General features: G+C 39.8%; 1 protein-coding gene across 1 annotated transcript; it reads left to right on the top strand.

The window, feature by feature from the left end:
- Window positions 1-26,686: 26,686 nt before the first annotated feature.
- Window positions 26,687-60,128, top strand: CEN2 (centrin2). Its single transcript, XM_006837987.4, has 7 exons — window positions 26,687-26,770; window positions 36,642-36,768; window positions 36,853-36,889; window positions 36,985-37,012; window positions 59,361-59,513; window positions 59,591-59,693; window positions 59,775-60,128. The coding sequence occupies exons 1-7, from the start codon at window positions 26,768-26,770 to the stop codon at window positions 59,837-59,839; spliced, it is 516 nt and encodes a 171-aa protein (XP_006838050.2). The 5' UTR covers window positions 26,687-26,767; the 3' UTR covers window positions 59,840-60,128.
- The last annotated feature ends 11,961 nt before the right edge of the window (window positions 60,129-72,089 follow it).

The following is a 72,089-nucleotide window of genomic DNA, read 5'->3' as shown; positions in this document are numbered from 1 at the left end:
TGTAGGTCCCATTTAGCAGGGTCCAATCGGGGGCTTCTGACCCATCCTGAAAGTCTGGTCCCATGTAGGCTAGGGGGTTTTGACGAGGCATACCTTGAAGCCTGTGGCAGGTTAGACCTTGGCTTCGTCAATTTATTGCCTTCATGATGGTCCTTAGCATTTCCAGATGGATCTTTTAGTCATCGTCCTCACCCTCAATGACTCCTGTTGTTGTTGAACTGGGGATATCGTATGCGACTCTCAGTCCCTGATGAGTCATGTCGTTGGGAGATCTTTTATGGCTCTCACTCCTTGATGAGCCATGTTGTTGTGATTGTTGGTAGATCTTATGCGGCTCTCACTCCCTGATGAGCCATGTTGACGTGTGGGAGATCTTATGCGGCTCTCACTCCCTGGCGAGCCATCTGGTGTTGCGATTGGATGCTGGCTTTTGAGGATTTTAGGCAAACCTCATTAGCCAAGGTTGTGACTGTTTAGAAACTGAAAGTCGGTTGAGGTGGTGGTCGTTAGCCTGTCTTATCGGTCCAAGCGCCCTTCTGTGGGTTTTTACTTGAACTGAGAAGTGGCACCGTGAAGACGGCTTTCACCAACTTCCATTATTTCTGGGTTCTTTTACCATGACCTCGTGGTCATGTCCACCCTTTTCATCTGTTTTTGCTCACATGCCCTTTTTGAGGTTTTCACCGTGTCAGGATTTTGTTTTCTACAGAACTCTTTTACTCATGGTTTCTTGACCATGCCCGTCCGTCATTTTACTCATGACGTAATCTTGTCCAGGTGTATACCATGCTCGTTTTTTCATGTGAAGGTCTATTTAGAGTCGTGCCTTCGAGACCTATTCAAAGCCTGTTAACATCATGCGACCTGGATGTGCACTATAGTTTAGGGTCATATAGCTGGACCGTAGTAGTGATGGATGGCAGTTTGTGGAGGCCATAGAGTGAGTATGGTGATGACTTTGACCCACTTGGGAAGATGGCATAAAGTTGCCTTATGAAGAGTTGATGATGAATGGATGGTGGGTGAAGAATGGTGACTCACTAGCTGATGGCGAGTCAGGCTTTCGAAAGGGTTCGCCGTTTGGTGAGCATGGGTAAGACTCACTGGGGGAAAAGATGGTAATGATGGTGAAGGTGGCATGCGCACACAAATGGGCCAGCTAGGGAAGGCAGTGTGAAGATGCACATAAAGGGCATGTGCGCGTATCTAGATCCACTGGGGAGGAAATGGAGGTGGTGTGCACACACGAACGGGTCGGTTACGAAGGACATACGTGAAGATGCACGTAAAGGGTGTGTGCGCATATGTGAGGGCATCTTTAAGGTCATGCCTCCTGGACCGGTGAAATAGTTTAACGTCATGCCCCCAAGACGTGCGATATGGTTTAAAGTCATATAGCTTGGACCGTGGTTACGCAGTTTAAAGTCATGCAACTAGGTCCATGCAGTTTAAGGTCTTGCAATGAGACCTCCGCTATAGTTTAAGGTCATATAGTTTGGACCATAGTTGTGCAGTTTAAGGTCACACAGCATGCACCATGGCTATGTAGTTTAAGGTCATGCAATGTAGACCAGGTTTGTGCAGTTTAAGGGCATGCAGCATGGACCATGACGTGGGCTGTCATGTAGGTAAAACTACATGGGGGATGGGTTGTGGATAACAATCTGACTCCCTGAGGATAAAGATAGTTAAGGCTATACACAAGAGAGAGGTTTAGATAAAGATGGCGGCACTCGAGGAGTGGCAGACGAATGAGAATTTGGGATTAGGAGAGTAGTGCGACCTCTCGGGGATAATGAGCAATGGCATCCATGTGACTTTCCTGACGCTGATAGGCCAGAGCATAGATGAACCTCACGAGGGTTGAGAAGATAAGAATGGCCCTAAACTCCATGGGGATAGTGGGTCATAGTAATACGCGACTCTCACTGGGATGTTGGTGAGAAACAAACCCATTAGGGGTTAAAGGGGTAGGTATGACTCTTACATACATCTAATTCTACTGGGAATGTTGACGAAATACCCTTGGAGTTGTGCGTATGGACCATTTGTCGTGATGTGCGTTACAGTTTTAGGGTCTTATAGCTCGGACCATGGCTATGCAGTTTAAAGTCGTGTGACTAGAATAGTGCAGTTTAAGGTCATGCAATTAGACCTTCGCTACAATTTAAGGTCATATAGTTGGGGCCACAGTTGTGCAGTTTAAGGTCATGCAACATAGACCATGGTCGTACCGTTTTAGGTTGTGAGACAAGGACTATGCAGTTTAAGGTCGTGCAACTAGACCACCGCTACATTTTAAGGTCATACAGTTTAAACCATGCAGTTTAGGGTCGTGCGTCTGAACCGTGGTCATACAGTTTGAGTCATGAGACAAGGACTATGCAGTTTAAATTCATGCAACTAGACCACCACTACAGTTTAAGGTCATATAGTTTGGACCACCGCTACAGTTTAAGGTCATATAGTTTGGACCACCACTTCAGTTTAAGGTCATAGTTTGAACCATGCAATTAAGAGTTGTGCATCTGGACTGTGGTCATACTAAGGTCGTTTAACTAGACCACCACTACAGTTTAAGGTCATATAGTTTGGACCACCGTAACAGTTTAAGGTCATATAGTTTGGACCATGCAGTTTAGGGTCGTGCATCTGGACCGCAGTGTGGTGAGGGAATGTGAATCCATAGGGAACAGAGCCATCACTAGAGGCTGGACTCCTAGAGGAGTGCGGCTGTACTGCAAGGAATGAACTTCTTGAGAGTATCAGGTGATGGTCCAGATGGGAGTGCCATGGCATGCGCGTGGCACTAAGTGTTGGATGGTGCACGCAGCATTATGCTCCTTAGTGAAGCATACGACAGTAGCCCTTAGCAAAACCTGCGACAATAACCCTTTTGACATGGCATGCAGTGACAGCCTCCGGACGAAGTGCTCATTGAAAGTCTTGATAACCCTTTCGGGTCTCGGGCTTGACCCGCCCCGGCCTAGTCCTATTACCATCAGGAACTGGGGATCAGAGTGTCATTTTGTGCTTGCAGGGGTAGTTCGTGGCATTGCTGGGTATAAAAGGGGGAAAACCCCTCTTTACTGTTTTACTGAAGAGTAAAACAGTAGAAGGGTTTTTAGAGAGAGAGGAGGTCACAAAGCTTTGTGTCGTGGTTGCGAACCTTTTCAAGGAGTGCCGAGGCTTCCAGAGCAAGGAACAGGGTTTCTTAGAGCCTTAACAGGATTTGCAGAGGTTTCCTTCAGGAGTTCTAGTGCTCCTCCGATCGTTCTGCTGCTGAAGGGGAGGTTGCATAGAGTTCAGAGGACTCTGTAGGTCCTCTGGTTATTGAAGGAAAAGAAGGAGGGGCTGCATTGAGCTCACCAGAAACTTAGTGGAATTTCGATGAGTTTGGTGAACAGCTGAAGTGGGAAATCAGGGAGAAGTGAAGACCGCGAGGTCACAAGGAAGCTTTCGGTGATTTTTGGTGGTCTTCCGACCCTTCTGATAATGAGTCGAAGACAGAGCAGGGTTTTTCTAGTGGACGGCGAAGTACTTTTGGCGGGGAAAGGCAACATTGGTAGGGGAAAGAACAGAGTCAGACGAGGTTGTTTTGACTGTCGGAGGAGTGTTCCCGGCTAAACTCGAAGGGCTGTGGAGGAGATGAAAGGTCGTGAGAAGGTGGACGATTACCTCGGGCAAGCAGGTGGGGGAAACCAAGGAAGCACAAGGGTTAATGCCCTCTGGGAATTAGGGACAGTGGGAATCGAGGTACAATAAGGGCATGCGCAACATTAAGTCATATGCAGCGCTGCCTTCACATGTCCCTAGGCCACGTACAATGATAGCCACGTGCAGAAGCATGCTGGTCACGGCGATGGTCTCGCACGGCGTTGGCCTTCCAATGGTGATGGTAGAATGCGGCATTGTGTTGCGCATGGCGATGACTGAGCATGGGTTGAGTCACACGTGGCGATGATCATGGATGGCAATGTCTCGTGGGGTTCAAGAGTGATGGTAAACGAGAAGGCTGTGCCGCCGCAGTCTGTTGGAAGCCAAATCCTCCAACACAGCCGTGAAGTCCATGTTGTGGCCTGTAACCATCCCCTTATCTTCAAATGCAAGAGCTTTGTAACTTCCCTAGTAATGTGCTTTTGATTGTAACTTGTAACTCGTTTTAATGCAATGAAAGAAATGAATTACTTTTGAACTTGCATAGTGTTATTATTTTCCATTTCCTTCTTTACCCTATTACATACACCACGTTTTGGAGATACATCAGAGATAGTACTTCTTTAGGTATCGTTTATTGATAGGGGGCATTGCCTCTCCTCCATCCGAGTTTACCAGTACATAGGCCCCATTTGGTGTGACCTTCTTTACTATGAACGGACCTTCCCACTTGGGCTCCAATTTTCCTTTGCGACGCCAATGCATGACGATCCGTCTCTTGACTACTAAGACTAGATCCCCCCGAGCGAATGAACTAACCTTGACAGACTTGTCAAAGGCTCTATCATTCTTCCTTGATTGAGCTCGAGGTTCTGCTAGGCTTCTAGCCTCTTTTCGTCAAGGGCATCCAATTCTTGGAAACAGAGCTTGACCCTGTCATCTTCAGCCAGTCCCTGATGTATAGCGACACGGAGTGAGGGTATTTGAACCTCGAGTGGTAGGACTGCCTCACCTCCATAGACCAGGGAATAAGGATTGGAGTTTGTAGCATTACGAGTGGTAGTGCGATAAGCCCACGGAGCTTCAGACAGCTTCTCGTGCCAATTCTTCTTTGACTTCGAAACTAACTTCTGGAGCACCCGCACAAAGTTTTATTGAATGCCTCAGCTAAACCGTTGGCTCGAGGATAGTACATAGTTGAATACTTCCACTTGAAGCCAAACTGGTTGGCTAGGCGATCAACATAATGGCTTCGGAACTAGGGGCTATTATCAGAGATTATCCGATCCGGAACTCCAAATCGGTAGATGATGTGATGTTGTGCTACCACGGTCCCTAGCACCTGCATGGGAGGGATCGCTTCAGCCCACTTAGAAAAGTAGCTTATCATTGCTAGAATTAAGGCAAGACCCAAGGCAGAAGGAGGATCTATGGGTCTTACAATGTCCATACCCCACTGGGAAAAGGGCCACGTTACTGTAGGGTGGAGAGGCTTCGGGGGTTGATGAATGAGGCTTGAGTCTGGCACACCTGACATCTTTTGGCATAGTTTTGGGCGTCAGCAACCATGGAAGGTCAGTAATAGCCGAGTCTCTGTATACGCTCATAGAGCTAAGGGCCAGACTGATGTAGCCCGCAGACGCCGGAGTGCACTTCCTCGAGCACTTTACTTGCTTCTTGTGCGTTGACACATCTTAGGAGAATTTCGTCAAATGACCGACGAAAGAGAACATCCCCATCGAGAAGGGTGTAATTGGTGGACATCCGTCGCATGCCATTGTGCTCCGCCCAATCCTTAGGCAGCCTTTCATGCTTTATGAAGTCCATGATAGGCTCCCTCCAGTCTTCTACTTGCTCAACCTCTACACACATAAGGTCGAAGACTTCGAGTTCATGCTCCTTGACCTTTGATCCTTTATCCTGGGATTTTTCGTGCTCTGCCTTAATAACATCCTTGGCTGTGAGGAGTGCCCCGAATGGGTAAGGCAGACATTTATGGAAGACATTCCTTTCATCATCTGCATCAATTTCGGTTCTCAAGTTGACGTGTCTCCATTCGGTCACCCAGACTAGGGTGGGCCCCAAGGAAACAATTGAATGGTGACGCCGAGCTTTGACAGCGCATTAGCCTGCGAGTTTAACCTTTGAGGGATATGACTCAGAGAGAAGTCATCGAACTGGGCCATGTAAGTTTTTGTCGTGTCATGGTAAGGCTTGAGAGTATCCTTCCTTACATCATAAATCCCTTTAAGCTACTGGATGACCAGTTCAGAGTCGCCAAAGATGTTCAAGTGTTCGAGGTCTAGCTCTTGTGTGATTTCCAATCCGATTATGAGGGCTTGATACTCAGCTTTGTTATGAGAAAATGCCTCTGGAAGTGAGAAGGATAGAGGGATCATTTCGCCATCGGAAGTTAAGAACACAACCCCGGCACCCCCTCTATCAAACTAGAATGCTCCACCAAAGTACATTTCCCACGACTGAGTTAGCGCCACATAACGCTTCTTCATCTGGGACATCCCTCAATAGGGGAGATTCTAAAGGGACCGGGTGAGCTACGAGGAAATCTGCTAGGGCTTGACCTCTAACTGCCTTCTGCTGCACATACGTGATGTCGAACTCCATCAGTAATAATGCCCACCTGGCCAAACGTCGTGAAAAGCATGGCCGGGTCATAAGGAAATTGATCAGGTCTGCCTTGGAGATGAACTTGACCTCGTGATTAAGCAGGTAATGACGGAGCTTCTATCGCAAAGATCAAGGCTAGGCACATCTTTTCGATGGGAGGGTAATTCCTCTCGGCTCCTTGCATTCTGCGGCTGTGATAATAGAGCGATGTCTCTTTCCCTCCATCATTGTTCTGTGCTAAGAGTGCCCCGAGTGACTCATCAAGGGCGGTCACGTATAGGATGAAAGGCCTTCTTAACACTAGCGTAGAGAGTACAGGTGGATTCCACAAGTACTGCTTGATGTCATCGAGCGCAGCTTAGCACGCCTCATTCCATATGAAAGGAGTGTCCTTCTTCAGGAGGCGTGAAAAGGGTCTACATCACCTTGACAGGTTTAAGATGAACCTCCGAATGTAGGCGAGCTGTCCTTTGAGAGACCGCAATTCATGGAGGGTTGTAGGAGGCGACATGTCTTGAATGGCTTTGATTTGGACTGGCTCGATCTCCAACCCACGGTACCTCACGATGAACCCTAAGAATTTTCCTGAGCGTACATCAAAGTTGCATTTCAAGGGGTTCATCTAAAGCTGGTGACGCCGTAACCGCTTAAACACCTTTTTAAGGTCTTGTATGTGAGTGGTTTTTGTTTCAGACTTTACCACCAAGTCATCTACATAGCACTCGACCTCCTTGGGAATCATGTCCTTGAAGAAATTCATCATGGCTCGCTGGTATGTGGCACATGCATTTTTCAACCCGAAAGGCATCACACTGTAACAAAAGACGCCGCTTGGGGCCAAGAACGCAATGGCCTCCTCATCTTTTAGCGTAATCCTAATTTGATTGTAACCGGAATATCCGTTGATAAAGGAGAAGATCTGGTAATGAGCCATGGAGTCAACCAACATCTCGGTGAATGGCAGGGGGAAGTCGTCCTTGGGGCAAGCAGTGTTCAAGTCGCGAAAGTCGATACAGACCAGGATTTGGCCATTCTCCTTTTTGACTGGGACTACATTCGCCAACCATCTTGGGTATTTGACCTCACGTATGAATCCGACCTATGCTTGTTCACCTCGGCATCGATATGCATCTCGAGGTGGGGTCTAAACCTTCTCGATTTCTGCTTCATGGGTTTCATCGTTGGATCAATATCGAGGTCATGCACAGCAATCTGAAGGTCTAGACCATGCATCTCATGATAATGTCACGTAAAGACATTCTGATTTGCTCGAAGGAGGGAAATGTAACTTTCTTTCTCTTCTGGGGACATTTTTGCTAAGATGAAAGTTGGCCTCAGGTCGGCCTCATCCCCAAAGTTGATCTCTTCAAGCTCATCAGTCGTGGCCTGACCGCCTTCTTCCCACTCTTCTGGAGCTCCTCGTCAAGGGACTCACAAGGATTCTCATTGAACTCGCATGTGGAAACCCATGATCTCGACATCTCGGCTTCTAAGAGGGGCACAGTGTGGGAGAGGGCCGGTCTCTGGCTGGTCCAGGCAATAGAAGGGTCAATTTTGAACGGGGAGTCCATGATCTCATGATTGGGATTACTTGGTTCTTGCCCCGAGCTGGGTGCTTCATGACTTGGATCATACGGCATGCCTCTTTGTAACAGGAGCCTGAAGATGACTAGGTCTGTGCTCGGGTTGACAGGGAGTCGGCGGCTATCGTGAATCCAACCGTCTAGGCCAGCATCTCTCTGAGGAGCTCTGACTGTGGCTGGGTGAGGCTAGTGCCTTCGAACTCTCTGTTTAGAGTGTCGAAGTCTAGGCACCATCGAGATGCACCTATGGAGAAAATAGAAGCGGAGGGAGGAGGAGAAGAATTCGAACTTTTCAAGCAGCTTTTTACATCATCGTCGGACTTGGACTTTTGCAAAGGATATTTTAGGTCTTTCCCCAGCTTTGACAGTCGTGTGGTGCTTTTAACGTTGTCACCCATATTGGAGGAATCTCGAGCTGTTGGTGACTTGGGGATGTGTGCCTGATTGGACGAAAGGACGAGACGAGCTGCGCTTAGGATGAAGTCCTGCAAGGTTGGAAGTGGGGGAAGGGGCCTGAGAAATTCTTCCTCGACTGGCTGAGGAGGATGATTCCTTCGGCGGGCCGACCCAGGTACCCGTCGTCTCCTTTTGGATATCTAAGGGAGTGTTTGAACCACCCTTTCTAGCTGATGAGTAGTCTTAGCTTGGTAGACTACCTCATGTTTCAGGTATTTAAGTATGTTCTGCCCATGGTAGACTTCCCAGGGTTGAGAGATCGAGGGCTCTGAAGGGTCCGATGTATGCTCATGAGGAGCTTGTAGTGTGACTTCCTCTTGAATGGGCGCAATGGCCTCGACATGTTCTGGGAGAACCGCATAAACGATGTGGCCCTGTTGGACTTTCTCTGTGAATATAGCTTCGAAGCCAGAGCACTCGTTGAGTTCGTGGCCCCATACTTGGTGATATGGGCACCAGAGCTCTTCTGTGCCCTGGGCAAGATGCCTCGGTTGCCTGGCAGGCTAGGGAATGACAAGGCCTTGTTGGAGCATTGTCTCGAAGAGGGCCTGCAAATGGTCTTGCTCAGTATTTTGCTAGGCTTGAGTCGGGAGGCTTTCTTACACAGGCAGCAGAGTTCATCTTATGCTGGTGCCGCCGTAACCGCCTAAACACCTTTTTAAGGTCTTGTATGTGAGTGGCTTTTGTTTCAAACTTTACCACCAAGTCATCTACATAGCACTCGACCTTCTTGTGAATCATGTCCTTGAAGAAATTCATCATGGCTCTCTGGTACGTGTCACCAGCATTCTTCAACCCGAAAGGCATCACAGTGTAGCAAAAGACACCTCTTGGGGTCAAGAACGCAGTGGCCTCCTCATCTTCTAACGCAATTCTAATTTGATTGTAACCGGAATATCCGTCCATAAAAGAAGAGATCTGGCAATGAGCCATGGAGTCGACCAGCATCTCAGTGAATGGCAGGGGGAAGTCGTCCGTAGGGCAAGCGGTGTTCAAGTTGCGAAAGTCGATACAGACCAAGATTTAGCCATTCTTCTTTTTGACTGAGGCGACATTCGCCAACCCTCCTGGGTATTTGACCTCACGTATGAATCCGGCTTGCTTGAGCTGTTCACCTCAGCATCGATCTGCATCTCGAGGTCAGGTCTAAACCTTCTCGATTTCTACTTCATGGGTTTGATGGTTGGATCAATACTGTGGTCATGGACAGCAATTTGAGGGTCTAGACTTGGCATCTCATGATAATGCCAGGTAAAGACGTTCTGATTTGCTGGGAAATGCAACTTTCTTTCTCTTCTGTGGACATTTTTGCTGAGATGAAAGTTGGCCTCAGGTCGGCCTCATCCCCCAAGTTGATCACTTCAAGCTCATCAGTCGTGGCCTGACCGCCTTCTTCCCAGTCTCTTGGAGCTTCCTGAAGCTCCTCGTCAAGGGACTCACAACGATTCTCATTAACCTCGCATGTGGAAACCCATGATCTCGACATCTCGGCTTCTAGGAGGGGCACAGTGTGGGAGAGGACCGATCTCTGGCTGGTCCAGGCGATAGAAGGGTCAGTTTCGAATGGGGAGTCCATAATCTCATGATTGGGATTACTTGGTTCTTACCCCGAGCTGGGTGCTTCATGCACTTGGATCATGTGGCAGGCCTCTTTGGAACAGGAGCTGGAAGATGACTCGGTCTGTGCTTGGGTTGACAGGGAGTCGATGACTATCGAGAATCCAGCCGTCTAGGCCAGCATCTCTCTGAGGCGCTCTTACTGTGGCTGGGTGAGGTTGGTGCCTCCGAACTCTCTTTTTAGAGCGTCGAAGTCTGAGCATCGTCGAGCTGCACCTGTGGAGAAAATAGAAGTAGAGGGAGGAGAAGAAGAATTAGAACGTTTCGGGCAGCTTTTTACATCATCATCAGACTTGGACGTTTGTAGGGGATATTTTAGGTCTTGCCCTTGCTTTGACCATCTTGGGGTGCTTTTAACATCGTCACCCGTATTGGAGGAATCCCAAGTTGTTTGTGACTTGGGGATGTGTGCCTTATTGGACGAAAGGACGAGGCGAGCTGTGCTTGGGATGAAGTCCTACAAGGTTGGAAGTGGGGGAAGGGGCCTGAGAAATTCTTCCTCGACTGGTGGTTGAGGAGGACGATTCCTTCGGCGGGCCGACCTAGGTGCCCGTCGTCTCCTTCTGGATCCCTGAGGGGGTGTTTGGACCACCCTTTCTGGCTGATGAGTAGTCTTAGCTTGGTAGACTACCTCATGTTTCAGGGATTTGAGTATGTTCCGCCGATGGTGGACTTCCCAGGGTTGACAGATCGAGGGCTCTAAAGGGTCCGGTGTATGCTTATGAGGAGCTTGTAGTGTGACTTCCAGTTGAACGGGCGCAACAGCCTGGACATGTTCTGGGAGAACTGCGTAAACGATGTGGCCCTGTTGGACTTTATCCACGATTATAGCTTCGAAGCCAGAGCACTCGTTGAGTTCGTGGCCCCATACTTGGTGATTTGGGCACCAGAGCTCTTCGGTGCCCTGGGCAAGCGCCTCTGCTGCCTGGCAGGCTAGGGAATGACAAGGCCTTGTTGGAGCATTGCCTCGAAGAGGGCCTGCAAATGGTCTTGCTCAGTATTTTGCTAGGCTTGAGTCGGGAGGCTTTCTTGCACTGACGGCAGAGGGACTTGAGGGTGTCCTCCCGGGCTGCCTTGAACTTCCTGACACTGGTGCGTCTTCTCTGTTAAGAGCTTATGGAGGCCCATGTACTCGCTGATATCATGACCTCGTATCTGATGGTATGCGCACCAGAGGTTCTCGGTCCGTAGGGGTAGGAACTTAGGCTGCCTTGTCGGCTTAGGAAGGATGAGTCCTTCTTCGAGCATTATGGAGAAAAATGCACGAAGGATAGCAGGTGCCTTGCCATCCACTTGGATCGTTACTATGTGAGAAGCCTATGTTGCCCTGAATGCCTTCTTCAACTCTTCGAGTTTTATCTAACCCTTCTTTATAAGGGCTTCCATAGTGTCATTGAGCTTATTGCAGTCATAAGTGGGGTGGCATACCTTCCTGTGATAGGCACAGTACCTCTTTTTTGCCTTCTGCCCAGCCGACTCTGCAGTGTTGGCCTTCGGCAGCTGGATCATGTTATGTTCCAGCAGCAATCAAAGCAATGCAGGAGTCCACTCCTTGTCGAAGGGGTAAACTTTATTCTGGTGTTGGATCCAATAGTCATTTCGCTTAGTATTTTTAGGAGGTGGGACACTGTTATAAGACTACTGTTTACCCTCAGCCTGAGGCGTCTGTGCCTTGGAAAGGTCCAGGATTTGAGGAGTCGCGCCCTTGATGTCACATGATTTGAGGAGTCGCGCCCTTGGTGTCAGCCACGATGATAGCCGCGCTGATTACTACCTTTTGGTTTCCCCGATCGTTGGAACGATAGTTTGAGCTGGCAGGCTGCTGACGAGGGCTGCCATGATGCTTAAACAATCCCTCAATACGAACTACCTTAGATATGAGCTCTGACATGGAGGGTGAATTGGATACCTCAATATGCAAAGCAATCTCGGGAAGCATGTTCCGTATGCAGGTCTTGACCGCTTCCTTCTCAGTCATGGGAGTGGCATGAAAGGTTGCCAATTCTCACTATCGAGTAATGAACTTGTCGACCGGCTCACCAGGGTGTTGCATCAAAGTGAGGAGCTTGATGGTTTCCACGTTTCTTTGGACCTCATAGAAGCGTTGGTAGAACAACTGCTCCATTTCCTGCCACGTCTGTATCGAGTTTGGAGGCAACTGAGCATACCACTAGAAGGTTGACCCTTCGAGAGTCTCGACAAACTAGTGGAGGAGTAGTCGTCCATCAGTTGCCATCTCTCGATAAGCCGCTTGGAAGTGAGCAGTATGTTGATGCGGAGACGTAGTATTGTTGAACAGGGGGAGCTTCCCCTTTTGATAGTTCGGAGGCAACGACACCTGGTCGATGCACGAAGGGTATGACTTTTGATAGAGCGGTGTCTCCTGCATACCTGCGACCTTGTTCTTGAGGCTATGGGCCACCATAGCATCTATGTCAGTTTGGGAGACCCCACAGGAGGTAGAACTGTCTTGGGAGGCCGGTGGAGAAGTTTGCTTGGGAACTGTGTCCTCACCAGTAAGGGAATCAGTCGAAGAAGGGGACCTGGAGGCCTCTAGGCATTCCATTTTTCCAATGATGGCTTGCATCATTTCCTCGAACTTGTTCATTCGCTCCTCTTGAGCGTCGTCCGGGTCATTGATCACCATGATACTGACTGTCTCTTCTGGAGGGTCAGAGCCTGGTGATGCAGTGGACTGCCGAGGTTGAAGAGTCATACATGGAAAGTTAGTATGGAGGGGTTCAGCCTACCCTAACTGGACTCGAGCCTTGTATGCCGATCTTGTGAGGACCGGTTCTCGACGGTCTTGGGACCGTGGCTTCTGGGCGGTAATGACCGAGCAATATTCTTGGACCTGCTTAGGTTTTAGAGCTCGGAGAGGAAAAAATGGATTACGAGGCAGGAGATTGCCAAGAGTGACCTCAACTACCTTAGAGGCTTCCCTGGTCAGGATCTGTAGGCCTCTTTTCTTCTTAATCCTGAGGTGACTGTGGACCTCATTCCAAAATCGAGTCTGAGACTGCCCCGCCTTATTTGAACATACAAGGGCTACGTCTATCAATTGGAGTAGAGAATGGGGTCCCAGGATAGCAGGCAAGCTGGGTTTCTGCTTTGGAGGCTTGAGGCCTCTGTTTGACCTCAGGTCATTACCCCGAATTCCTTTGTGGGCCGGGTATATGATTGACCTGAGGTTGGCTCAAGATGGTACTCTTAGGGAAGACCTTTGAGTACCAGGGCTCGAGATGCTTGCCTGTCATTGGAAGAGTGACAGTGGAAGGAGCTGGTTCATGACTCCGTCTGCGTCTTGATCCTCATGTGCTCGAGGTAGCATAGAGCTAGCGCTGCCTAAAGCTGTGGTAAGCAAATGCATGGCACATGTAAGGTTCGGACTGAGAAGGCCTAGCCCTGGATGCGAGCTCAAGGCAACGTGAGGGTTGCCCCGAGGTGTGGCTCGAGTGGATGGACCATGAGCCTTTGGGTGTGTGCAAGGGGTGGAGGCCACAGGGTCTCCACCTTGGTATGCCGAGTCTCTAGGTCTAGAGGTTTGGAGAGGTGAAAGGATAAGGTGGGTTGCCTCGAGGTGAACCTTAAGAGCAACGACAACTTGCTTGCCTTTCTTGGGAATGGACAGGGTAGCCTTTTGGCATACCTCAGTAGTATGACTGGCAGTAGATTTGTCAATAGCAGGGTGCGCGGCAGCAAATGTGCTATCCATGCAAGGGGCCTTGGTAGAGAGTCCACCAGGGCGAGAAAGCGGGGAGGCAGGGACTTTTAAGTCCCCTCTCTCACCGATCCAGGTGATAACTTGGGAGCCGAATCGTGAGCCCTGACTCAGAAGGAGAGTGGGGAAGGAGACTTGAGCAGCTCGCTTCCCTGGAGCAGCCATGAGTGTGGGGATAAGGAAGTCCCCGACTCTGATGAACGGGTTGAACAACCCAGATGCCATTGAGATAAATGCAGAAGTAAAAGAGGATACTAGTCAAACAAGAACGAACTGACTTAGTGGTAGTAAGTCCCCAGTGGAGTCACCAAGCTGGTTAGATGCCTCGATCTCGCCTTCGGGATCTAGATAATCTGGCGGCACGTATCTTGGTTTTCTGGTGAACCTGGGATTTGAGATCGCACTCTCATAACCTTGCTCGAGAAGAAGGGTAGGTATACCAACCGATGAAAGAGGAATTGAAGGTGGGTTTAGGACTTACTGGGGCTGGCCCATGTGGGCACCATCTTAGTTCATGAAGAAAGCCCCTCAGCTGATTTAGCTGGTTCGGAATCGCCTCCCTTGACTTGCAATCCTCTTATTTTATGCACAACACTTCTATGGTAAATTTGTGAGACAAGTGGGTCAAAGAGACCCACCCTTGTCTTAGGGAACTATACGTTCATACGTGAAGGCGATGAAACGTAAGGTTCAAATAAGGTAGAAAAGGGAAGAAAACTTGACGAAGAGGCGAGATTAGGATGGCAGCTGGGAATTCATCGACTCGGAGTGGTAGCAAGACGGGCATAGTCTTTAGGACCAACACGGCGGCAATACTACTCGAAACTGAGACTGATGTGGCAGTGTTAGGCTAAGTCTACCCTCAATCAAGTGAGAAGAGAAAAGAGAGTGAAAAGAAGACACGAGATGGCAGAGAGATGGGGTCCCGACGGCATTAGGCATTGCCACTCACAACCATGGAGTAGCAATGTCATGGCCCTTGGGCGGCGCTCGACACTACTGCTCATGGCTAGAGAGTGAGAAATAAACTACAGACGGTGCTAGGCATCGTCATTAGCAACATACGAAGACAACACGCCCCTGCACGAGCAGCAATGGTCATTTTTGAAGAGCATGACGGTAATCCTCACAAGGCGCATGACGATAGGCGTGGGGCGCAGGAAGGACAACGATAAGCACCGAATACGCGAAGGAAGCTCACGAACGGCGATAGGTGTTGTCGAGGCCTCTAACGGGCGACGATGGGTATTGTCGTTTACTATAAATGCGCTAGAGGGAAGGACCCCTAGCATGCGGCAATGGGTTTCGCCGCCTAGGTTCTTCACTGGGACGTCAAAGCTATGTCGGTGGACGGTGATGGGTGGCACTGTCTACAGGCCTCACTGGATGAAATAGATAGAAGAAAAGAAGGAGAAAGAGAGTCACGCATGGCGCTACCATCGTTATGCGCGACATGTGTGGCCTCAGGGGAGGCATGCACGGCACTGCCACTGCCGTGCATGACCCTTGCGAGGAACCCAAATGGAGAAGAGGGAGAAGGAGGAGAGAAGAGAGAGAGAAGGTTTACCTCGAACCTAAGGGTACCAATCAAAAGTTTCTCTCACCTCCCTCTCTCTCTCAAACATGACCCAACAATGAGAAGAAAGAGAAACTTGTATTAAGTAAAAACTCTCTCTTTTGTGAAAGGTTGAATCCTCTGGTGTGTACAATGACGGTACGTATATATAGAATTTACCCCAAGCATGGCTGGAGGTTCAAAAGTAACCCTAAGTGCTGAAAATTAAGATTAAATTGAATTAAAATAAATTAGAAAATAGGGTGCAAAATGACATATTTGCCCCTTCTTAACAATTTGTGGAATTCCATAACAGTCCATGTGTTGCCCTAGAACGTGCGTGATCTTGCATGGATGTTGTGGGGTCGTTCTGATGCTCGGTTGATCGTAAGATGATTGTTTCCGTGTAGGGCTCGGCATGGCGATCGATTTGATACTAACTTCGAGCCATGGATTGTGTTTTATTGCATGATCATGTGACTTGAAATTTGAATAGATCTTGAAATTTTGGATCGATAGTGTACTCGTTTCTTGATGTTTTTCGATGGTTTCTTCATTGAATTACACTGAGCATGCCGTTACGATCGTGAGGCAATAAATGTAGCTCGATTCCGTGCTAGAACGAGGATTTTGCAACTTTGGAATTTGGCCGAAATCTGGAATTCCAGCGACGAGATTTATAGTCATTGCGTCAGCTTCGTGTATAGAATCGAACCGTTCATCATATACGGGGTTTGGCTCAGTCATAGCCCAAGACCTTGTACACACGATGGAATTTATCTCACATTGATCGGGTTCGCGAGTGGCATGATCTGGTCGCTCGAGCAAGGCACAATGCTGCTGAATTTCCTACATTTTCTTCACGAATCAGCAACTTCTTTCTAGCTTTTCTTCGCACTTGGGTATCGTCACATGGCATGCCACATATCAAATCGCTCGTCTTAACTAGATGAATATTCTCATCAAATTTGAGCATGATCCGACTTGGGATGGGCGAGATATGAGTGTCGAAAGTCACTGTTCGTGACTGCCCCTTCCATGGCATGGAGTTGCAGGGTGGCCGCATGGGAACAGCATGCAACCCCTCTTGTTTCACTCTTTTGCCTATAACTTCTTCCTGGATTGTTGTTCGAGCTGAAATTTGATCCCTGGGAGTTTTATATAATGTTGAATCCAATGGTTATGGTCCCACAGCTATTTGAGACACTAAAAATATACCTCTAGTTATAAAGGTCATTTCAGGGTGCTAGATGCCATATCGGAACTATTTCTTAAACATATCGGAATGCGACAAAACTTGGCAGGAGACTTTTGAGAGACCTTATAAAGATCTTGGCCGATTCTAGGGCTATTCTGAGATTGTTGAAATTTCCACTGTTTGCTAAGCTTTATTGAGCGGGGGCCCTATGTTGATGAAAAATACCTTCCAACATAAGGTTCCAATTCTTTGTCGCTTTGTGTCTCACTGTTCAAGTGAGACACAAGCGACAAAGATGGGAAATTGGAGACAGCCCGATCTTGACTGGAAAGGTTATTGATAGGTTGAAATGTTCCAAGCAGACTACCCACGTATTTTAAATCATTCACACCACCAAGACCCCTTCTCCGTAAAACCTAGCCTCCACCAAATCCTTATTGCTCCAATGGGACCAAAGGCATCAAGAGGTGAAACAAGAACAGACAGACCCAAAGCGACTTGACTATGAAGCATTCAAGAGAAAAGGCTTTGATATTACCTCAACGGGCCCCAAAGCCCATCAAAAGTCCGACAGCAAGGTACCAAAGCATCGTATTCACAGCATGGGCAACCCAGGAGAACAAGTGCTTGACACCATTCCCATTGGCGCTAGCACCAGTCCAAATGGCGTCAATCCACGGGCCCCCATTTTTAAGCTTCAAGAAGATCAAGAACCCTAGTGGCAGTGTCAATGCTACCCTCGCCATTTCCACTAGCTCCAAGTCCCGAGACCTTCACTAGGTGAGGCATAGCCTGGCCGATGTGACTAAAGTGACAGGTTAACATGTCAGTCCGTACCTACCGACATGGTAAGCTCGTACTAACATGTCAACTGTTAGTACAGAGCGAGGTTGCCGAAGTCTCATTGGTTGATGATCAGACGAAGGTACAACCGAGAAGGCGGGACAACTAGTATCTGGCAACATTTCGTATGTCGCCGCACTAGTCGGAATAGCTTGAACTGCGATTGATCAAATCAAAGCCACCAGAATGCGACACGTATCCTGAACAGTGTTTGAAGGTAGTCGAAATGCCGCTGGCGCCATTGCTAATGGCGCTAGATTTTAACATGTTCTACAAAACCTCATTAATGAGTAATTAATATTTACTTACCATAATTATTACAGCATTAATGGCATGACATCATTCTAACCAGCACCAACACTAGCGCCAATCCAGATGTCATCAAAGCTCTAATAAAACAAAAAATCTCACAAAACTAGATATAGGTTGTCATGGGTTCATTTTCTTCTATAAGAAGCCCCTTTTACCTCATTCTAAAAGGGAGAGATCATAATAATTTTTTAGCCAAAGCTATACCCAATTTTCTTGAGCAATAGTTTAAGGCCAAACCCCCCTTGACCTTGAGCTCAAGCTTGAGGTTGTGAGAAAAGCCCCAAGGAGAGCCCTCTTTGAGCAAACCCCCATCCTACCAAACTCTTCAATCCAAAAATTACAAACAAAAACTCCTTCAAGCTATACTTCAAATCGAAGGCAGTCTGGATAATTTAACCTTCCGGCCCCCTTCATTGTACTTCTATCTGCCCCATTACAAACCGAGAAAGTTCGGGATTTATTGTGCAACTTTACAATCTGAATTGACACCAACATTGGGAGCCGGGCTTGTGGTCCTGGCCTAAATGTTGTTTTTCTTCTTCTTCCGTTGGTTTTTCTAGTATTTATTTTCATAGTTAGGCCTTTCTTCTTTCCTGGTTTTCATGATTTGATTTCTCCTTTTTCCTTGTTTCGATTTTTGCATTTACTTCTCTTTTAGCTATATATATATATATATATATATATATATGTATATATATATATGTTTTTCCCTATCTTCCCCTATTTATGATCCTATCTATATTCCCTTGATTTCTCATTAAATGTAGTATTTAATATGTACAGTTAGTTATGTTTGATCTTTCCTTTCCTTTCTTTATCTTCTCATTGTATGATCATTTTCTGTTTTGTTGGTTTATATTTATTTCTTTTGTTTTGATGTATTTATTACTCTTCCTTATTTCTTTGATTGATATCATAGATCTCCTCTCCTTAAGAAATCCATGTTCTTCATCTCTCACCCTCCTCCTTAATTAGTCTTTATTCCTTACTTGAGAACATTCATTTCTAGTTAGGATTTTTATCTTTATTCTTCTTTCTCTCTTTATTATTTTGGTAATAAAGATCTCTCTAGCTCTCCTTTCTCCTTTATTAAATAGTGATCTTCTTTCTTTTTGTAGCAAATATTCTTCTTGGTTTATTATATCTATATCTCTTAATTGTTTCCCATTTTAATGGCATAGATTCTCTTTTCTCACCTCAATCTTTCATTTCTTTTATTTTGTGATAGCATTTTCTCTTCTTGTTGAATTTCTATCTTTTGAGTGATTGTGCCTATTCCTCTTTCTCCCCTCATTCACTTAATAATATATACTTCTCCCATCCCTCTCATTCCCTATCTTCTCTTATATTTATTTTCTCTTTTCCTTATATTTTGTTCAATAGCTTAGTCTATTTTCTTCTCTTCTTGATATATTTACCTTTCTTACTCTTCACTATCTTATATTCGGGACTTGTAGCTATCTATCATTTACTTCTCCCTTTTAATGATTCACTCATTGCTTCTCTCTATCTCACTCGTCTTAACCCTCTCTCTTATGCTTTTTCCTTTATTTCTTTCCTATATCTAGTTTTGTTACTCTCATTGCATGCGACTTAACAACCTTCTACCCTTCTATCTTTCATTTTACTCCCCCCTCCCCCACCCATGTTAGATTACTATCGTTATTCACATTTTCTACTCATATCTCTCTGCCTTGTAGATGAAGATCTCATCCTCTTCCTTTTTCGTAACCACGTTCGTATCTCTATATTATTCTCTCTCTTTTTATTATATGTCATGTACACTTAGGTTAGATTCATTTTCTTGTCTCCATGTTTTTTCAATTCTTATTTTTCTGGCATCTAGTAGTTAGATTATTTACTTATGTTTATTGCATATTCCTAGTTGAATTGCTTATTTGTCATTCTCTTTCTAAACTTATTTTCTGAAAATTTTCTCTTACCTCAAAACCTCTTTTTTAATCTACTTGGATGAGTTCCAAGGTTAAGATAACAGGGAAAACCGGCATTGTCGGCGTTCCGAGAGGGATAAGGTCTTAGGACTAGATTCTCCCTTGGAAGGTAATTTGACAGGACACATACTTTACCAACTCATCGATTTGTTTGCACCCAAAATGAAAGTGGGGGTGGAATCCCCTACCTGCAATTTTGAGTATAAACAGATAGTAAATATATTTTAGGAAATTTAACGCGTAAAATTTTGGATGTTGAATGACTGAAAACTTGATTTCAGATTTTGAATATTTGAAATTCGAATTTACAAAATCCAAACAATTAATATTTTTGGTTCTTGAAATATAAAAAAGTAACTATTATGGTTCTTCAAACTCCAATAGTTCTAAATATTTGTTTGTTGAAAATCAAAAAGGGTAGTTCTGTAATTTTTTAGAAATTGTTATGACGGGGAAAATGAGTATAAATGTAATAACAGAAACTTTCTGGTATTTCGGCAATAATGCTAAAAGTTGGATGTATATATATATATATATATATATATATATATATATATATATATATATATATATATATGGAAAAAGCTAACAATAGCTAGCCAGCTATAATGAATAGTGCTATAGGTGGAATAGGAACCGTCAGATCTTCATCTTGCAGTTCAAAATGCATATCACTATTTTAATTTTTATTATTTTTATATAAATTGGATCAGAATGAAATTTTAGATATGTGTACTAAAAAATAGGTTTCACAAATAAAAAATATTTTCCAAAATATAAAATGATAGAAATACCCCTGAAAAATGATGGTGGCATTTTGGTCATTTTAAATTAATGAAAATGTTTTTTCTATATTTTTATATGGTGCCCAATAATGTTAGGTATATACACTCAAAATTTTATATTAATTATGTTTATATAAAAAAATTAAAATTAAAATAGTGATGAGTATTCTGAACCGTATGACAAAGATTTAACGGCTCACTTTCCACCTATTTACTATTCATTATAGATGGCCAGCTGTTGTAAGGTTTACCCCATATATATATATATATATATATATATATATATATATATATATATATATATATGTGTGTGTGTGTGTGTGTGTGTGTGTGTGTGTGTGTGATTTTCTCAAAATATAATATAAAAATAAAAGAAGTGTTAGATTAGGGGTAAGTTTCCATTACATAGTCCCGAAACAAAAAAGACCTTTTATGAATCCCGAATGGCGTGTTTGTTTGCAGGAAAGAAAACTTTCAAAAAGATAATGTTCCGTTTTTTTTTGCCAATGGGTGTAGGACCCTCTTCCTTTCCTTCATTTTTCTGAGCTTTGTTTCTTTTTTTTTTTAGTGGGTGGATCCCTAAGCGAACTTGGGATCAATACTTTTTTTTTTTCCGAGTATGAGCTTACTGAGCCTTTGCTTGAGATCTTCAGGATGAGGAATCACCGAGTATTTTTCATCTTTCAATCTTGGCTATTTGTGACACAACTCAAGGGAGAGTTTTTCTTGAAGTTTTTTAGCAAGCCGGTGTCTTAGATAATGTCAGATATTGCCCATGATTATGCTGAATCTTTTGGGACTTCCAATTTTGTTTCTCCACTTACCTAGCCTTAGATAGTCAAGGTTCTTCATATTGACTTGAACTGATGCCTTCAATTTACTTTGCTTTTTGACACAATTTTGACTTGAGAAAATAAGAATTTCTAGATATTTTAGAGAAGATACGAAAAGATAGAGAATTTCTTTTTTCAGTTGGCCCAAGATCCCTTTCAGGTGTTCATCCCAATGGCCTATTTTTCCCCCCCAACACTCGAGGTTCCTTTCAGATTTTCTGCTCACAAACTTCTTTGTGTGTTTTTTTTTTTACTGCTAGGGTCCCTTTTCTTTTGGTTTTCATCCCGATGGAACTTTTATTTTTCCTTTTTTTGAAGAAGATGAAGAAAGAGGAGAAGAAGAAGAGTCAGTGGTGTTTTTCCTTCTTATGGTACTCCGTCCTAATAACATGTGAGAACTCGATCATCCTTCCCTCTTTCTGATGGCTGGGAGATTCTAGTATTGGTTATCTTTGGATTTTCCTTGCCAATGGTTGGTATCCAATACTTCTTTGACAAATGTTGTTGAATTGTTATTGAGTTTGTCCTCCTTGATTTGCTTCACTATGTCCTTGAGCTTCAGACGTGGAGTCACTCTCAGCTTTCTAATCCTTCAATCTCTTGCTTGGTTGGCTAAGCTCATTTTCGTCTTTTTTATTTTTTTTTCTTTTTCGGTTTTTTGACTGCTTAGGCTATCAAGGCCATAGAGTAGAATGCTTAAGCAGAGTACAGATACCCCACTTGACTTATTTGAAAGGGAAGAGTAAGTAATCACCCCACGCTTTTTCAGTGGTCTTTTTCAGCTGCAACTTCATGTTGCTCTTGGGGCCTCATCGATTGCCCCTACTATATTATCATCATCAAGCAAGGGTGCCCTTATCAAGTAGTTTGGTGGAGCTACCCCTGTAGAGTCTTTTTCATTAAATGAGATTGTCCCTCTTATCATTTTGGATGGGAAAATCTCTACAACATTTTCTTTAGACGGGGAGTTCCCTATCAAGCTATCCTTCCAGATCTTCTTTTTCCTCTTGAACATGGGGTGCCCCAAGTAGTGTAGTGCCCCTGCCCCTTTCTACTTCTTGGGGTTCTTTGTCTCAGATAGGCGGGTTATCTAGGAAATCTTATGAGAGTAACCCAAGTGGTACCGTTAGAATTTTTAGAGGTTTGGCTTCTTCTAATTTTTGTAGAAGTGTTGAATCTTCAAGAATGACTAAGTCTAGACCTTTTGCTTCTTTTGAATTGGTTGCCAGATCAACCTTAGAGGATGGTTGAATTGACTGCTCTAGGCTTAACTCTTTATCCTAAATTAGTGGGTTTGCTAAGAAATCAGGTAAATGTTGCCAAGGTGGATCCCTTAGGATTTCTAATGGTTCTATTTTTTCATCCATTCTTGAATGAATAGACATTTTTTTAAGTTAACTTAGGGGATAATTCAAATGAATCCTCTAGGCTTGACTCCTTTGTTTCTACTAAGATTGCACTTGCACTTTCGGGATTGAGACATTCCTCACTAATGTACTCTTGGGAATCCCTAGCTTAAAAATCTCGGTTGAGCTCATGGACAACTCGAGCCTCTTTCGGGTCATCTAATGTACTTATTTGAAAGATGGGATTGATTAGGTTATCTTCTTTTATGGTGGCATGTATCACATGAATGTTTTGAAAATTTTGTGGCTCGTATCTTCAATTGGAATCAAGATCCTTTGCAAGTTTTTCTCATTTCCTTGAGTTTTGGAATTCCATCTGCAATTATTGTCCTCGTTTAGATTATTTGCCCTTGCCCCACGCTCTAGGATAGGAGTGTTTTGAGTCTCCTGTAAGTTAGTTCCTTCCACTTCAAATGCTTGTGGGATAGTTTTCTCTTCCATTTTCTCTTGGATCATGGACTTTGGGCTAAGGCAAATTTTGGCATTTTGTTTATGAGATTCCTTAGCCATATGGCTTTGAAAGATCTCATGTTTCTTGATAGGATAAATAATTTGGTCCCTTTGTATCTTTATGTTCTCAACTTTTACTGGGACAATTAGAATTCCTTCCTCCTTTTGTGGGTTGGACTTCTTTAATTCTATATGTTCTCCCCATGGAATAGACCCAAAGCTAAGGCAATTCTCATCATTTGGTTTATGAAATTCCTTAGTAACATAAGTCACTATACCATTTCAGTCTTCATATTCAGAATGCTTTCTTCCTGTGCTTTAAGGCCATATTGGATGATTTTTAGGCTAGAGTAGGGATTTTGACTTGTCGATCTTTATCAAATTGATATCAATTGGAATTTCTTCATCGTCATCAATTGTATCATATGATATTACCTAGGTTTGCTTTGAATAAGCCCCATCTATATCCTTAAACAATTTTGGTGATGGTTTTGACTCGGGATTGGCTTCAAATTCTTCAATTGTCATCTCTTCAAAGTTACATTCAGATGAATCATCACTGTGGTAAGGCATGTGTTCCATCATGAATTCATCTAGCTATTGTCTCAACATGGTTTTATCAGGCTCTAGCCCCAGCATGGTTTCATTGGGATCCTGCCCTAGTGTGACTTGTGATTGATCTCAACCCTTTTCCTTTGCTCTCTCATAATGTGAAACCATTTCGAGCATCAAGTCAAAAGAGAAATGTTGAATGCTTTTACCGAAGTAGAATTTATACTTTGGGGACGCATTCTCTATGGCCATATTGATCTTAGAGGCTTAAGAAAGCGTGCAATCAATGAGATGAAGCCTCTCTAAATCTTTGGACAAAGTCCGTAAACAACTCACTAAGATTTTGTTGGACGGAGACCAATTCGCCAATGGTCATTGGTCTCTCTTTGGCCTTGCAATATTGCCCAACAAAACATCGAAACAATCAATTGGGGTTTTGATTCGGGTATTTAGTAACCACCTTTTGGAACCACATTAAATGTTTTCCATATAGAGTGTACTGAAACATGGTCTTCGGATGGTGTAGTTTCTCTTCAAGTGTAGGAACATTCAACAAGTAAACGGTGACATGATTTTCAGGGTCACATTTCCCGTTGAACTTGTTTTCGAATTAAAGGAATTCAAAACCCGAAGGAAGGGGTTCGACATTCTCAAGAACATCACTGACATTAGATCGTGGATGGAGTATATTGTGAACTCCGATTTTAGCCAAGGTCTCTTTAAATGTAGATGATTCGTCTTTCAGCTGGGCGAGCTCAACTAACTTAGGGTTTTTAACCTCAAAGGTCTGCTAGTTTCCCTGGACTGATGACATAATTTATGGTGCAAGAGATCCAACTAATATAGGTTGCACTAGACTAGGGGCAGGCTGACCCTGTGAGATGGCTGGAGCAGTGTTAAGTGCTAACACAGGCGAATAGGCCCAAGCCGGGATGGCTAGAACCGAATAGAGAGGTGGTGCAGACTAGGGGCCTAAATCGAGGGATAATACAGGTGGGTCAGAGAAGCGACCTGAACTAGAGGAGCCAAGAGCTGGAAAGCCAGTGCTGATGCTTGAAAATGGACAACTGGCCTGGTGCACAGGATATCTTGGAAAATGATGACTAAAAGCCGGAGGTGTGGCCGGAGGGTATGGAGCTGACAGGTGTGGCTGACTCAGTGGATACTGAGTTGGAATATGACCTGAATAGGCCACCTGCAACTAATGATATGAGAACGGGGCGGCCTGAAGAGGCTGCACCGTTGAATGACTATACCTGGCCTGAGAAGGGTCAGGTCTGGACCGATTATGGGATGGATGGTCCTATGTTTGAGCCGGTTCTACAAGAGTTGGAGGACGTGAAGATTGGTGGTGTCGGCTCGCCGACGGGGTAGAACTCACATGACTTTGTTGGTTAGGGGCTAGAGAGGTCTTCTGACTCTGACCTGACTGATGACTCGACACCCTAAGTGGGGCATGTGATTCAACAAGGCCAACATGCCTCAAGAAATCTTTGACTTCGGGAAAGTTCTTAAGATATTGGATTGAAAGGGACTCATATTCCTTAGAATTGGATAAGGTGAACCTTGAGGAATAGAAGCATGGCTTGATGAACTCTTGAGTTTAAGCGACGATGTTTGGCTCTCTAGTTTTCCTTGACGGCTAGCCTTGACCTTGACTTAATCTTCGGCAGTACTCTAAGTCTAGAATGTTAGGCTGCCTTATGAGTTCATCATCTAGGTTGCTATGGACCTTACTGAGCTAGTGACTCTTAGAATGGGTCTTTTGAGGAGGTGGGTGGTGTGCTCCTAATTGGGCAGCATTAACTCCAGGTTTTGACATTCGTGGGTGATGGGACCCTAATTAAGCAACATTTCCCTGTGACTGAGAGCCTTGTGGGAGGTGTAAAAAATAAATGAAATAAAACAAAGAATTAAATAAAAAAATTAAATTAAACACAAAAATAAATAATTATTATATTACATTATAATATTTATTTTATTAATGTAATTTGTATTAGATAATATATATTTATAATAATATTGTATACTTTATAAAAATATTGTATATTTTATTATATTAGATTTTATATTATATAACATTATATAAGGAAGTGGATTCTGTACGCCTACTAGCAGACCGCTACAGTAAACACCAATGGCAATTTGACGGTCACAATATCTTTTCGTGTTTGAATTTTAATTTTTTTTTCTATGAATCCAAATCACTTGCAATTTTAGGTGTATATTCTTCTCATCAAGGAACACCTAATAAAAATATAACCAGAATAATCTGCAAAAAACAATTGACCAAAATACCCCCAAAACTTTACAGGGGTATTTTGGTCAATTTTTTTCATATAAAATATTGTTTTTATATTTTTCAAAGATTCACCTATTTTTTATGTACACACTCTCCAAATTTCAGATCAATTAGAAAAAAAATTAAAATTCAAACACTATCGGACATTTGGGATCGTCAGAACGGTCCAGATTCAATCTGGACCGTTGACGTTTACTGTAGCTGTACACCTTTGGGCTGACATGATCTTTTCTCATTATGTAATGTAATATATATACTATTAATATATTTTATATATTTAAATATCATATATATAATAAAATATACATGTTATATATTATATTATATATTATATATTTAAATATCATATATATAATAAAATATACATATTATATATTATATTATATTATATATTATATATTTAGGACCGGTTTCTATGCGGCCAAGCCTGCATATATAAAAATGCAGGCCTATTAAAAAATCTATTTTTGAAGTGGATTTTTAGACATAATTTTTAAGAATATGTAATTTCTCACATGGAGATCATCAATATGAAAAAAATAAGTAAATTTTAAAATCTAAAAATAATAATTCTAGTAAAAAGACATTTGGACCGTACATTTCTATTGTTTTATTTCATTCATCTTTAAGGTTGATGTCTGTACACTTTTTGGACGTGATGCGGTCAAGCCCGCATGAAACAATTTTCCTTATATTTATATTATTAATATACATTTGTTATCAAAATTACAGGTACCCAGAACTATGACATTTCAGTAGTCGGAAACAAACGAGCTCAAAAGGAACTTTCCTCCGTTCATTCGTTATTTAAGTGGGCAATACTGGTTTATTTTCTTAGAGCACGGCCAAAGACAAGGGTGGAGTTCCATTGAAGAAGTAAACTTCAAGTGAGATCGAGCACACAATACCTTCGCATAATGGTGAGGATCATCCAATTATTACTTCGTATTTTTTTCTTTTTATTCATATTCATTTTCCTCTTCATATATCGCGTTTTGATATTGTTTTTTTGAACATTTTGTCGCGTTTTTATATTTGAATACACAAATTTTGATTTCCTTCAAGGTAGCCGATTCCAGTTATAATTTATAATAGCAGGGCAGATTCGATTACCTAATTTCTATATGGATCTAGGAAATTACTCAAATTGTGAGGAAAATCACGTCAATTTCAGGTGTTTTGGTCTGAGTTTGATCTGTTTCTTCAAATTTTAGAATTTACGGATATTCAAATTTTATGTCAACGACCTTAGAAACAATGAAATTCATGTGATTTTGGCGAGAGTAGAAAACGGAAAAAAGAAAAGACAAACAAAAGAGGTGCGCAAGAGCCAAATACGAGAAATTTTGGTTTTGTCTCTTCAATGAACAAGGGCAGGTGCAGATGAGATTTGACATGTGATACTGCATCGCTCTGAGGCTTCATGCTTTTCATAAATGTATTCGAGTTTCCCTATGAGTAATATCCTCAGAAAAGCATATATGACTGAAATATTTCTGTTGGCAACAAGAGGAAGAACAGTTTAGGCTAGGTTTTGAATGCAGATTTTGTCCAGGGATTTTCTTGAGAGGTCTGAAACTATTGTTGGGACTTTCGATTAACTAAAGATTTTAAGGAGAATTAATTTAATCTGTTATGATAGAATTATAAAACAGTTTTACTAGCCAATTGTACTTTTATTGGAATATTCAAAATTTTTTAGGTGCATTCATATTCTTCCTAGCAGACATGATCAACTTCAGTGGCATATGTTTCGGCCAATAGAGATGCAATAAATTTATCCCACATATTCTGACACCTCACATGGCTATCACGGTCTTATTTATGGATGTGTGTAATACTTCATCTTGTTGTATTATATGAGCATACATCATCATCATCATCATCATCATCGAGCCTCCCAACTATTTGGGGTCAGCTACATGAATCCTGTTATGCCATTTTGCTCTATTAAGGGCTATAACCTCAATTAGAGTATAAGCCATCATATATTTCTTACTGCTTCCATCCATGTTCTTTGGGGCTTTCTCGTTACCTTTCTAGAACCTTCTACTTGAATCAAATCGCCCCTCCTAACTAGCTGTTCTAGGTTGATGCTCCATATGAACGGACCATCTAAGTCTACTTTTCCTCATTTTATCGTCTATTAGAGCTACCCCTGAGTTCCCTCAAATGTATTTATTCCGAGTTCTATCCTTCCTTGTCTTGCCACTCATCTATCTCAATATCCTCATCTCCGCTACACTTATTTTATGGATATGTTTCTTGACTGTCCAATATTCTGTCCTATAAAGCATGGCTGATCTTACTGTTATAAAACATTGGCATACAATTACGAAAATACTTTCCCATTGATTTATGTCTTTTCTCCTTTATCAAGAAAGCCCATATAGAAGTTGATATCTTTCCATTGAAACTCTTGCCACAACTACAGTTTGGGAGACTTTGGATTAATTGCTTTGACACTTGTTTGAAATTTTTTTATGATTAGTTTAGTTTATTTTGAACTTGACTAGATGTAGGGGCCTTTTCTTAATCCATTGATGTAGAGAGTTAAGAACTGTTACCTTGAAGGAGCTATGATTAGCCCTCTTTACAAAACAAAACTCAATGCTACACCACCCTCTAGTTGATGACATGTAAAATGATGGAATATATAATTATTAACGTTTTTCCTTTTTAAGATGGTGCCTAAAATTTACCAAAACTCACAATTTCAGGAGGTAAAAAAAAAAAAAAAAAAAAAAACTGTGTAGTAGTCAAAATCAGACTAGTTAAGGACAGTAAGCAATTCTTTGGAGGAAACCATGAATTCATGGTCTTCACAATTTTTCTTCAATATTTTGATTTAATGCATGCACTCACAAATATCAAATCTGTAGGCAGCTTTTACAGATATGTTTTGATTGGTTTTGAATTAAATAAATTATCTAAGACTTGATTGGCATCCCTATGTAGTTTTATTTCAGTTTTGGGTAGTGCTCTAGAAAACTTTGGGTGCACCTAGTTAGGCAAGGGGTTCCAGGCCGCCCGGATTTCTTGGCGGCCTTGGTTGAAGAACAAGGGTAGAAGGTGTCCAAAAACGCTGTTGTAGGTCCAAAATTGTGTATAAAAAAAATGCATATTCATGCATTTTTTGTATTTATTTTATGTTCAATCATCCAAAGTCAAACCAAAGCATATGACAATTGGACAATTAGTCAATAACACATTAAGGAAATATAATCCCACTTTTCAATCCAAAGTGCTAGATTAGACTCCTAGTAGTAATACAACTAGAAAGAAAATATAATAGTAATACAGTCACAATTACGAATCACAAACTATAATCCATAATCTACACTCCATAGAACATACCTCATTGTCCATGCCTTCCCAGTTCATAGACATAAGAGGAAGAAAGAAAAAGGAAAGAAATATAGACTTGAGGAACCAGGAGTCTTTGGTCATCATAAGAAAAAGTAGGGCTATCGACATCATATGCACTGTATTCGGTCCAATCATCATCAGAATTATATCCCTCAACATAACACTCATCTTCCTTTGTTTCTTTTGAATTTGCCTCCTCTTCCTCCTCTATCTCAGTGACCCTCCTCTAGGATAGATGGTCTAGTGACCCTAGGTGGGTCAACTACTATTCCTGAGGCCTCCATAACCATATCCCATGTCAATCCCTCATGGCCCTCGACTTCATCATTTTCAACCAACCACTCTATATGGCATTCTCGATGCCCATTGTTCTACGGGGGTCTCTATTTTCACGCTTAGCAAACCTATCCTCTAAGTATCGATTGAACTTCACCTAAACTAAGTTATTTAGCCTCTTTGATTCAGGCTTGTTTCTTTTCTTTGTATAAACCTATATGAAAACACATATACATAAAATGAAATTAATTAATATTATATAGTAATTAGTAAACTAATGATTAAACTTTTTCAAATTTAAACTTAATAAAGTAAAGAATAAGTCAAGGGCTTAAAGTAACAATGTTATATTCACTAAAGTGACTAAACTAAAGTAACATACCCTTTCAAAAATAGTCCATTTCTGCTCATAACCAAATGAGGTAGTAGTTATGCTCAAGATCCGAATGGCAATCTTTTATAAGTTTGGGGCACTATACCCATGCTGACTCATCCAATGCTTGCAAGTTAAGTGTGATAGAGATATCTATTGTTAATTATGACTTGCATATGAATTATGATAATATATGAAATGCGAAATCAATCAACAAACATGGAACTTGAACTTGAAACTAGATTAAGTATATTATTTGGATCAAACTTTGGTCCTCTTCCTTATTGGCATGGCATGCCCAAATGACTTTAATGTGTATGTGTAATTTAATATTTCCTCAGCGCATATTGTCCCGGATTCCTGATTTAGGATGAGCACATTGAGACGATAATTAAATTCACCAATAATTGTGTCATTTGTCTATATTCCCCAATTAGCATAAAAAAGAGTTGGGTCTATGTTCAAAAAGTTGGCCGCCAGCCGTCAGGGCGGGCTGCTCAGGCTGTTGGGAGGCCTCACTGCCCCTCTGGGACTATTCGGCCCAATGAAGGATGGTGGCCTAGGGCGCTGACTAATCACCCAGGGCAGACTAATAGCCTAAGATGACGAACTAATCGCCCTGTGTGGCCCCTAAAGCCCCTCCCCCCTTTCTTTTACATGGTGGCCACTTAGGTCATTGCGTGGCTGCCCAGGCAGTTGGGACCCTCGATCGCCCAGGCTATTGCACCTGTCTTTTTGAACATTGAGCTCAGTTCAAATAATAACCAACTGCATTGAATGGTTGGTGTAGCTGCCATTCTGCTTGTCATAAGTAGTCTGCAAACTAGCTCATATAGGCTCTCATCACTAGCTAAATTTTCAGCTATTTGTGTCTTGCAACTTTCCATTGCCTCATATCTGGAGTCCATGGAGAGCTTGTCACTGTCAACTGTGCAGAAGACTCTGATTAAAGGAAAAAATATCTTAAGAGTGTCCTTGATTCCTCGCTAAAAATTCTTAGATTAGATGATATCCTGTTCCTTCTTCCCTTTTGATGCCTGGCTCACTTGTGTGCTCTCCAATTATCAAAAGTAAACATCTGCATCAACTGAACTCTCCTTGTATATATACTATCCAAACACAAGAGCCAGGTAGCAAATCTCGTGACCCTTGGTATCACTATCTCCTTCTTTGTAAACCTGTGCGTCATGTTGAGGGTGAGGGTGTGACTATAGATTAAGGCTGTAATTGACTTACCCGTCCTTATTGTGCCGGTAATCTTGGTCGTATTGCCAATAGCATCAAGCATGAGGTCGATGCAGTGGGCTGCACATGATGTCCAAAAGATACAAGGGTAGCGCTGGCACAACAAATTAGAAGCAGGTACATTAGGAGCAACATTGTTTGTGACGACCTTAATAACATACTACTTCCCAACCTCCTTGATAACCTTCTCAATCACTTTAAATATGTATGTGGCATCATCGCTATCATCGGAGGCATCAATATATCTTAAAAAAATTGTCCCTAAAGGAGAATTCACCAACAAGTTCATCGGACTCCCCTTCCTGTCACTTCCAAGTGTCAGTCATATTAGATACCCCATACTGAGCCCATGCATCCATATGTGTGTTGACGATCTCCCTTGTGATTTCCATCGCTTTTTTCAAAAGTGGTTCTAAAAGTTCATATGGAGTTGGGGGCTTCAACCAAGACCCGAATTGGCCAATTGCCAACACCAAGGCGTAAAAGCTGCTTAGGTGAGTGGCATTGAAGGGAATGCTCGCCTCATAGAACTAGCGAGCAATATATTTGAATAGTTTGTTCTATCTCTTCCTTGATTCTATTCTCAATTGTTGTCTGTTTCTTAGTTTTCTCAATTGCAACCTTAGGGTCAGGCTGGGGAAAAAAAAAATCTATGGGCCCCCTAACCGGAGATCTCTTAAGCTCCCAAGACCGAATTACAATGCCCTTTGCTTTCTTAGACTGAGACAAAGCAACCCAATCCATCTCACTCTCAACATCATTAAAAACACGAACCCCAGTCCTTAATTTTGCTATGCATGGTTCTTTTTTTTTTTAATAACTAAATCCATATACTCTTTAATCTCCTCCCTAACAACATTAGGAAGACAAGAACCTTCTTACAAGGGGCAACATTCCCCTTAATACTGGCTAGGTATTTCTTGAACCAGTTGATACTCCCTTTGGTAACTCTTTCACAATAATTACACCTTTATAGTTTTTATCCTTTGGATTTGGGTTATAATCGCCACTTCTACTACAACATGAAGAAGACATTTCAAGATGAAAAAATAAAATTCAAATGCGAAGATTGTTTACTGACATTTATGCTCAATCTTCAATGTTTGAGATGTTTGCTAATCTCATAAAATTGTTAACAACCCTCTAATAAGCTTCAAAAATTTATAAAATGGAATCCGTACTATAAGGAAGATGTTTCGATCAATTTTTGAAAACTATGAATTTGCCATTCAATCTAACAAAAGCACAAATTTGCATGATTTTATGTTTTTTTTTTTTTTTCACAGAAGAGGCAAAAATATTTGTTTGGGTCATAGAAAACTTGAAACCCCCCCACCCCTTCCCCCCTTATTTGGGGGTATATTAATGAAAATGCCCCTATCAAAGGGGCATTTTCGCTTCTGGGCAAGTGCAGTCCTGGGGCGTAGGGACCCAACGCCCAAAAGGGGCGCCTAGGCCTGGGTTATGCACCCAGCCCCCTTCACCCTCATGGGCGCTAGGTGGGCTGTTTTTTGAAACATTGGTTTGGAGTTCTGAAGGCATGCTCTTTCATCTCAATTTTTGCTAGTTCAAAGTTTTCTGCTTCTTAAGTCTTTAATCTTTTTAGTCCTTCTGAAGACTTGTTTGATGTTATTAGCCTTGTTTAAAGAAAACAAGTGATCATGTTTCATATTTTGACGAGTTGGTTCCACTGCTTTCATCATGAATTGAAATGATGGTTGATTTCATTTTTTCTATTAATACACTACTTAGATTGATAAATTGAATACATCCATAGATTTGAATCACATATATTAGTTGCTTCGCTGTGGTTTGTTTCATTTGTAGTGGATGAATCAAGTGAATGAAAATTTAACCACCCAGCTTGCTAATATTCTATCATACAATTTTTATATTCAACTTGGATTCTGCTATCACAATTCTTAGTGTTACCATTTACCAAAACCTTGCTAATTCTAGGAATTGGATTTTTATTTTGGTTAATTCATAAGGCAGACTAGGGGTTTACATTTTGTCAACCCAAGGACTGATGCAATAGTATACACGAAATAGGGCGGCCACAATTGTATTTTGTCATTGAATTTTAATTTTTCTCTACCTATACAAATCTTGAAATTTGGAGCATCTACTCTTGAAAATTAGGCATTCATAACAAAAATATTATTTTGCAAAAAATAAATTGACTAAAATAATCATGAAACATTCAAGGGTATTATGTTGAATTTGTTTTTTTATGAATTATTATTTTATATTTTATTAGGTGCATCTTAATGAAAAGAGTGGACACTTCAAATTTCAAGTGATCTGGATCCGTATACAAAAAGATTAAAATTTAAATACAAAACTCTGTTGTGACCATTAGATTAGCCTTATTAAATCAGTACCCATATTGAATTTTGGGCCACTGGGAGTATACTATTGTATCAGCCATTAGGCGTATGAAAGTTACTCCCCTGTGTGTGTCTATGTTATAGAGAGAGAGAGAGAGAGAGAGAGAGAGAGAGAGAGAGGAAATCACTTTTGTATGCAGCCTTGTGTATACCATAGTGTATGCTCAATGGCTCAGTTTTGAAGGGGGGGAAAACAATGGATGGTCATGATTCATCATCAGAAGCCTTTTTCCAACTATTTGGGGTTGGCTACATGAATTATGGTTCACCATTCTGCTCTATCAAGGGCCATATCCTTAGTCAGGCCATAAGTCTCTATATCTTTTCTCACTACTTCCAACCATGTCTTTTTGGGCTTATCCCTTGCCCTTTTTGAGTCTTCCACTTGAACTAACTTGCACTTCCTAACAGGTTCATTACTAGGTCTGCGCATATAGCCAGCCCACCTAAGTCTACACTATCTCGTCTTGTTGCCTATTGGTGCCACACCCAAGTTCTTCCGAATGTATTCATTTTGAATTCTATCTCTTCTTGTCTTGCCACTCATCCATCTTAATATCCTCATCTCAGCTACACTCATCCTATGGGTATGTTGTTTCTTGACTGTCTAACATTTTGTCCCATAAAGCCAAGCTGGTCTCACAGCTGTCTTATAGAACTTACCCTTCAGCTTCATTGGTGTGCGACGATCATATAAAACTCCAGTTGCACATCTCCACATCGTCCACCCAGCTCTAATTCACTGTGCGACATATTCCTCAATCTCTCAATTTTCCTGGATTATTGGCCCAAGATATTGAAAGTGAGCTCTTTTGGGTATTTCTTGGCCATCAATTTTAACTATTTCCTCGTCTCTACTCATATAATTACTAAACTTGCATTCCACATATTGTCTTAGTCCGACTAATTTTAAAACCGTTACATTCCAGAGCATCCATAAAAAATTCTAACTTTGTGTTGACACCGTTTCAAGTCTCATCGATCAAAACTATGTCGTTTGTGAACAACACACACCACGACCCCTCATCTTGCAGGTGCCTAGTTCAGTCGTCCATAACTAAGACAAAGGGGTATGCACTCAATGCTGACCCCTGATGTAGACTTATTGTCATTGAAAACTCATTCGTCTCTTCATTAGCTGTTTGCACACTAGTTAGCGCTCTCTCATACATATCTCTCACCAAGTCGATGTAGCATCTGGAGACTCCGTTCTTTTTCAACACCCACCAAATTAAATCTTGAGGTACTCTATCATAAGCTTTCACTAGATCAATAAAGACCATGTGAAGATCTTTTTCCTACGATCTAAACTTCTCAATCAGTTGCCTAAGTAGGAAAATAGCCTTAGTTGTTGACCTCCTTGGCATAAAATCGAATTGATTTTTTGATACACTCATTTCAGGCCTTAGTCGTTGCTCAATCACTCTCTTCCCAGCTTCATAGTGTGGCTCATAAGTTTGATCCCTCGGTAGTTAGCACAATTCTGTGTGCCTCTTTTGTTCTTGTAAATAGGTACCACAATACTTTTCATCCATTCATCTAGCATTTTCTTTGTTCTCAATACCTTATTGAATAGCTTGATCAGCCACTCAATGCCGATTTCCTCGATGCCTCTCAAACCTCTATCGGGATACCATATGTTCCGAAAGCATTTCCTATCTTCATCCTCTTCAAAACTTCTTTCACTTCTAATATCCTAATCCTACAAATGCATCTATGACCTTCGCCCTCATTTATGTTCTACCACTATGTTCCCATTGTGTTTCATTTTTTAATTTTAATTTTTTTCTACATATTGGTTTCACATGAAGTTTGGGGTGTCCACTCTTCTAAATTAGGAGCGCTTAATAACAAAAAAAATTAACCAAGTGTCATTTGGACCTTCTAGTGTTGGTGAATTTAAATTTTTGAAAATGTTTATGGTGTAACTTTTTTAGATGTGCCTCGGTGAGGAGCGCATACCTTCCAAATTTCATATAAAACAGTTTTGTAAAGAAAAATTAAAATTCAATGGCCTCCATGCTCTTATGGCCGTCTATTATTTTTCCTTCTAATTATGAGCTTTTGGGCATATATTAATGCATACATGAGCTGGCATTCAAAATCATTTTACACTCACCCACACCCACACCCACACCCACACCCACACCCACACCCACACCCACACATACACATATGCACACACAGACCTGCACTTGCGTACATAATATGTATAAGCTGTATGCTTATGTGTGTGTATTGCATGAACTACTGAACCAGATACCATCTGAACTCCATGTTTTCTTGGGCAAGAAAGTCTAGGATTTATTTTTTTATCTATTACTTGAATGCATGCATAAATTAGAACCTGGTACATGTAGGTTTACTTGTGCCAGAGTGATTGTCAGATGAATGACCTCCCTAAGAATTCCTTGCCTCACATGCAGATTTGCATATGTTGGTACATGCATGTACACCCTTTTCACCTGTTCAAAAGTGTAGTGGCTTTTTCCTTACAAAGTGATTCATAACTGTTGTATTGCCTCTACAATTGTTGTGCCTTTTCTCTTATCTATACAGTCATTTCGTGTCTTGCACTCCGACTTCTTGTCTTTGTACTTCATAAATGAGAAAACTATCCCCAATAATTTTATGGAAGATGATTGTATCCTAGTTGCGGGTACCTTGTTTGTGGCATTTGTACACCCAAACTAGTGCTTGTCATGGTGGGGCATTGCTTAAGTTATAATGCTCTGAAGTCAGTGAATCTTTATTTCCATTCCATATGCCATCAATATACTAGACTAGGACCCCCTTTGACATGAGCTGTAGTCCGGTGGAGATCTTGAGTGAAGAAAGTTCTCTCTTGCTACATTTTAATTTTTCATGGAAATATTGCCATCAAGTGAATGCCATCTCTGTTTGAATTTTTGTATATGAATTCTGGTATATGAGATATTTATATATTACTGGCGGCTAGTATGTCTTTTGTTTTTTTGAGAATGTTAACTTATGGCGGCTAGTATGTCTTTCTCTTATGGGTTCATAATGCTGATAAATACAGGGGAAATATTTCTCTGTTCATACATGCCTATCAGAGTTAATGTTATTATTCAGGTTGATATTCATGTGGTTTACTGGTGCCCCTTCTTGTTTCAGGCAAGCTTGCATCCAAGGGGCGGTGCGTCAAGAAGAGAAAAACCAAGAGGTCGTTATCATGGCTTAAGTGAACAAAAGAGGAAAGAAATCAAGGAGGCATTTGAGCTATTTGACACTGATGGATCAGGTTCGCGTAATGCGTAGATTATTGCATGTTGTCACTTCATTTTCTTTGGTACTTGCTCTGATTATTTTGTTTGTTTGAATGAAGGAACGATTGATGCTGGTGAGCTAACTGTTGCCATGAGGTATGTGAGCCATTAATTTTGATTCTATGAAGTTATCATCTGGTCGCATCAGTATTACACTTGTTAATCATGAATGATGAATTATTTGTCTGCAGGGCCCTGGGGTTCGAGATGACTGATGAGGTACAAAAATTTTGTTGTTCTTAGTTTACAGTGGTGGAGTTAGATTTACGGGGTTAGGAAAGTGGTGCCTGAATTAGAATAAGTGAATTTGGTTTGTATGCATGGAAAAAAAATGATATCAAACGTATGTACTATATTTCTGTGTGATGGTTTTTGTTATTGTATTAATCTTTTCCCAGAGAATCATATTTGTGTGTGTTCATGCAGGTATATTGTCTGATTTTATTTGTGAGCGTACGCAAATCCACATGTTAGGTGTGCATCGAGTTAGTGCTTGTGCACATGTAATTTTCAGGAAACCTGATTGAGATTGTTGATATTTTCTATATATGTTTATAATTTTTGTCTTTTTCAATTTTAATCAATGTATGCATTCATTGGGTTTAAGATGCGCTAATTTTGTTTTATTTTTCTCTATTGATTCCTCGTTTTTTTAATGAATCTTCTCTAATGTTATTTTGTTTTGCATTGAAGCCTCCTTTCTAATTGTATTGATACCTCCATTGCACTTGGAAATCAACCCTTGTCCAAATTATATAAGCTTGTGGTTTGATTAAGTTATATGGCAGGTGTGTTTACTGTTGAATGTTGATTACTTCAGTTATGTAAACTGTATATATATCATTGATTATGTACCAGTAGGAATGGTTTTTGTCCTGAGCTGTTTCTGATGGAGAATCAAAGAAAGATCATTGGGAGTTGGGGCTGGGGATGAATTTGGAAGGGGGCGTGGTTCTTAGGGTTTACAAACTATTGTCCTTTGCCATATGATTTCTTTGTGTTGTTGTTCTGTGTCATGATACCCTGCCTATGAGTCATGAGTCTCTGTTTATCCTAATTCACCCATCTATTTGAAAGAGTATGATGCTTGCATGTTGATTCCATAGATCTGGTGAAGCCAAACAGTGCTTCGGCTAGTCCATATTGCTTTTCTAACTGATTGTTCTATTGTATCTTTTATTGAAACCTAAATCTTTCCACGGCCATAGGTATCTGTAAGTCTATTTAGTAGTGCTTCAGCAAGTCTATCTAACAGTGCTTCCACAAGCCAAACATTGCTTCTGCAAGTCTATGGGTATCTCATCAGCTAATTGCTGTCATCCATATCTTGGATTTTTTTTTTCTCATATGATGTCATGAGTGCCTTTTTGTTTTTATGGTGTCCCAAGTACCCTCCTACATTTTGATTTGTCTTGATCAAAGTGCCTTTGTTCTTAATCCTTCTTCATAGTGTGGTACCAAGTGCTAGACCGTGTTCTGGACTAGGTGCTCTTCATTTGATCATTATTCTATACTGTAAGTTAGAATCAAACTCCCCAAACACAACATTGCACAATTTTTAATCCAACTCTGATGAGGTCATGGTGTCACTTCTGTCTTGCTATCGCCAAGGTTGTTTCTGAATGCAGTTGTGAGTGGTGATATATTAGACATCATAGTAGAAACCGAGGAACTTATGAAAGCGACAATAATTGTATTTGGCTTAACAATGCCTGTTCTCCTTTGTTGTAGAACTGGCCTTAGACCAATGTGCCTGCTTCTTAGCAAGACACTTATACTGGCTCCCTGTATGCTAAACCCTTGTTACGCCAAAGCGTGGTCATTGGGACCCAGGTTATGATAAAATTCGCTGTTTGGACATCTATTTGTATAACTATAATAAAGTTTGAAGATTTAATCCCTTTTCATGTTAAAAAAACAATTTATTACATTTTTTCAGCGAGATATGGAAATACCATTTATCACTATAAAAAACCATAACTGATCTAATAACACGAAAAAAAGAAAAAAAAATAGAAAGAAATTTCACCATAGCCCATTACAACAACCATTGATATAAAATTGCAGGCCCAACTATCTATTCATAGAGATTTATTTTCTGAAAAAAGAAACCCAAAAGCGAAAAAAGATAAGAATGCTGCAAGCCAGGCACCTACCAGCAAAACCCCATAGTCTATTTACATGAAAAAAAAGGATAAAAAAAGTAAGAAAAGAGAAATAAATGATAAAAACAACCAAGAGAAATAACATATAGAGGGAAAATTAGAGTCCCAACTATCTAATAATGATCGAGACATTTATACCAGGTAATATCCCAAAGAAAAAGAAAATTCAAAACCAGACATTCCAAAGTAAGTCCCAAGTCTAAAATTCAAAACCAGACATTCCAAAGTAAGTCCTAAGTCGCTATTCACAAACCCCCCAAACCCCCCAAACCCCCCCACCCAACCCCCCATCCCCCCCCCCCCCCCAATACCCCCATCGTTCCCTTCAGCTCACTTATTATTAAACACACCATTGAATCTCTTCTGCCTCTCTTTACCCGGCTTTCTTTCTCTAGATGTAATGTTTCTTCTTCTCAATTGGAGGCTGTTATTATCTTATTTGAGGCAGGAGGAGTAGCAAAAACTGGAGAAGAATTTTGAATGTAGAGAAAGGAGTGGGTGTTAAGCAGTTTGTAGACAGATGAGGTGTAAAAGAGTCTTCTGAGATTTGTAGAGAGAGGAGGGAGCTTCACATTGTGGGTGCTTAATAAGAGGCTTGAGGCTGAGAGGTATGCCTTTGCAAGGGAGACCATAATAGTAGTGGGCCATAAATGTGCATAATTTCCCCATTACACTAACAATTGAACAACAGGAGAGAGAAGTTGAAAAGAGAGAGAAAATATGAAAAATGATAATGCTAGAATGGCGTTAGAAATACCGAATGTGAAAAGGACGAAGCAGGGTTAGTGTTTGTGGGTTATGGAAATGGTGGGCATGGGGTAAGGGGTTTAGGGTTAACCAGAGGGTTGGTCTCTCCATTAAGAACCAGGCGAGAGGCGGGCTGACGAAGGAGCTCCATCCATCACTTTTGTGCTTCACCATAGGGGGCTTGGAGGACTTGCAGAGGGAGGAGGGTGAGGGGTAGAAGAGGGCACGAGGGTAGAGTGATGAGTCCAACGAGGCTCTGGGGGTGGTTGCCATGAAATGCTTTGGTTCTGCAACTGGATTAAATTGTTGGGGGTTTTAGAGAGAGAGAGAGAGAGAGAGAGAGACCTGCAACTGGGATGAAAAGTATGTGGGGTGTAGAGTGTAGGAGTACAATTTTTCTTCTACTTGCTACGAGAGATGGAGGCTCCAAAGGAGATTGAGTGGAGGTACAATGTAGGGGAGAGAGAGAGAGAGAGAGAGAGAGAGAGAGAGAGAGAGAGAGAGAGAGAGAGAGAGAAAATGGGGTATGTGTAAGACTTTTTATTTTTTATTTTGATACTCATGTTATTCCCACTTTCTTGTGCACAAAAAGTGTGCTTTTTGGGGTGAAAAAAAAAAATGCCAAACTTGTTTCCGCATTTGAAAACCTGCTTATGTAAACCTTCGCATTTGAAAACCTGATTATGTAAACCTTGTGTTGGCTCGCAAGTCCCAGTGGGGCATTATGTTTCTTGACAACTTTGTTTATCATTTTCACAATATCTAGTCTCTAGTGAGCTTGCCTATGAATCCTTGCAAATTGATATGAAATTTTGTGATGAGCATTTGATGCTCAACTGGGACCAAGTTCCGTGCATAGCATTAGAAGCATGCATATGCTGCATTGCGATCGAGGTTTTAAAAAACAGATCGGTGACCCGGATTGGCCATCTTGAAAACGGGCTGGATCGGTGATCCAGATCTAAGAATCAGCAAGATCAGCTAGTTTTGGCCTTAAACAATTTCAAAAAATCACTTAAATATCTTAAAAATCTAGATTTTTATGTTTTCAAAAAAAAATGGTGGTGTTGCATTTTGGTTTTTCATTATTTTACCAAAAATGCATAAATACTAAAAACTTGTCTGATGTTTGTGTTTTCATTATCAATCACATTCATAGTCAACAATTGTTGGCCTTTTCATGAAAGGCATATCTTATTTAATAAAAACAAAACAATGTATTGTATAAATAGTTCTCCCTTGTTTTCCACTAATGTTGCTTCTGTTATTTTCTTCTTTTAATGCTTTCTCCGGTTTTATGGGCTGAACCTTGATGATCCATGCTCATTATGTCTCTTATAAAACTCGAAAAAAGATCTAGATAAATTGTTCTCAAATAAATGATTCACAATTGGTCCCTGAGGATGATTTGGAGCATTTTTTGAGCTCTAGTATTGGTTTGTTTTTAAATTGATCGTGGTGATTACAAATGCTCCGAAATTTTCGGTTAAAAAGAATCACCGTGGAGCTTACAAATTTAAAATGACTTACAAAATCATTTACTGATTGATCCTGAAGAATAAAAGAGCAAAAAATAACAAAACATGACACAAATGAGGATCATTTGTAAAACCTTACAAGGTTCACCCGTTCTCATTCACAAACAAATATCCCGCATCGAAAATGTGGGATAGATGTCGGGGTGCAAACCCTTATGAAAGGGCATAAATGCAGTAAGCAATTTTGACGTTTGTGGTAGTCCTTTAATGGGACGTAGCTAGGCTCACTCGTTCGGCGCCGTTGCATTCCCCTTTATCTATACTTCCAGCCTCACCTCCGAAATGGATTCGGCTCAAGGCAACATCAACAGAATGATGCGTTTGGTTGGATTCAAATTTGATGGATCGAAGGAAGATGTCGAAGCCTTTTTTAGGATCAACTTAGAGTCAAGGTTCAAAGTAAGTCTTAAGCTTTCTAGAGAACTCGCTAAATTATCATGCAGCATCAACTACGACCACGATACAAGGATCTCCATCAGCCCCCCCTCCTCCCCCGTGGCTCCACCTTCTCGAACGACAGCCCACCGTCGCTCGAACAGGCACCACCTCTTTGCGTCCAAACAATGAAATTCATTGTGTGGAACATTCGAGGCCTTGGTTCTTCGATTAAAACCGATGTGGTTAGAGCTTTTTACTTTACCCATGCCCAACTATCTAGGCCTTGGTTGAAACCAAGCTTCCATCCCCTTCCCTTCCTCAAGTTAGACAAGTCTTAAGAAGAAGGCCATGCCAATGGGTGGACGTAGAAACCATTGGGGCTTTCGGCGGCATATGGGTCATCCAGGACCCCTTGTCCCTGTGCCTGATTCGCTTATTGCTCATCTGGGACCCTTCGTCCTGTACTTTGTCTAATTCGCTCATGCGGCCTTCTCGGCTACAGTCTCATTCACGGTCCAAACTCTGACTCCTCTAGGCCATGATTTTGGCAAGAACTCGTTGCAGTAACCGCCTGCCTCCCCAACTGTTGGTGTCTAGGTGGCGACTTCAATGTCACCAGATGGTCATTTGAAAGAAGCAATTCCTTCAATATTACCCCAGCTATGCTCCTTTTTGCCGACTTCATTGCCTGTCAGGAACTCATCGACATTCCCCTCCAAGGGGCAACTTATACTTGGTCAAACCACTCCACCGATTCCCCTTCCTAGTCCAAGTTAGACAAATTCGTGTGTAGTCTCGATTGGGACTCTTCATTTGCTGGCACCCATTTCTTAGTTCTCCCTAAAACAACATTAGACCACAAACCTCTTCTGCTTAATACCCTACCCATCCTTAGGGGCCCTAGACCTTTTCAGTTTGAGCTTGCTTAGCTCGAAGAACCTGATCTTTCATCTCTGATTCTTGCCTGGTGGTCTTCCTTCCCCCCCCCCCCCCCCCCCCTATTACTCAGGGATGGGCAGGATTTCGCCTTAAAAAAAAACTCTCTTCTTAAAAATTCCCTCAAATCATGGCGACTGTCGCTACCTGGTAACTTTCAATCTCAAAAAACCTCCCTCCTAAATTCTATCCAAAGCCTTGACTGTGCAGAAGAATCCTGCCCTCTAACCCAAAATGAAATCATCCAAAGATCCCAAGCTAAAGCAAGCTATTCCAATACGTTGTGCAGAGAAGAAATCCTCTGGGCTCAATGCTCTAAAGTTAGTGGCTCAAAAGCGGGGACCTCAACACCACCTTTTCTCCGTAGGATTGGTAATTGCCGACGTCGAGACAAGTCCATCTCCCAAATTAGTTCTTAGGGAATGGTGGTTGACCAACCTCACCTTATAGAAAACTCTATCCTAGATTACTTTCAAAAGCTTTTCAAAGCCCGAGCCAGTCCAACTCATTATATGCACGACCTTTCTTTCCAATCCATTTCCCCATCTCAAGCAAGTTGGCTAGAGAGGCCATTTGCAATTTCAGAAATTCTTAAGGCTGTTAATGATCTCAGTCATGACCGAACATCGAGCCCCGACGGATTCCCAGTGGCTTTGTTTAAGCATTTTCGGGAGACTGTTCGACCCGACCTTTTTTTCTTTCTTTGCTGAGTTCCACGACATAGGAACCATCCACAAAGTAATGAACGCCACCTTTCTAGCCTTGATTCCCAAAGTGGAAGATGTGGAAGACCTCAAAGATTTTAAGGTCGATTAGCCTCATCAATAGTTCTTATAAAATCCTTTTCGAAGTCCTTGCTTCTAGGCTTAAACCTGTTTTGGATTCTGTTATTTCTCCAACCCAAAGCGCCTTTGTCCAAAACCGTCATATTTTGAACAGAGCTCTAATAGCCCATGAATGTATACATGTGAGATATACGTCCAAAGCTCATGGCCTAGTCATTAAGCTCGACTAGGAAAAGCCCGACAACCATGTCGATTGGGCCCTCCTCGATGACACCATGTCTAGGATGAGATTTGGGGACTGATGTATTCAAGGGTGTATCTGCCAATCATTCTTTTCCATTCTCATTAATGGTATTCTCAAGGTTTTTTACCTTCCTCTAAGGGCCTCAGGCAAGGAGATCCCCTCTTCCCTCCCCCCTTTCCTCTTCATCATCATAGGAGAAGTATTCAGTAGAGCAATCTCCCGTCTCTACCTTAGTGGCCTAGTGCAAGGCTTCAAAGTCAGCAATCTTGACCCCACAGTTTCCCGTCTTCAATACGCCGACGACACCTTGCTGTTCTACGATGCTTCACCCCTTCAAGTTGAAGTCCTTCTCCTCTTCCTGAAGTGCTTCCACTTCGCCACTGGCTTCAAAGTCAACTTGGCAAAGTCTAAACCAAATGAACCCAGACCTTTGCCAATTCTTTGGGGTTGTGGGATTGATTCACTCCCCTCAACTTACGTAGCTACCCCTTTCCTACGGTAAGCCTAAGAAACCCCAATGGAGCCACATAATTGATAAATTTAATAGGAAACTGGCCTCTTCGAAGGGTCGCTATCTCTCCCTGTGGGTAGAAGCACCCTTATTAAATCTACCCTAGCCAATGTCACTATCTTTTAGATGTCTCTCTTCCAAATGCCCATGTCGGTGGCTCAACATCAGGAACATCTTATGCGCAACGTCCTCTGGTCGGGGGACAATGAAACCAAGAAATTTCATCTTATTTTGTGGAATGTAGTATACCAACCTAAAGCCAAAGGGGGCCTGGGGATCCGCAGCCTTCACAAACACAACTTAGCCCTCCTGGGTAAGTGGTGGTGGAGGCTCACCCATCACGGGATCATCTTTGGCACAACGTCCTCCGGCTCAAATACCGACTCTTTGCCTTCCCCTTGTTTCTCCCCTTTAGATCGCCCCATAACTCCTCGGGCGCATGGAAATCCATGTACCGTTGCCACTCCTTGTTTCTCCCCTTTATTCGCCTCTATCCTAGGGATGGTACAAAAACTAGGCTTTGGACAGATCTCTGGATAGGCCATTCCACCCTTGCTTTACCCCAACCTTTTCAACCTCGCCAGGGAACCCCCAGCCTTCATTGCGGACCTTGTCCCATCTTCCCTCCAAGATCATGGAACGCCGATTTCTGCAAAGCCCTTGTGAGGGAGAAATTCCTGACTTCATTAACCTCTCTTCTCTTATTCACCCTTCCTGCCACTCTTTCCCCGGTGAGGACCAAATCATTTAGATCCTTGATCCATTAGGGCAGTTTTCTGTATCCTCCTTCTACCATAACTTAATCCAGCAACCTTCCATCGCCCCATCCAAAGCTGCAACCATAAACAATGCTAGGATCACCTTCATTCTACCTTCTCTACAATTTTTCATGTAGCTTTATCTTTGGGAAAGGACCTTAACAATAGACCAGCTCCAGAAAAAAGGCTTACAAATTCCCAATCGTTGCATTATGTGCAAAGCGGAGAAAGAAACCAATCCCCATTTGTTTATGCGCTGCCCGTTTGCGAGCCTTCTTTGAGAGCATTTGCTCCATCTCTTTGGATGGTCGTGGGTGACTCCACCTTTAGTTCCCTACCTTATCCAGCTAACATCCCGCAGCCCAAATCCGGTGCTCTGTTATGGAAGGCATCAATAGCGGCCACCTTTTTGTCAATTTGGAAAAAACGAAATAATAGGATTTTCAGGGGACAGTACTATCACCCCCTCCAAATGCTGGAATCTATCAAGTCACTGGTTATCTTTTGGGCACCCAACAACAAACTTTTCAATACGTTCTCGGCCTCCGACCTCCTCCTCAATTGTCACACTATCCTTTACCATCGCCCAAGACAGGCGTCTCGTTCGTCCCTCTGGAGACCCCCAGAACTTGGCCAAATGAAATTAAACTTTGACAATTGCTCTCTTGGCAACCCGGGTCCCACAGGTATTGGGGGTATTTTCAGAAACAACTTGGGCACTGCAGATGCCACCATGGGCACAGCAGATGCCACCATGGTGGAAGCCTGTGCCCTTTTGGAAAGCCTGTGCCCTTTCAGAAACAACTTGGGCACAGCAGATGCCACCATGGTGGAAGCCTGTGCCCTTTTGGAATGCCTGAAATTTTTCAACCTTGAATGGAGCTTTGTTCTAATTGTGGAAGGGGACTCCAAAAATGTCATCACTTGGGCCTCCCAAGAGGCACCCCTCCTCTGGAGGCTTTGGTCCATTTTTTATGAGATATTCGACATTTGCAGGTATACTCAAGTTTCATGAACTCATATCTGGAGGGAGGCCAATCAAGCGGCCAACAGCCTAGCTGAACAAGGAGCCTCGCTGCCTACGCCTTTACCTCTTCAATTGGGACTTTCCTTTTTGCTCAGTTCCTTTTTAATATATTGTGGTAGTAGTGGTTGTAACTCTTTTTCTTCTTTTCATGTACAACACAACACCTGCGTATGTGCGTTTTTGTATTGTAGTCTCTCTTACTCTTAATACAATGTCAGCAGTTAAAAAAGAAAATTGAAAATGAAAAATGTATATGTGAATTTGGGCTGGTTCGTTTATGGAACCGGCCGGTTCTCTCATAGAAGTAGCCGGTTCTTTGACAAACCAGTCGGTTCTAGGGGAAATTGGCGGGATCCTGATATTTAATGGATTGGCATGACTGATTCCTGATCCGAATCAGCATGTTTCGATCTAGATCACCAATTTTTAAAACACTGATTGCAATGTTATGTTGTATCTGCTGCACCTTCCATGGAACCTGATCTCTAATGAGACTTTTTTGTGGCTCTTTCTTGAAGGAACATTTTGGGGTTTGCCTCAACCAGCTTGTATGATGTACTCCTTTGGGCTTACGGTGTTACCTTTTTTGAATCTTAAGTGGAAACTATTTTTGTGCGAGTTTTTGTTCATTAACTTGGCATCATGTCTTCTAAAGTCCATCTTGTAGGCTATTATCATTTGGCCAATACCCAGCTACTGGTCTAACCGTTTGCAGTGGGTGTAGTCTTTTGACCCCCTTAATGCGGTATTGTTATGTCTCTTATGCATAGGCCTTGGCATGTTAGTTTAGCGGAGTTTCCATCTGGATGTCATATCTAGACAGAATTGCTTTGCAAGACTCGTAGAAAACATCACACGCTACTCTCCTTCAGTGGTTTTCATTTTCTCTACAGCATCAAGTAAAGCCTTAAGCATGCTTCTTTGATTTGTGATTTACCTCTATTTGTTGATTGGTACCACCTCCACCCTCACTATGAGCCCTTCTCACAGTTTCAATAATGTTGCATTTCTATGTTTGTCCTAAATATGATTGCTGTGTTCATTAATAGGACATCAATACCTTGATATTACAGTATACTCCATATTCCATGTTCAAGTCCCAACTGGCTTGTTTTAAAGTACATTATCTGATCTACCATTACGAATGCCATGTGCTTTGTTTCTATACAAGAAAACTCCATAAATAAGTGTTTCTTGCTACACATTGGAACAACACTTAGTCACCACAGGACGTACTTTACATTTGGAGAGAGCCTTTTCTTCCGAGTCCCATGATCTCTAGTGAGTCTTTTCTGTGACTTCTGCCTGAAGCTACTCTTTTTAGGGTTTGCGGCATCTGGCTTGTATGAGGGACTTCTTTGAGCGTCTGGTCTTACCTTATTTGAATCTCAATTAATGGAAGCCATTTGCCTTTGAGTTTGATTCACTTGCCTTAATGTCTTCTGTAGTCCATTTTATGAGCTGTATCACTTGCCGTAATGTCTGCAATGGCTATGGCTTTTTGACCCCCTTAATGCAATATTCTGATTTCTCTTATATACAGGCCTTGGCATGTCGTCTTAGATGAGTTTCATCTGGCTGTCATATTATTGCAAAAATTAATGTGCAACACTTGGAGTCAACATCACAAATACTCTCCTTCAGTGCTTTTCATTTCTCTACCATATCGAGTAAAGCCATGAGCATGCTTCCTTGATTTGCAAAGAGACCCTTCATTTACCTCTATTTGTTGGTTGGTACCATCTCGACCCTCATTGTGAGTTCCTTACAGATTGAACAACGCTGTATTTCTGTGTTTTGCCTTGAGGTGGGCCAAGGTTCCAGCCCTCTCACCTAAGACTAGGTGGGCCCTTCGGCAGGGGGGCCTCGAGGTGCCCGCCTAGGTGGCCGGCTAGCCAGTGATTCACCTTGGCTCTTGCTTCTTCTTGCCCCTGTCTCTCTCTCTCCCCACCTTTTCCCTCTCTCTCTTCTCCCCCATAACATTCTCTCTTTTCATCTAACAAAATATATTTACAGTACATCATTACAATGCCAATGTTAGAAAACCCTACTCCCAAAGTTTTGATTTTTTTTTGAGTAAGTTAACTGTTGTATTGATAGAGTAGAAGGTACAAAATTGGACCACCTGGGAGAACCAGGGATTATATACAGCAAAAAAAGGTTACCCTCTGAGAGGGAGCTTTGTACAAAAACCCCTGGAGAGAGGGTAAAGAAAAGAAGGAAAAAACAGAAGGAAAGGGAAGGGGAACCCCTTCAGGCTATTTGGTTGAATTTGCAAAAAATGCTCAGCCTGTAGCGTTTGTTGCACCCACCTTGGCGAAAGAGTCTGCTATGGAGTTGCTCTCACGGTATATATGTCTTCAGGTAATCATGAGTTCTCTGCTCACATGAGATATTTTGTTAAAAATGTGAATCAGGGGACAGGGGCAGGTGGCCGAACTAGAAACCCAAGAAATGACATTGTTGGAGTCCCCTTCAACTGGTAGTGATTGGCCCCAAGAATTGTTGAACAGTTTGAGGCCCTCAAGCAAAGCTGTAGCTTTTGTAGTTTGGGAATCTGAGTGAACCTTTGAACTTTGAGAAGGAAGCCAAGGTTGACCCTTCATTGTCTCTAAAAAGACCGATACCTAAGGTCCCTGGGTTGCCTAATGAGCAACCATCGAAGTTGAGTTTTACATGGCTGGGCTCGGGAGGCAACTACAACGAGGTTCACGGAGTGCTATGGTGGAGTATAAGAGGAGGTCATCCGGTGCAAGTAGAATGCCGAAGGGGGAAACCGCTTGTGATTAGTCGCCCAAAAGGTCACTGCAACTTTGATCTTGTCAAACAAGGCAGCAGTGGTTAGGGCTGAGAATTTACCCAGTTTGGATCTGAAAACCAAATTTCGGACCCTATCCGGATCCGGATATGGATCCAAGATTTGGATTTGAAGGGTCGGATTTGGATCCAAATAGTAATTCGAATCGGATCTGGATACAGGTGGATCCGATCGTGATGCGACCCAGTTATTCAAATATTGTATAGTATTTTATGTATATACATATATGTTATATAGTATTTTTTTGTTACAAGACCGGGTCCGGATCCTAATCCGGGTCTCATGTATACTTTTCATATTTGGATCTGTATCTCGATGGTTTTGGACCCAATCCGACCCATTCTTAGACCTAGCAATGGTGGAGTACTGTCTGCGAAAGATACAATTGTTACATTCTATCCAAATCTCCCAAATGAGGGCTGTCATGGAAGCCTTCCACACAAGGTTTGCAAAATAGAACCGAAACGGTTAACCAGACATGGGGCTGGGAGCGGTTTGAACCGGAACTGGACTAACCGGTAGAGTAGATTTTTTTTTTTTTTTTTTTTAAATGGGTCAAAATCCCCAAACCTTTTTTTTAAAAAAAAATTGAAAAACTTAGATTAAGTGTATACTATCATATTACATGCATTTATCTTACAAAAACAAATTTGAAACAACTTTTTATATAAATTAGTATTTGAATACTATGGAGATATGCAAGACAATTTATACTTGAGGCGTAAAAAAATGATCCACGATTATAGGAATGAGGAGCAGACCTTGAATCGATGAGAATTAAGGAGCAAAACAACATCATTATATGAACAAAAAAACAAAAAATTAGTAAGAGAAAATAGTGAAGCACTACTAATCATCCATGAAAAAGAAAAGCAAAGTTGGCCATTGATAAATCATTCCCCTAAATTATCATGACCATGTATCAATAAATAGCCTTCATAACCAGAAAATAATTACCTCGACAACAAAGATATTCAAGAACAACTGTGAGATGAAAATGATAAGAGCGAAACAAACAAACCTACCTCTATGTGTACTTATGACTTGAAAACCAAGCAATGTGAGCCCCAACTTTCTCTGCAAAATGCAAACCTTCCATGGTTTGTGCTATTTAAATGGGGAACTAACCTGTTTTGAAGTGAATAAAAAAATGAACCTATTTTTCCCCAGAATTTGTGCCTTTCGTAGACATGCAACTTAAAGTGTAGAATTAAGATGAAAAAAAGAATTATACAAGATTGCAACTTTAATATGAAAAACATATTTTTATGAAAAACTATATAACATTAAAAACATTCCAACAAGCTCACCAAAAATAGATAACATTGAAAAGAAAGAATATATATATTTTTATCTCATATTCATCACAAAAAACATATTTTTATAAAAAAAATCCAACAAGCTCACCAAAAATATATAACATTAAAAAAGCGTAATTTGATTGAAAAACAATTTTTTTTTAAGAAACCCTAAAATCGAGCCAAAACCATCAAGAACACAAAATTTAGAGTCCAAATCAACCCCCAATCTTCCCTTTTTTGAACAAATTGACATGGGGATATGATAGATACTTCCATTACAATTCAAATGCCCCAAATTTCATGAAGATCAATTGAGATTGTTCTTCACAAAATGGCGGATTTTTCACTTCACAAAAATTTCAAGAAAAAAACGCGGCAAAAAAAAATCGATATAAAAATATTTAATCAATAATAAATCAACATACCTAGTTTATTTGATAGATGAAACCTTGATGTTCAAAATGCACTGATCAATTTGATAAAAAACGATCAATTGATCGATCATAAATCAATTTTTTTGGATAAAAAACAGTTATTCGAGCAGCAGCACTTCCGGCCCAAAAAAACCTCCAATCTTCATCGTTTTGGATAAATTGAAATATGGAAACGTTTAAGGCTTCAATAATGAATCAAAGCCCGTCATTTTTGCAAAAGAACCACCGGTTCAAGGGCTAGCCGACCCGTTTTTGTACCCATTTTTTTTTGAGCTTACCATCTTACAAGTAGACCACCACAACCGGCCTTAACCGGAGTCGCCACCCCGCCGGTAGCGATCTACCCGGCTGGTTCCGGTTCTAACCGGCCGGTTTTGAGAACATTGCTTCCATAGTAGGATGCTTGAAGAGTCCTAGGGATAGGGGTGAAGGGAGGAGAAGAGGAGGGGTATGTTACTAAGAGTCACCCGATTGGAATAGTTGAAGTAAGGCTCCCCACAAGGAATGAGCTAAAGGGCAGTGTATGAAAAGATGAGGGTTTGTTTCCTCAGCTTCTTGGCACATGACACAGTGATTGGGTAATGACATGCCTCTCTTTTGTAGTTGATCATCTTTTAATGTTCTCAGTGAAAGTGCAATCCAGTTAAATAGTTGGATCTTGGGGGGAGTGAAGGAGGTCCACGCTTTAGCCACGATGGAGAAAGGAGCGTGGGGGAAGGTTGGTGGTTCAGTTAGTTTTTAGTAAAAAGAGGCAACTGAGAATGTCCCTGAGGGGGAAGGGCACCAAATTATCTTGTCTTCGCCAAAGGGAGAAATGAAAAGGGAAGTAAGGACTGGGGAGAGGTCTAGGAATTCCTGGAATTCGAGGTCTGAGGGTGGTCTATGAAGGTTGGGGCTTCAAGTTCTAACAGAATTTTGTAAGGGGAAGTGGTCTAACCAAATTTTGTAAGGGGAAATGTTCTTCAAATGAAGCTTGTCAATGGAGAGCTAGTAGGAATAGGGCTGGATAGAGAACTTTGAAAGGGGTTTGATTAAGCCAAGGTTCTTGCCAAAATCTAATTCTAGATCCCCTCCTAGGATGGAATCTAATATTGCCTTTGAAGAGTTTGAGGACACTGAGAAGGGCCTTCCACATACCTGAGGCTCTGCCATTAGGCCGACATTCCAGTAGCCAGAAATCTTGGTCTAGGTGATATTTGTGGATAATGACTTGCTTCCATAGATGGCCCTTTTGAGTGGCGAAGCGCCACCACCACTTACCCAGTATAACAAGATTAGTTTTTCTGATGCTTCAGATCCCTAGACATCCTCGATGACGAGGTTGGCAAATTTTGTCCTAGGAGATCAAGTGAAACCTATGGCTGATGTTGTCACCTGCCCTCAAGAAATTTCGCATACTGTTCGAGGCGAGAACTAATGGACACGGGCATATGGAAGAGAGACATCTGGTACACAGGTGCATTAGAAAGGGTAGCCTTGATTAAGGTAGCTCTGCCTGCCGGGGACAGAAAGTGGCCCTTCCATGTGGCAAACTTTCTGTCGAACTTATCTATGATGTGTGCCCAAATTTAGAACCTGTCTTAGATAGGAGAGAACCACGGGTGAGAGAATCTCATTAAAATTCAAACAATATTTCCAAAGAGTCTGAAAATTACATCTATTCCCCCTCCCCTAAAATTTAGAATTTCAGAATCAATGCATATTACGAGCATTCATGGTTTTGGGAGTAAGGTTTTCTAACATCATCACTAAAATCCTCCCCTTGTCTTTGGGGCATTTCAATCATAAGGTATCTGCCAAGGCGGCACGTTCTGCGTTCTTAAATCGTGGCTGCCTGGGTGGTGCCTTCCGCATTCTTAAACATTGGTACTAGAGTTGATCGCTGTATTCATTAATTAGGAGATCATTATTTCACTGCAGATCTGAGTATTCATATTCCTGGTTCCAAGTAAGTCAAAACTAGTTTGATTTAAAATACATTTCCTGATCTACCATTGCTTATGCCCTGTGCTTTGCTTCACAAGATGAAAACTCCACGAATGAACGTTTCTTGCTATACCCGGAAACAACACTTAAGCCTCTATGGGAAGTGCTGTTGATTATTGAGCACCATGTATTGACCTGCCATTTGGCATTAGATGTTGTCTTACATTGAATGCTCCCTGTATTCACATACATTCATGTATTCTCATCTCATGTGTGTTGCTCGAGTGGTATTATTCTTATGAATTCATCATGAAGTAGTAGCTTCAAGGAAGATGGATAAGTTGACTAATCACCAGTTTACACACATGGAGTATATCTGTGATTGGTCTTTTCTAGATGAGCAGTTATCTGCAAAGTTTGCATTGACTTTGGTTTACACCCTTCTGTGGTCACTGTATCCTCAACATATGCTTTACCACAATCATCTCTTAGCCTTGTCCAAAGAGTACATGATTCTTTGAATTAATTTGCTGTGTATAAAACTCGTGATATTCATACCTGCCACATGCGATTCTCTCTAGAAATACACCTCTAAAACTTTATTTTTCAGTGGTTCTATTGCAAATTTCTCTTACAATCTCGATTGGTTGTACATCAACTGATGTTTAAATGCATGTCCGTCGAAAAAAGAAATAAATAATGAAGCAAATCCATGTACACAGTGATTTAAAAAGCAGACTGCCCAGCGCTTGGGCGGTCGCCTAGGCGGTCCAGAAGGCTTGAGTGCATTGCCCTGGCCTAGGTGGCAAAAAAAGGCGGAAATCCCTAAGCGCCCAGGAACCCAACTAGGTGGGCGCCCAGCCTTGGGCGGCTGCTCAAGGCTTGTGCCTTGCCTAGAGGCGGAAAAGCCACTTGTTGAGGGCATTGTTTATCCTTTTTTTAATACTAAAAGGGCAAAATTGTGGGTTTTAGGTTCATTTGAAACCTAAAACCCATTAGAGCCTATTTTAGAGAGAGAAAAACCCCAAAAAACTAGTTTTTTGTGATTTCCATAGGATCGAAGGGTTTCTCAAAGTTAGAAGAAATTGATCTAAACATTATCCTTTGATATTACATTTAATTTTGGATGTTTTATAAATCCAGTGGAGGGTTTTTTAGAAGATTTTGAGACCTTAGGAACATCTTAGAGGTGGAGTTCGAGCAATCAAAGTTAGTGATTTTTTTTTTATTGATTGTATAAGTTGTATTTTTTTGGGATGCGTTGTTCAGGATCTAATCGATGTGGTGATCAGGGTTGGAAATATGACTACAAGGCAAATCCTTTAGATAAAAATTGCGTAAGATGCAAGTTTTGTGAAAAGGATACAAAAGGGGATATAAATATAAACTGGTTCAAGAAATATCTTACCGATATCAAGGGTGATTTTGCCCCCATGTAAAAAAGCTATTGATGCTGTTAAAGATGAGATAAACAATTTTTTGAGTCTTGTAATAATGAAAAAAGATGAAAAATATGCATCCATAGCAGAGATTAAGTCTGGGGTTCTCAGTTTTGATGATGATGACAGTGATGGGGACGGGAAGGGATGTTAAGAGGTAGAACAACAACAATCCATTATTAGGGGGAAGGGAAAGGGAGTTGTAATTGCTTTTGAGAGTTTGGGGCCTAAGAAGCCTCGGGTTAGAGGTCCTATGGATTACTTTTTGCCCCGGCCTGACCCAGAGGTTGCAGGAGACAAAACAAAGAAACTAACCACCATTGAAAATAGAATCAAGAAGGAAGAGAGAGATATAACTGCTTTTTATGTGCTACATGGTTTTATGAGGCGAGCATTCGTTTCAATACTGCTCGTCTAAGCAGCTTCTATGCTTTGGTAGAGGCAATTGGCCAATTTGGTCATGGGATGAACCCCCAACCCTATATGAGCTTTCAGAGCCTCTTTTGAAAAAAGTGGTGAGTGTCACAAAGGATGTTGTTGCAGTTCAGAAAGATGCATGGGCTCAGTATGGAGTTTCTATTATGACTGATGTTTGGAGTGATAGGAAGAGAAGAAGGCAGATGAATTTGTTGGTGAATTGTCCTTTAGGGACCCTTTTCCCTTTTTTAGGTCTATTGATGCTGCTGAACATAGCCATTATGCCTTACATACTCCAAGTTATAGAGAGGGGAATCAAGGAGGTTGGGGAGCAGCTTGTTATATAGGTTGTCACAAACATTGCTGCTAATTTGTTGCGCATAGCTTACCTTAGAATCTTTTGGACACCATGTGCAGCACATTGAATAGACTTCATGCTTGAGGCTCTTGGCAGTTTAAGTGAAATTTTAGGTGTAGTGAAGAAGGCAAAGTCAGTTACGAATTTTATTTATAGCCACACTTTCACCCTCAACATGATGCGTAGATTTATAATGAAGAAAGAGATTGTGAGGCCTGAGGTCATGAGATTTGCGACCTGGTACTTATGCTTCGATGGCATACATTCGAGGAGAGTCCAATTGAGGCCAAGGTTTCAAAAAGCGATCTACTCGGCGCTTAGGCGCCCGCCTAGGCAGCTTGAACCAAAAAACCGCATGCCTACACGGGCGGTTGTACCTGGGCGGGTGCTCTGGCAGGATAGGCGGGCGCTTAGCGCCCAGTTCTAGGGGAGCGCCCAAGGCCGTAAGGCGTTTTTCGATTTTTAAATTCGCCCAAAAGGGCAAAGGGGGTCATTTTGACCCCCAAGTTTGTATAAAAATGTTATGGGGTTGATTTTTGAACCCCCAAAGTGAAAAAAAAAAGAAACCCTCAATCTCTAAATTGGTGCTAAGGATTTACATCACAGGGAGCTTGAGGTTCTGGGCGCCCGCCTAGGCAGTAGGCGCCAAGCAGACTGCCTAGCGTTTTTTGAAACCTTGGTTGAGGCAGAAGGTGATAGATATTATCCTTTCTAAGGATTTTTGGCGAGGCGTGAAGTGTGCTCTTAAGGTATTTTTTCCTCTTGTCAAAGTCCTTTGCATGGTTGATAATGACAAGGCTTTTATGGGCTGAGGTTATAAAGAGATGCAAGAGAGAGATAACCCAAAATTCAGATGATGATGAGAGCCGCTATAAGCCTGTTTGGGAGATTATTAATGAGAAGTGGGATAGGCAGCTACATCCATTGCATGCAGCGGGTTATTATTTGAACCTAACTTTTTTTTATATTGATAGAGATATACGCACAAATGACCCAATTATGACTGGATTTAATAAGTGTGTAGATGTGCTAGTCCTTGATCTAGATATCCAAGATATTAAATGTGCCGATGAGCTAATAAATTACAAGTACGCATTAAATTTTTTGGGAGTCCAATGGTGATGAAGCAAAGGATCAAAATTGATCCAGGTAATAATATTTTTAAGTTCATCAAGTTCAAGTATCAAGTTTGAAGTTTCATTTCTATAATTCTATTATTTATTTATGAATCTATTCTATATCATTGCAACCAATTAGTGGAGCCAACATGGGTGTAGCGCTCCAAATTTACAAAAGTTGGCCATTCGAATCTTAAACCTAACCACTGCCTCGTCCAGTTGTGAGCGGAAGTGGAGTACTTTTGAATGGGTAATTTGTATTAGTAATTTAGTACTTTAGTAATTATTAGTTTTGTAGTATTACTATTATATATTTAATTATTTATATTAATTAGTTTCATTTGATTTTGTTAGATTAATACAAAGAAAAGGAACAAGCTTGAATCAAATAGGCTCAATAATCTAGTCTATGTCAAGTATAATCGATTCTTGAAAGCTAGGTTTTCTAAGAGAGATAGAGAGACCCCATCAGATCAAAAAATATGAACAATGCTATGGAGTGATTGGTTGACGATGATTAGGTTGAGGCGCATGAAGGATTGACATGGGATATGATCATGGATGCCTCAGGGACATCAGTTAACCCTCCTAGGGCCACTAGATCTTCTTCCTAGAGGACGAAGGTGGAGGAAGAGGCGGAAGCAGAGGCAGATTCATAAGAGATAGAGGAGGACGACTATTATGTCAAGGAGGGAGACGATGACGATGATGATTGCATCGACTCCGATGCATATGATACAAATGCAGCTGACCCTACTTTTTCTGATGATGAATGATGAATGATGATCGATGATTCTTTTAAGTCTTCAAGTATTTCTTTCATTTTTGTTTTCCTCTTCTTGGTTATGTAATGTAATTGTGGATAGTGGATTTGTGGTTCCACTGGTTTGGTATTTGGTAACCTTGGTAATTTTGTTGGTAAATTTTAAGTTTTAACTATGCGTGGAATGTGGATTGTGGAGTGTGGGCTATCAAATAGACTATGGATAATTCATAATTGGATATGGACTTATGGTTAAGGTCTTATGAAGTGTGTGCTCATATGTGTTGTGCGGTATACTTTTGAATTTTGATGTGCCCTAAATCCCTAATTCTTATGTTTTGTACAGTTATACTTATACTGTTAGAGACTATAGAGACATTTTTCTTTCTACTGAGCCCCCCAGGTTTTGGGCGCCCACTTGGGCACCAGGCAGCCTGGACCCCCCAGGCTGCCTAGGACCCTCCTAACGCTTTTTGAAATACTCCATGTACATAATAAAATGTTTTTATTTTCAGGGGGAAAAGCTGCTTAACTATTGATCAATCAAAAAAGAAAATTATGAATGCAATGGTATCATCCTTGCATAAAAGACTACCAGTCGTGGGAGTTATGTATCAAGTACTACTTTGGTTTTCCAAATTTTCTCAATAGTGTGGATTCTCAGAGTAGTGGGGGCAGGTGGGGGAAGATGATCAGAAGCATGTGAATGCTCGTATTTAGGAGTGGGATATGAACCAGAAAATGAATGGGGTGTTAAAGGGTCCGTGACATCATCATTTTAAAGAGAGAGTGATACCCTAATAGGAAAATCGTGACATCCTCATTTTAAAGAGAGAGTGATACCCTAACAGGAAAATGTTGCAACAAAGTGCAACATTGCTGAAATTCAGGTTCTTTGGCGGTTACTAGGATTGCCCAACTTTGTGGTGATCCTTGGGATCCCATTTGCCCTGAGGGGGATCATAGGTAGATACCACTCCCATATGGAGAACATGATCTCAATCCCTCAGGGATTGATCAATATTACTGACACTCATGTTAGATATATCTTTTAAAAAGTAACAAGTCTTAAATGCGCATCAATAAAAAATAAAAAAATTATGTTGCAAAATCATATTTGTATATAAGGGAAAAAATATGCTTTTTATTCACATCTATCACATAAAGAAAATCTTAAATGCATGTCAGTCGAAGAAAGAAACAAATAATGATGCAAATCCATGTACATAATAAAAATATTTTTCTTTTCAAGGGAAAAGCTGCTTAACTATTGATCCATCAAAAACGAAAACGATGAATGCAATGGTATCATACTTGCATTAAAGACAGGATGGTGTGTTGACGTTTAGGAAATTTGGATGACAATTCATATCTCTGACCTCTCGCTATCTCTTTATCTCTTTATATTTATTCTTGATCTATGGTTTAGATCCCTTTTTAAATTATAGTGGTTTGTGCAGGACTTCTATATGATAAGACTTGACTAGATAAATATGAGTCTTAAAATTTACTTAATTCAGTAAAATAACCATGCTCCTAAAATATGTACTATCTAATGCAATTTATAAAAAGTGTGTATTTTTTTTTTTTTTAATATATATATTTATTGTAAGAGCACTCCTTTGACACTTCCAAACTAGGGAACTTCTTGCTACCTATGATCCCCTGCTTCTAAACCCTCCAACTCTAACATGGAAACCTAGTTTCCTGTATCTAACTTAGGATGCTGAATTAGATAAGTACTCTTAAAGAAAAGAAGTTGAGGATCCACATATCCAGTGCTTCGACATGTTATTGATAAGTTCTGAGATTTAGAAAAGCCTTTGGTGTGTTGATCATGATACGTGCTGTTTTTTGAAAATGTTGATTTTGTACTAAAAGTAAAAGTTTGTACTTGTTACAAAAAATAGGCTATCCACATATTGGGAGCTCTAGTGGGTACTGTTGTAACTTTTTAAGATTTGGTTAAACAATGGGTAGTAAAGACTCTTGAAGGGCCGACTTTCTTTACATTTCACTATTACTTCAACTAGAAACCAGAGACTTGAGGATTGTCCTTTTAATGATGGGAGCAGTATTGTGTGGATTCATTCCTTTGGAACACGTTGGTAATCCCTAATTGCATTGTTGCAATCATTGCAATTTAGCAAGCAGTTCAAAACCACAATATCCCTAGAAACTCTGGTTGAATGAGATGTAAACCAAATCTAGGAAATGTATAGACAAAGCAAACCTAAATATTTAGCAGGAGGGAGGGAGTAAGACTGCTAATTAGAGTTGGCCCTGAAAAACTAGAGACAAGGACACATTTAATGTGGCCTAACGGCCGGTCTAGGGCCAGGCCACCACAGCATGAGGGCCTGGCTGGAGCCCTGGGCCAGGGCCACAACAGGCCATGTCCTTTTTTATTTTCTTTGAGTCTTAGGGCTGGCCCTAACCAGGCCAAGGCCGGGCCTGAGCAAAGGCCGATTCAGTCCCTGCTCAGACAACCCTATTTGAACCATAGGCAGGGTTTGGGCCTGGCATGGTTTAAAAAACTTGGGCCCCATCCTAGCTATAAATATTCAGGCCTGGCCTAGCCCAGACCTACGTGTTGGCAGTTTCTAGGAGAGCAGGAGGCAACCAAAACCCAAATAAAGAATAGAAGAGAGAGAAACATGTGGCAATGCTCTACTCAGGGGAAAAGTGTTCGTCTCCCAATAGTTTGTGTTTTATTTTTCTGAAAATTCATCCCCTTATCAAATTGACAAATAACGTTCCCTTGTTTCAAGTTGGTTTTTGAGTCTCGACAGTCTTAACCCAAACATCAATTAACTCTGCCTTCACTTCCAATTCTGTAATCAGGTCTTGTTTAATATTTTCTCAGGAACCAAATCACATGCTAATATGATAATGTTATTGCAGCAAATCAAGCAGATGATTGCAGATGTTGACAAAGATGGGAGTGGTGCTATTGACTTTGATGAATTCGTGCACATGATGACAGCTAAAATGGGAGAGAGGGACACCAAGGAAGAGCTCATGAAGGCTTTCAGCATCATTGATCAAGATAAGAATGTAATATTGTGACTATGCTCTTTCTTACATTTTCTTTTGTTTTCTAGAATTTCTTTAACTTTTGGACGTTGGTTCAGGGCAAGATATCTGTGCTGGACATTCAACGGTGTGCAAAGGAGTTGGGTGAGAAGTTCACCGTTGCTGAGATTCAAGAGATGATTGAAGAGGCTGACCGAAATGGTAAGCAACTGTAAGCTGTTGATGGCATTAGAGTCCTCAATTTATGGCTTACATTGATCTGTTTGCACGTGATCTTTGCAGGCGATGGGGAAGTTGATACAGATGAATTTGTCAGGATGATGAGAAGAACAAACTACGCCTATTGAAGAAAACTATGGGATAGTATTAGTCGTATAATTTGTGTTTGTTTTATCCATCATCCGAGGATTAGCTTCTAACTTCTGATTATTTAACTGTCCATGATGGGACTTCCAAATCTGAAAATTACCTACTTGGAGGATCTATAGATATTTATGTTGAGGTCTCAAGTATGTTCCTAGAAAGACGAAAGGATGATGTATATAGGCAGCATCATCTATGTATGAAGGGGCTTGGGTGGATATGTATATCTCAACAAAGTTATATTAAGAATGTGTACTCTGATAGTACTTATTAGATGGGCATGTTGTGACATGGAAATTTGCCTACTAAAGTCAATTATAGTTGTGGAGGGATCATATGCATATTTAACTTGTGGATTGTCCATTTTAACAAGTGAAAAATCTTAAAAGCCTACTAACCAAGTGAAAAGTCTTTAAAGCTTATTCCGTAAGAGAGCATCTTAGTAGTTTCATTGTCTATATTCCCCCTTTTAGAGTGTACAGTCGATATCTGAGGAAGTCAATTGGTTTATCAAATGGGCAATATATGCATTATGAATGCGGTGTTATAATAAGGCCACCCATCAAGCATTTAGGAGGCAACTGTGTTGTTAGCATTGTTTGCTATTTTCTGTTATTTTTTTCTTCCGTATTGATTGATCAGCATGGTTCACCTTCCTGTGAGTTCTAAGCTTTCTGGAAATTCAAACAGCTATCAGGGATCAGAAAATGGGGTTTTGAGTGCCTCTCTCAAAATTTGAGAACAATAACCTTGTCATTGTTATTATGTAGGCGGATTTGCCGTGACGAACATGAAACTATCCGGAATTATTCAAGAGACTGTGAGTGAGTTTGGGATGACTGTAGACGTTGCCATTGGATTCAGGAGGTCAAGGATGCCTGAATACCACGTTGTGGTTACAGAAAGGTGTGGGGGAGAAAGAAAGGGTTATAAAGTAATTTTTAAAACAACGGTCACTGTAATACGTTTTGAGCATTGGCTTTTGAAGGGTGCAGGAGAGAGGGTAAAATCTTAGGGCCTGTTTGGATAGGAAGAAATTTGAAATCTTAGATATTAGAAATCCAAGGAAATCTATGGATTTTTAATATGAAGGATTTTTGTCATGGATTCCTCAAATCTTTTGTTTGGATAAATTTTACAAAATTCATGGATTTTTTGTAATCACTTCTATGTCCATTGTTTGGTACCAAAACTTGATACAATTTCTCTCTCTAAAATTTTTATATGCTTTCTCTTTCTAAAATTCAAAATTTGGGATAGTGTATCTATAAAAATTTTGAGGTAGTTTCTCTATCTAAAATTTGATATAGTTTGTTTTTCTAAAATTTAATATACTTTCTATCTAAAATTTAAAATTTGTCTATTTAAAAATTGAGATAATTTCTCTCTCTAAAATTTTTGGTGTTTTACTCTCTAAAATTTAATATAGTTTTTCTTTGTAAAATTTTAAGATACTCTCTCTAAAACTTAAAACTTGAGATAGTTCCCCTCTTCAATAATTTTGAAATAGTTTCTCTCTAAACATTTTTTTAGTTTCTCTCTCTAAAATATGGTATAGTTTTTCTCGTAAATTTTAAGATACTTTCTCTTTCTAAAAGTTAAATTTTGAAATAATTTCTCTCTAAAATTTTTGCGATAGTTCTTTTTTCTAAAAAAATTTATGTACTTTCTCTCTTTAAAATTTGACGTAGTTACTCTCTCTTAAATTTTAAGATGCTCACTCTAATCTTTCTCTACAATTTTGAAATAGTTTCTCTTTAAAATTTAATATAGTGTCTCTCTAAACTTTGATATACTTTCTCTCTAAAGTTTAAAATTTGAGAAACTTTCTCTCTCTAAAACTTAAATTTTGGGATAGTTTCTCTTTCTTATTTTTGTGGAGAGTTTCTCGCTCTAAAAATTTCATGTACTTTCTCTATTTAAAATTTGATATAGTTTATCTCTCAAAAATTTTAATATACTTTTTCTCTTTAAAACATAAATTTTGGGATAGTTTCTCTCTCCAAAATTTTTGAGATAGTTTTTCTCTCAAATGTTTTAGGTAGTTTCTCTATCTAAAATTTGATATAATTTCTATTTCCAAAATTTTAATATATTTTTTCTTTCTAAATTAAAATTTGGGATAGGTTCTCTCTCTAAATGTTTTGGCCATTTCTCTTTCTGAAATTTATAATAGTTTCTCTCTAAAAGTTTAAGAATATATTATTTTGCTAAAATTTTAAGAATATTTTCTCTCTCTAAAACTTCATATTCTTTTTAGGTACTTTCTCTAAAATTTGATATAGTTTCTCTCTCTAAAAATTAAAATATGATATTGTTTCTCTCTAAAAATTAAACTATGAGTTGTTTCTCTCTTTAAAAAATTGAGATAGTTTTTCTCTCTAAAAATTTGAATACTCTCTCTCTAAAATATGATAGTTTCTCTCTAAAACTTAAAATTTGATATAGTTTTTCTCTCTAAAAGTTTGAGATGGTTTATCTCTCTAAAAGTTTTTTGTACTTTCTCTCTCTAAAATTTTAACATATTTTCTCTCTCTAAAAGTTAAAATTTGAAAGTTTTTTTGTCTAAAATTTTGAGATAGTTCATCTCTCTAAAATTTTAGAGAGAGAAAGTACATTCTCTCTTTAAAATTTTAACGTACTTTCTCTCTAAAATTTGAACATACTTTCTCTGTCTAAAAGTTAAACTTTGAGATAGTTTTTCTCTCTAAAAATTTTGAGATAGTTTATCTCTTTAAAAAATTTAGGTACTTTTTATCTCTAAAATTTTCATACCTACCAAATGCTCCCTATGTTTCGGGTCAAGGGAAGCAATGAGTGAAATCCATGGCCCTTGGAAATACAAAAAAACAGGTTTTGGTGTGGAAATGAAATCATGGAAAAATGGGTCTTATATCTATGAATTTGATTTTCCTGATTTTAATTATCCTAGTCATTAAACCATCCAAACAAGATTTTGACAATATCCAAGATATTAGGAATCCATTTCTTAATGTCGATGTACCCAAATAGGCCCTTAACGTGAAAACGGGTGGAAAGAAACATTATACACGGGAAAAAATGTATACATACGGGTGCAATTTATATTATAGAAGTGAGGTGCATTACAAAAATCCAGTAACAAGAGTATTCTAGTGGTAAAAACTTCCAATGGATCATATTAACCTATATGTCATAAAGAAAAAAAAAAGAATTTCAAATCTTAAAAATAATGTACCTTGTAATAAGTTATCTGCATAATCTATTTTTAAGATTTTCAAGTGTCACTTGGTTTACTCGATTTGTACTTTATTTGAAAATTTTTATAATTAGGGGTGGGGTTTGCATAGAGTTAAGGCTCTAAACAATTAAAGTAAAGCTTAAAATCGTGTCGTGAAATTTCAATACTGAAAATCTTTGTGATAACCTTAAAATATATTTTCATATTTAATTATAAAATTTAAAGCTTCAAAAATAGTGTTGACCATGCAGATCAATGAAAACTTTAAAATCTTGAAAATTGACGGCCCAAAAATGCATTACAAGATGCACTATATCCAAAACTTGAAATCCAATTTTTTTGCATATCCATGTTTCTTGAGGTCAAGATGATCAATTTGATGATATTTGGGTATACATCTTCAAGTGAAATTTTTGAGGTAGGCTCTAGTTTGATTGTTTAGAGCATAGGCTCTATATATACTTTTTCCTATAATTAAAGTTGAATATAAATTTCAAAGGCATCATTGACAATTTATTTTTAAGATTTTCAAGAATTTGTAGGTCTACTCGATTTGTACTTCTTTTGACAATTTAAATTTTTATAATTAGAGTTGAATATAGATTTCAAAGCCATCCTAAAGTGTTCAACACCGGAAGTGCATATATCGGCAAATTTTAAGAGGTGCACCTTATATAGTATAAGGTCCGCACCTTGTACAAACTTCACCCTTTTAAGATACACGTGATCACTTCCTGCTATCTATTATATATATTATATAAGGGTTTTGTTAGGCTACACTACTTGTGGTGTAGATCCTTAAAGTGCTCAACATTTTCATGACACTAAAATACCTTTGAATTATATACAAAATTTTCAAGTATAGACATTTTTTGTCATCTAGAAAGGTAAAATGGATATTTTTAATAAGGAAATAGTGGCATTTTATTAGTAGTTAAAAACAATTAATGCATATTGTGAGTGATGTCACACGCCATATCGGTGATATTATAATCCACTATTGTTAATAAATGATTTTGTTTCTATTAAGAATTTCTAGTTTACCCTTGACTTAAAATATCCCTAAACAAAAAGTTACTATACTATAGGATAAGGGTATCTAAATGTCTAAAATCGTTGAGCATTTCAAGGGTCTAAACCACAAGTGGTATAGTAATATGAAGCAACAACCTTAGAAAACCATCTTACATCCATTTGTTTTATCCAAAATTTTAAATATACATTCTTTTCATTTTAGTGAACAATCACAAAAAAAGAAAAAATTGAAAACACAACCTAGAAAGTATTTTTTTAGCCCAATTAACATAGGCCGGTCATTTTGGGGAGATGCTTAGATCTAGGCCTTAGAAGGATTTTTTTTCATTTCCAATTTTTTTGGATGGCTTTAATGTCATTAGATGAAAAATTTTAAAAAATAAAAAAATGATTTTGAGTTTATAAAGGCTATGATATTGAAATTCACAAAATGAATAGTCTAGATTAGTTTTTGGAGGAGACTCATTTTGACCATATTTAGGGTTCAAATTGAACTTTTGTTTTTTGGGGATTGATTATTGAGATAAAAAGAGTGTGTGTACAAAATTTGAGGTCATACAACTATCACAAACATGGTTTTCTAAAAGTGTCGTTACATTATACTATGATACAACCGTTACATTGGATCATTGCTCATATATATATATATATATATATATATATATATATATGAAAAAGCTGATGTAGGTTTACTAGCACACAACTATATAGCAGCCCAACGGTTGATATTCAATTTGAGTCGATTTGACAGTCATGACCTCATTTTGTATTTTAATTTTTAATTTTTTTTATTACCAATCCAAATTACATCAAATTTTAGAATTTTATTCTTCTCATCAAGGCGCATATAATAAAAATATTAAAAAAAATAATTTGTACTAAATAAATTGACCAAAATACCCCTAAAATATTATTAGGGTATTTTGGTTAATTTATTTCTTACAAATTAATTTTTTGATATTTTTATTAGATTCTCCTATTTTTGAAGCACGTACGCCCAAAATTTCAAATGATTAGATTTGTAGAAAAAAAAAATCAAATTTCTAATACAAAACAGAGTCGTGGGCGTTAGATCGTCCCAGATTGAATCTAGGCCGTTGAGCTCTTATGTAGCTGTGAGCTAGTGGGCATACGCCAGCTTTTTCCTCTCTCTCTCTCTCTCTATATATATATATATATATATATATATATATATATATATATATATATATATATATATATATATATATATATATATATATATATGAAAAAGCTAGGATTAGCCCACTAGCTCATATGAACATATGAGCCTAATGGCCCAGATTGAATCTAGGTAGATTTGACGATCACGGATGTCCGGTAGTGCTTGAATTTTATTTATTTTTCTACAAATCTAAATTACTTGAAATTTTAAGTATGTGTTCTTCTCATCAAGGGGCACCTAATAAAAATATAAAAAAATTATTTGAAAAAAAGGATCAAAATACCCCTCAAAACTTTTCGGGGGTATTTTGATCATTTTATTACATGTAAAATATTTTTTTGATATTTTTCAAAAATTCAAAACACACGCCTAAAATTCCAGGACATTAGCTTCCAAAATGCCATCGTACTTTTTTACAAATAAAATTTTAGGACACTAACTTCCAAAATGCCATTGTACTTTTCTAAAAATTTCAAATTTGTCATTACTTAATAGTTAAGTTACCTATTAAAATATTTTTTTAAATAAAAGTTAATCATCTTTTTTATTATACACTCATCACACCCCCTTCTGATATTAACTTTTGTATTTTGAGGGGTTGTTAACTCTAGACAAACCTACACACACACACACACACACACACACACACACACACACACACACACACACACATATATATATATATATATATATATATATATATATATATATATATATATATATATATATATATATGGGCAATGATTTCCTACAACCGTTGTATAGTAATATGATGCAACAAAAAACCATCTTATATCCTTTTGTTTGATCAAAATTTCATAATATACACTCTTTTCATTCTAATGAACAATCATCAAAAAACAAAAAATTGAAAACACAATCTAGAAAGTATTTTGTTAGCCCAATTAACATAGGCCGTTCATTTTGATGAGATGCTTAGATCTAGGCCTTAGAAGGATTTTTTCATTTCTAATTTTTTTGGATGGCTTTATTACCATTAGATGAACAATGTTAAAAAAGAAAAAAAATAATTTTGAGTTTATAAAGGCTAAGATCTTGAAATTCACAAAATGAATGGTCTAGATTCGTTTTTGGAGAGGACTTATTTTGACTTATCTAGGGTTCAAATTGAACTTTTTTTTTGGGAGATTGATTATTGAGATGAAAAGAGTGTGTGTAAAAATTTTGGGGTCATACAAATACCACAAACATGGTTTTCTAGAAGTGTCGTTGCATTATACTATGATAAAACTGTTTCATTGGATCATTGATATATATATATATATATATATATATAATCTCCTGAACTTGCTTTCGTATTAAAGCTTTTGAAGTAGATTGAACGGCTGGGCTTTTTCCCGAGCTAGAACTATGTGAGGCTAGACTTTTTTCTGGATTATTATATGGGGCCAAGCTGTTGCCTTGGCAGAGAACTATATCCCTTGGTTAACGTTGGCTTCTCCTTCCCTCCTTGCAAAAATTTTTGAGTCAGAAAGTCAGGAAGATGGTTATGTTTACCATTAATATGTTCGACATCAAAATCAAACGAGGAAAAAATACCTTAGTATCGGGCAAAAATTTGTTTGGCGATGAGATTTTTTACGTCTTTCTCAATAATATCTTTAGCTGATTTGCAATTAGTTCGAATGAGAAATTTTTTATTAAGTAAATCACTTTGAAATTTAGTTACATAATGAATTATAGCTAAGATTTCTTTTTTTACGGTGGAATACTTTTGTTGAGCAGGATTCCAGGTTTTGGAAGTAAAACTTACTAACTGTTCCGGGTCTTGGGATTTCTGTTTAAGTATTCCTCCTAATCCTAGTTCAGAAGCGTAAGTTTCAATAATTTTAGAAGCTGTAGGGTCCGATAAAGCTAAGCAAAGTAATTCTTTAGCTTTTAATTTTAGTTTTTTAACAGCCATTGTATGTTCATTTGTCCAATCTGGAGGGTTCTTTTTTATCCTTTGAAATAAAGGTTTAGCATCTGAAGCCAAGTCTTTGTAAAAGTCAAAGATATAATTTAGGCAACCAAGAAATCTTTGTAATTCAGTTTTGTCTGTAATAATATCCTGGAATTTTGATGCAAATTCAGTTGCCCTGTCGATAGGAATAATCCTTCCTTGGTAGATATTATGCCCAAGAAACCTTAGCTCTCTCTCTCTCTCTCGCTCTCTCTCTCTCTCTTTACATATATATATATATATATATATATATATATATATATATATATATATATGGGAAAAGATTCAATATGTGATGTCGCGTATATGGGTGGAATGCGCCAACGGTTGGGATAAGTCATCGAAGCATCCATGGTCCACTTCAAAACTCCCAAAAATCCTATTTTCCCTGCAACTTTCCCTGCGAACTCTCTCTCTCTATATGCCCCCTCCCTCTGCAACTTTCCCATCCCTTGCGCCTCTCTCTCCCTTCTCTCTATAAACCTCGTGCCCCTCTCTCTCATCGCCCCATTTTCCCATTTTCCCATGATCCCTACAACTCCCAAAATCCTATTTGCCCTACGCCTCTCTCATGCTGCTGCCCTGTAAACCTCGTACCCCTCTCTCTCATCGCACCTGTGCCGCTCTCCCGCTACCCCCTCGATCTACATAAGCAAGCCCCTCACGTGATTTTCAGGTAACAACTATCTATTTCTCAGATGCTTCACCAGTTTACCATGGCCATTATATATATTATTGATTGATGCCATTTTTCATTTTAATGATGCTTATGATGGATGTCATTTTACATTTTACTGATGTGCCATTCTACATTTTACTAATGCTTATGATGAATGTCGTTTTACAATTTACTGATGTCGCTTATGGATGCCATTTTACCATGGTTGCCTATGGATGAATCAATGCTTGAATGTCTTACACAGAGCACAAAAATTTGTTTAGAAATTTGTATCTCACAGATTTTGTGGCCACATTTTGGGGTTTCGATTTTTCAGTGCTTCAATGTCTTACACCAAGTACATAAATTTCTTTAAAAATTTGTATCTCACAGATTTTGTGTCCACATTTAGGGGTTTCGATTTTGGGTTTTTTGGATTACTGAAGCTTGCTTATGGTCTATAAAATTTTATGAGCTAAAAACCATTTTATAAAATGAATCAGGATTTTGTTTGGGGGTTTTTTATAGTATGAGCCTTGACAAACTTGATTTGTCAAAATGAATCAATCTGTCAAGTTTTGTTACGAAATGAATCATGTCTTGCTCATTTAAAGTTTGAAGTATGAATCATGTCTTGACAAAATGAATCATGTCCAAATAAATTTTTTTACAAAATGGATCAGTTGGATGATGACTTGTTTATGTGTTACTTACTATGATAATGATCATGTAGTTTGTAAGAATTTATGAGACCTAATATTGTTGATCCATGTTTACGACCTGACTCTCCCCAGCAAAAAATGCTGGGCTAAACAAATATAAAAATATTATTGAGTTCACACATTCAATAATGTAGATTGTTTCCAATTGAAAAAAGCAAAGAACTTCTGATTGTAGCTTATGTTCCATGTTTTTTTGGGGGTCTTGGTTTTCAATGATTGAACAGAATTTTTTGCTTTGATGCATCATCATTGAAATTTGTTAGTTCACTTGATGAATAACACGTCTCAAGTGACGATCTGTTGCTTGGACATTTATAAAATTCTATTCAACTTCCCTTCGGATATTTCTTTATTATTGTCACTGTTATCTTATTTTCTCTTTGAACTTAGACTATATTCTTTGGCTCTTCGTAAGTCTTATGAAAAAGTATAGTGCTTAGCCCCCAATTTTATAAGAGTGGAGGTTTGTCACTATTTTTGTTTTCTATATGATGTTAATTTAGACCTCGATGGGTGGATAGATATGCCCAATTACATACTGTATTATAGGTGAATGTTTAATGCAGGCACTTCCTATCAGAAATGTGTATACATGGTAAGAAAAATGGAAGTTATGCTCTTAGTGTTCAGCGAAGTGCATTTATATTGTACTAATGACAATAATTATTACATTGATGAACAATCACTTATAATATTGGAGCAGTTTGAAACGCAACAGGTTATCATCAATTGCCTTGGCTTATTGAGAAATACAAGAAGGTTATCATCATATCCTTAATTCTAAGCTTTTGGATGGGTCATTTATCTGTTTATTCAATGATGCTTGTCATGTCCGCATATATATTAGTTTCAATGTGTTACTTTCACTTCATTGAGGCATAATGTTTAGTTAATTTTCTTTTTCAGATTGTTCTCTTATTAGGGTATGGGCTGGACACTCCTCCAAATAAACTGTTCAAGGCAGTTGAAAAGAAAGGAGCCGGTGGTCTATAATTGCAGGTGGTCTAGTTAATTTAGCTCAAGAAGAAGCTTTTGGGGAGAAGAAAGGTGCCGAATTCGAGAAGAGAATCCACAGATTCGAATGTAGATGCAAGGAACTTGCCATTGATGACTTAGTTTCTTCAATTTATATTCAAACAAATTGTGTTGGATACGAATAACATATATTACTGTGTTATTCTACGCATAGCGTAGCACACCCTTCATTAGTAGCAAACATTGGAGAATGGGTTGATTGATTTCTATGGAAAATGTGGACTTTTGAGTGATTCATATAAGATCTTCAGTGGAATTTCTTTGAAGAGTATGGTCTCTTGGAACAATCTTCTTTAAGTTTGCGGTCTCATAGATAAGTTTTTTATCTAGGACTTTTCATAGAAACCTTGTACACACGTCCTTTGTAATTAACCATGGTTTATACCTATCATCCACAATAGATCTCAATGCGATCTAATTAAGATATGGTATGGTTTGGTTTAATTCCTGCAAATTGAATATGTTCAGTGTTTTCCAGATGTTTAATTCACATATTAGCGAGTATAGACTTGCATCCATCACATACCATGCGAAGACAGAAAATGTGTGGTTCAATGGTCTTGCTCCTCTCGATTTAATATGTCCCCAGTAAGTGGTTCAAATAAGTGAGCAATGTAGGAAAGCGAATTTATCAAACAATTTAGAAACAGAAATAGCAAAAGAAGAACTTTTGCACTTGAAATAATTGACATATTTGAAATCCTTTGAAAAGGTAAAAAAAAAGAAAAAAAGAACATAACCTGACTATTGAGCACTAAACAATCATATCTTTATCATCATGCGTCCAATGTGAGACCAGTCATATAAACTTTGCCGTTCCAAAATTTGACACACATGGTTTATATTCCTCTCCAATGCAATAGAAATCTTTACTCACTAAATGTTCCAATATTTTGATTTATATGGTTCATGGTTTTGTTCAATGCATCAGAATGGAGCCTAATGGTGCATGGTGCTTACACACATTGAAATATGCTACCAATTGCTTGTAAACAGTCACCACAATGATTTTTACGACTGCATCGCTTGTTTTATAATGTTAATAGAAAGGACTTTAATGGTTTCTGCAATTATAGATCATGGGAAATTTTTTGTTATGATGTGCATCCCCTTCACAGTTATATGGACTTTACAAAAATCACGGTTTATGGGATAAATTTTTTTGTTATGATATTCATCCCAACTTTTTATCACAATGACCATTGCGTTTCTAATTGGAGAGAGCAAGAGAGAGGAAGGGAAAAGGGAGGGGGGGGGGGGGGGGGTGGGAGGGGTCTTGGTTTACCTTGACCGGCTTCTAACATGCACCAATGGTCAAGCATAAATAAATTGAAACAAAATACACAACAATTTAAAACTACTCAAAAATCAAATAACCTTTATATCAGTCATTGTTGAAACTGGTTGCATACTCAAATCTGATGGGAGTAAACTTCTTACATACTATTTAGTCATATCAAACACTTTTCAATAAAGGTAATACAAACATAAATGCATTCGCTACACACAAGAAAACTACAAACTGTTGCATACCCCCTAAAGTATTAATAATTTGTTGTTGAAAAACCATCGGTTTTGGCTCGACCATAGTACGCTCTTGTGATTCTTGTGACTGATTGTTCTGGTGTATATTGCGATGTCGTAATTCATCCCTTCCAAGTATTCATCGTACCATTGAAAAAAAGTACAATTTGTACATCGATAGTACATTCTTTCAGGTTTAGATTGAGAGCTCCTTGTACTTAATTTGCATTGTAAATTGCACCGTGGACAGGTTCGTCATTGATATCCTCCAGCACTAGTGGAAACTGATGACATGCTATGTACTTCGATGGTCTGGACCTGCATCCTAATTTCATAAAAAGGAAACAATAGAAATAAATTTCTCTTGTATATCATAATCAACTAATAAAGTATCCAATCCAAAAAATAAAAAACTCATTGTTGACTGACTGATTGTGTTACACAGACCCATTTTAAATGACATCGCTCGTCCATAAGAAAGCATCAGTAAAATGACATCACTCATCCATAAGAAACCATGTTAAATTGGCATCCATAAGAAGCACCAGTAAAAAGTAAAATGGCATGGTAAATGACATCCACAATTGTTTAGTTGCTATGTGCAAGACATTCAACCATTGAAAAATCGAAACCCCCAAATGTGGCCTCAAAATCTGTGAGATACAAATTTCTAAAAAACTTTCTGTGCTCTGTGTAAGACATTGAAGCGCTGAAAAAACGAAACCCCCAAATATGACCACAAAATCTGTGAGATACAAATTTCTAAAGAAATTTATGTGCTCTGTGTAAGACATTGAAGAACTAAAAAACCGAAACCCACCCAAATGTGACCACCAAATTTGTGAGATACAAATGTCTAAAGAAATTTATGTGCTCTATGTAAGATATTGAAGC

This window comes from Amborella trichopoda, chromosome 4, assembly GCF_054954075.1.
Source record: "Amborella trichopoda isolate Santa Cruz 75 chromosome 4, AtrichopodaSantaCruz75HAP2 v2.0, whole genome shotgun sequence".
NCBI lineage: Eukaryota > Viridiplantae > Streptophyta > Magnoliopsida > Amborellales > Amborellaceae > Amborella > Amborella trichopoda.
Note: the sequence above shows the minus strand (reverse complement) of the source record. Positions and strands in the feature narration are given on the sequence as shown.

What these genes read in the sequence shown, in the direction of transcription:
- CEN2 (XM_006837987.4), top strand. An exon ending in ATTTGACACTGATGGATCAG is followed by an intron (nt 36,769 to 36,852) that starts GTTCGCGTAATG and finishes GTTTGAATGAAG; the next exon opens with GAACGATTGATGCTGGTGAG. An exon ending in TCATTGATCAAGATAAGAAT is followed by an intron (nt 59,514 to 59,590) that starts GTAATATTGTGA and finishes ACGTTGGTTCAG; the next exon opens with GGCAAGATATCTGTGCTGGA.